This window comes from Glycine max, chromosome 20 (assembly GCF_000004515.6).
Source record: "Glycine max cultivar Williams 82 chromosome 20, Glycine_max_v4.0, whole genome shotgun sequence".
In the NCBI taxonomy this organism is placed as follows: domain Eukaryota; kingdom Viridiplantae; phylum Streptophyta; class Magnoliopsida; order Fabales; family Fabaceae; genus Glycine; species Glycine max.
The window spans coordinates 5,940,842-6,012,930 of record NC_038256.2 but is presented as its reverse complement, the minus strand read 5'-3'; the positions used below and the strand labels follow the sequence as shown (position 1 = coordinate 6,012,930).

General features: G+C 36.4%; 4 protein-coding genes and 1 long non-coding RNA gene across 5 annotated transcripts; 2 read left to right on the top strand and 3 right to left on the bottom strand.

The window, feature by feature from the left end:
• Window positions 1-28,502: 28,502 nt before the first annotated feature.
• On the bottom strand, window positions 28,503-29,087 carry LOC102662114 (AT-hook motif nuclear-localized protein 19). Its single transcript, XM_006606616.1, has one exon. It carries the CDS (start codon window positions 29,085-29,087, stop codon window positions 28,503-28,505), a length of 585 nt encoding a protein of 194 aa, XP_006606679.1.
• A 2,972-nt stretch (window positions 29,088-32,059) lies between these two features.
• LOC106794191 (uncharacterized) lies at window positions 32,060-35,539 on the top strand. Its single transcript, XM_041013591.1, has 7 exons — window positions 32,060-32,620; window positions 32,809-32,965; window positions 33,125-33,220; window positions 33,682-33,735; window positions 34,556-34,659; window positions 34,741-35,009; window positions 35,381-35,539. Exons 2-6 carry the CDS (start codon window positions 32,846-32,848, stop codon window positions 34,886-34,888), a joined length of 522 nt encoding a protein of 173 aa, XP_040869525.1. The 5' UTR covers window positions 32,060-32,620; window positions 32,809-32,845; the 3' UTR covers window positions 34,889-35,009; window positions 35,381-35,539.
• Window positions 35,343-45,833, top strand: LOC102664781 (uncharacterized). The gene is made up of 8 exons (XM_041013512.1): window positions 35,343-35,535; window positions 35,627-35,715; window positions 35,801-35,918; window positions 36,062-36,303; window positions 41,301-41,372; window positions 41,659-41,763; window positions 42,156-45,210; window positions 45,640-45,833. The coding sequence occupies exons 1-7, from the start codon at window positions 35,343-35,345 to the stop codon at window positions 42,333-42,335; spliced, it is 999 nt and encodes a 332-aa protein (XP_040869446.1). The 3' UTR covers window positions 42,336-45,210; window positions 45,640-45,833.
• Window positions 45,834-48,268: 2,435 nt separating this feature from the next.
• On the bottom strand, window positions 48,269-48,853 carry LOC102662006 (AT-hook motif nuclear-localized protein 19-like). Its single transcript, XM_006606615.1, has one exon. It carries the CDS (start codon window positions 48,851-48,853, stop codon window positions 48,269-48,271), a length of 585 nt encoding a protein of 194 aa, XP_006606678.1.
• A 21,683-nt stretch (window positions 48,854-70,536) lies between these two features.
• On the bottom strand, window positions 70,537-71,890 carry LOC102664588 (uncharacterized). The gene is made up of 4 exons (XR_005890428.1): window positions 71,767-71,890; window positions 71,601-71,675; window positions 70,870-71,432; window positions 70,537-70,774 (listed from the first exon to the last, which is right to left on the bottom strand). It is a non-coding gene; the product is annotated as an uncharacterized lncRNA (long non-coding RNA).
• Between the last annotated feature and the right edge of the window lie 199 nt (window positions 71,891-72,089).

Sequence of the window (72,089 nt, the reverse complement as noted above, 5' to 3'; positions counted from 1 at the left end):
CTTTTATGTTCTTATATCCTTTATACCCTTTTTATATTTTTCTTTTTTTTTTTGTGGTCGACAAGGGTGTTTCCCTTTGCTCCTACGTATTCCTCAATTTGGGATGAGAAAATCAGACCTACGTAGTTCTTTTTTATCAAGTGATGCCTTTTTTACTTAAGTGGTGATCATTTTAAGGCGTTGGACCTTAAAAATGATCCATTTTACTTAGTGAGAAATTGAAATGACAAACTTCAAAAGCCTATTTTTGTGGACGAGCTTGACTAGGCGAGTTGATTTTAGCCTTAGTTTCACTTTAGTTATTAATCAATTCGATTAAGAATGAGAAATCCCAAAGAGAAAACGTCCGATTGATTTTCCGCTTTATTTCACTAAAAAGATATTTTTTTGATTATTATATTATTTTTTACCTTTTTTTGATTTCCAACGTGGTTACGGCATGACCGAACGGTCGGAATTGATTTTAACCGAAGTTAACGGATAATATAATTCAAACGTTCGGTGGAAATTTATTTTATTTTTAAGTTAAGCGAGAAATGACTTAAGCAAAATGGCTTAAGCATGTCAACAGGGGGTATAAAAAGTAAACAAAACGAGAATAAAAATGCACGAAACACAATGTGGACCACTACGGGTACATAGAATGAATCGAAAAGCTTGGTTCGAGGTACTTACCCGTTGAAGATCGAAGAACGATGAAGAACGAATGAAGAACGTCGAAGAACGGTTGAAACCTTTGCGAGATTCCTCACGGAAAACGTTACGGAAACGTTTCGGAAGCGCCTCGGCTTAGATTTTCTTCACGGAAACAATTTTTCCAAGCAAATTCGAAAGAGAGAGAAGTGCCTAAGGGGCTGGACCCCTTTCTTCTTCACTTCCTCCCCTATTTATAGCAAAATAGGGGAGGTGGTTGCCGCCCAGCTCGCCCAGGCGAGCAGGGTTGCTTCCTCCAGAAGCAACCGCCTTCTGGAGGAATCTTATAGAGGGCCCAAATGGGCCTGGGTGCTATTTGCACCCCCATTTTTACTAAGTACACCCCCCTCTGCTGTTTTTTTGGTGATTCTTTTTTCGTAAAGTTACGGAAACTTACGAATTTCGTAACGATACTTGTTTTCTTTCCGTAATGTTACGGAACCTTGCGGATTACATAATCATCCCCTTTTTGACTTACGGAATGTTACGGAACCTCACTTAATTATGCAACGATGCTTCCATTTGATTTCCGGTGTGTCACGGAAACTTACGGATTGTGCATCAATATTTTTTTGGTTTTTCGGCATGTCCTGGAATTTCACAAATTGCCTAATGATGGGTGCTAAGCACCTCACGAGGACCAAAGAATGGTCGCACGTCATCGAGCAAAGGTCCCCGGACGAAATTAGGGTATGACAGTTGCCCCTCTTTACTTGTCTTTTATTGGAGATAAAAGGAAAGTAAAGATAAGACACTAATTTCGTTCCTCTCGACTTGGCGAGAGTCGCGGGTGACCATAAAATCTCCACATGTAAATGACTTGTTGTTCCCGGAGGAACAAAAGGTGCAGAAGACTATGTCAGTCCCTGCATGCTATCAAGCGTTCTGTCTTACAGATAGCAAAAGAATGTTTATACGGACAACCACTCGGGTATTTCCGCGTATCATCGGGCCCGCCGCCTCTGGATGATACAAGGGTGCAGAATGACCAAACTTGGTCTCTGCTTGTCATCGGGCCCGCCGCCTCTGGATGACAAAAGGGTGCGAATAACCGTAAGGTATCTCCGCGTATCATGGGTGCAGAATGACCAAACTTGGTCTCTGCTTGTCATCGGGCCCGCCGCCTCTGGATGACAAAAGGGTGCGAATAACCATAAGGTATCTCCGCGTATCATGGGTGCAGAATGACCAAACTTGGTCTCTGCTTGTCATCGGGCCCGCCGCCTCTGGATGACAAAAGGATGCGAATAACCATAAGGTATCTCCGCGTATCATGGGTGCAGAATGACCAAACTTGGTCTCTGCTTGTCATCGGGCCCGCCGCCTCTGGATGACAAAAGGGTGCGAATAACCATAAGGTATCTCCGCGTATCATGGGTGCAGAATGACCAGGATGATACAAGGGTGCATGTCACATGACCTCAGGGTCAGTATGACAAAGATTATGGGGCGGCCGACAAAAGCAAGGCTCTTGCTCCTACGTATCCTCCAATGAGGAACTCAGACCTACGTAGTTCTGGATAACTTGTGAGACTTGAAAAGTCTCCATCGGAAAATGATGACATCTCCGGAAAGGGCGCAGATGACCATATTGGTCTCTGCTCGTCAATCACACTTGGGGTCACTGAATGACGAGGTGCGGATAACCGTAAGGTGTCTCCGCGGGCTACCAGCTCTTGAGTCATGGCAACAAAAGGCGGTATGGTCGACAAAAGCGAGGCTCTTGCTCCTACGTATCCTCCAATGAGGAATTCAGACCTACGTAGTTCTGGATAACTTGTGAGACTTGAAAAAGTCTCGTTGTTTTCTCCACTAAAATGCAAACATGCTTTAGCAAAGAGACAAATATTCCAACTGATTTAGAGCAGCATATGCTTTTTTGAGTGACAAACAATGCGCCTACCAGGGAAGGAGAGTCTGCTGATGGGATCCCCCATAACCATAAATGAGATCTTGGATGTTAGCATTTCGTTTCTAAATGACCATTTAGAGGAAACACTGGGTCCGACAAAAATAGAAGAAATCCACTCAAAGTGTATCAATCTCGCACAGGTAAGTGTTTCATCCTAATTCCGAACCATAGATATGTCATGACTTGACTTTGCAAATTATTTCCTATCAAATCAAAAATTACACGCGTGATCATGGATCAATAGGGCTTCCCTTGGGAATGGGTTCTTTTGGTGGTTTCTTCTTTCGGCTTTTGTGTGTTTTTGGCTTTTGATTTTTCTGGCTTTTTTCTTTTTCTGTTTTTGTTTAGTGCGGGGCGAGAAAAAAAGTCGCTAGCGCACGGGATTCTGGTTGGTAATCAAAGGGAGAAGACTATTTTAGGTTGTGGTTCTCTTTCCTTCTTTTTTCGTTCATTTGGTGACAATTATGTATTGTTCAGATATTGTCTGGTCAAAAGACCTTTCTGCACATTTCTTCTAGTTCTTTGATCAAGAACTTTCTTTCCTTCCTTTTTTACTTTCTCCTATTCTTTGGTTGGGAATTTTCTTTCTTTTCTTTTTGACTTTCTCTTTGATTGGAAATTTTCCTTCTTTTCTTTTTTTTGCTTTCTCCCACTCTTTGATTGGGGAATTTTCCTTCTTTTCTTTTTTGCTCCCGAGGGTAAGGATTGACATTCTCACCCTAGGTCAAGGTTCATGGTGAGTCAGGATCTTGGCTCAAGGTTTGTAGAATGGCTAGACATGATACATGTCGGGGTTTGGTTCGGTTCAAGGATAAAAAGGGATGCCCCACATTATTTCCATGACACAAATGCAAAAATGATGATTTAGAAACTTTATGCAAAACTGGTCATGCATGCACCTATGCGGACACTCAAGTGTCAAATCTTTATGGTCATGTGATGCTAGGGTTCAGGATTCATTTCCTCTATTTTAGTCAACCCAACGTTTCCAAAATATGTTCTTTTATCAATTTGTGCATTCATCCGAGTCCATTTCGGGCGTCTGGGAAAATCTTCACAGCATTCACCCTTCAGGTGTATACACATTTTCCAAAAATTGGTTATGATCAATGAATTTTTCCAAAGAAAAGTTGGAAATCGTCTCTTTTCAAAAGCATGTTGGTTTTTCAGCTTAACAACTTATTTTTTCTTTTTTCTACCTCTTTCCTTACTTGCCCTTTTTTTTCCTTATTTGCTCTCTTTTTCTTTTCACTTTCTTCTCTTTTCTATCTCATTTTCTTTCTTTTTCTATTTCATTTTTATCATGATTTTTTTTGTTTATTTCACATATATACTTTTGGACGATGTTCCTAAACGAAGAACTCTACACGGTTCTGGAATTTCAAACATCATTGATAGTAGTGATATATAAATACTAATGCAACAATCTAAACAAAAATGTATGCGCTGTACAAATGACAATCGAAACAACAAAAACAAACGTTAGTCTCTCAAGTCAAAACAATAACATAGAATAAAAATGATAAAAGAAATATGAAAGAAAACATGAATCTGGGGATCTCCCAGTCACGTGTCTCCACTCCCTCCCAAGAAGTCAAGCAAATCGGCCATCTCCTCATCCTCGTGGGCTTCTTCTCCATCGCCGGGAGCTTCCGGGGGCGCCTCTCCTGCTTGGGCCTCGGGCCAATCTCCGGGCCATGCTACCTCTGCCCTGAACTGGTCTGGAGTAGGGCATGAAAAAGAAGCGAAGCCCTGGCTCTGCATGCTAAGGCTCATCTGGTACAGACAGTCATGGGTCCGTACATGTGCTCGGTGGTTGGCCGCCTGCTGGCGAACCAAATGCCGTAAATACCGCTCTATGTCAAATGCCCCAGCCTGGCCAGCCTGATGAGGCGGTGGTGGCGCGCCTGCGGCCTGTGGAGCATCACCCTGAGCCTGTCTCTGGGTACAGTACTTCTCAATAAAAGCCCGGGTGATGGGCGGCCCAATCACCTTGGTAGGTGCAACGGGGACTCCGAACGACTGGCAGAGTCCTGTGATCAGTGCGGGGAATCCCAGAGCCCTGTTGGACTTATCTGGGTCCAAAGGGTGCCTAGTGGGCGTCATACACCAGCTGGCACTTCGGCATGGGAGGTCGGAATTATGATCAGTGGGCAGGATGTTGCTGAGGAGCAACGTCATCCATATCTGGGTCAGGGTGGTCATGTTGGTGCGCATGATTCGCACCCGCCTTCCTGCAGCAGTCCGGGCAAAATCTTGCCCCGGTATACATAGCAGCTGGGCGATGGCCTCCTCATCGAACCCATCAGACCGGTTCCTCCTCTGGCCATACTCGCATTCCTGGCCCTCTTCCAATACCATCGGATATCCCAGGAGCTGGCTGATAGCGTCGGCATCGAACGGGATCCACTGACCCCTAACCCAGGATCTCATGTCACGCACGCCCTCCTCTGTTGGCCAAGCATTGGCATAAAACTCAAGGACTATTTCTGGATCAAACTTGGCCATGGGAGTGACCAGTGGTGCCCACCGCCGGCGCCCTATTTCTTCCTGGAAATCAGTATACTCGTCGTCCTTGAGCTGGACGCGTCGCTCCCGGAGAAACGACCATCCCTTAATGGCTTCGAAGCGCTGCTGGTGTATAACGCTCCTAAAGCGGTGACTGTCGTACTCCGGGGCGGAACTAGTTCCTTCGGCCGCCTTGTCCTTCCTGGACCTCTTTGAGGCAAGCTTCCTCGGGGCCATTCCTGCGAAGGCAAACATTTGGAAAGTTAGTTTTACCAGTGGGACGTTACTCTTAAAGCAAAAATGGCATATAACCTCCTCCCATAAATACAAACATCAATGTAAATTTAGAGTAAGCTTATGCGCATATTTCCTTACAAATGTTCTCTTGCACAAGACATTCTATTAACCGAAAAAACGCACCCATATACAATCAAGGCAGCTCCGTTACCTAGATTATTTACACGTATTTCCAAGGTGTATTTGTTACTTACATCACACACATCTCCTTGGCTAAATTCACATACATGCATACCCAAAGCATTTTGGGGTACCAAAAATTGCACATGTACACCTCTTGGTATTTCTAATACCTATACATACACAAACTTTATGATGAATCTTGACTATCTACACAATAAGGTGCTACATTTCATGCTCTTTTCAAGTTTTTGCTACCCAAAGCCGCATGCAAATTCCAGTATATTTTCCTTTGCTGACTAAAATTGTATTCAAATTAAAAGGTATACATTTTTTGGTAATGTATCTTCTTTACATAACATGCAACACATTTATGTATATTTTTTTGTGAGACATTTTGACTACCAAAAATTATATGTACATACATCCAAGTATTTTGCCATCACACCCAAAGTGTAAATTGCCAAAGGTATTTCGCTACCTATTCTAAACCTACACATTTATGATGAGCAAAATTCCTAACCATCTAGGCATAGGGAAAATATTGTAGCGTGGCCCATAGCTGATTGCTGGCCAAAAGGGTAACTTTACCCAATATGCACCTCCTTTTGTGCTCTTTTTGCAGAAAATTTCAGTTTCTAGGACTAGGATATATGTGGGGCAATTACTCTAGCCTTTTTCGGGAATGAATACATATTCCAAAAAAAAATAGAAAATATGCACAAACCAAAATACCCCATGGGTTGTCTCCTTACAAAAGTCACACGCTAATGCCATTGAGGCATTTCACCGAACACTTGGTGGGCGCGCGTTTAGGCATCAATAGCAAGAGAACGGGGACAATGTGGCATGTCCTATTGTTTCAAAATGCATTATAGGCCTAGGGCCATCTCATACCAACCCCTAATAAATCAAAATTGCCCCACATATTTGAGCACACCCCCACAATTTAGAGCACCAAAAGGAGATCAAAATACACCAATGAAAAGCTAGAAAGCTTAGGGATGGAATACTTACTTGTTGGTGATGAACAAAAGCGCAAAACGGAATCAAAAATGCGAAAAAGGATGACCCTAGGGCTGCAAATTCGTCAATCCCGTGGGTATGGCTTTTGAAAGGGGGGAAAAGAGGTTTTTGAATGTAAAAACGCCCCCCCTTTCGTCATTTTTATAATTTGGTGCAGGGGTGGCTCGCCCAGGCGAGCTAACCTGCATTTTTTTTTTTTTTTTTTTTTTGAGGGGAACATTAACCATGTCCCCTCCCTTCTCATGGATTAGCATTTTGCCTAACTTGAACTTACTTAGGTTAGAATTAGGCGTTGATTACTTATTTTATTATTACTCTTTTCCTTTTTAAAACAAGCAAATAGTAAAAGAAAGCTGCAAAATACAAAGGATACGGGGCTGCCTTGCAGCGACATTCCCTGCTTGTTTCGCACAGAGCAAGGGCAACGATCGGTCGGTCGTGACCCCATCCCCGCTTGCGTTCATCCTTAAGTACCTGCAAGTAATAAACAACCAGGTATGGCCAATCTTGACCGCATCATTACCCTACCTTGATTGGTTTCTGCCGTTCATGTTTTGTCTCCCCTCCAGAAGGTAGCCCAAGGTGATCCTGCCCCTGTTTTACCACAACAATATACATGCGTATGCGTATGCGTATGCATGGATGTTTTCAAACGCAGAAAATTTAGGGAAAGTTGGTTCAGGTTCAATTCTAATTAAGCGCTTGGGGGATCCCATGAACTGAGCGGAAGGGCTCAGGCGATCACAAATTAACGCAAGGTGTGAAACTAACGTGAGGGCTAAAAGCCTCAAATCCATGTTTATTTCTTTGAAAGATCGTAACAAGAGATACAACAGACCGGAAAATCCTGGGGGGAAATCTAGAAAACGCATAAAGATAGAGAACATGCAGCGACATCCTTAATTGCCCCAGCTTCTAAGCATAATATTGTTTGACGACATCAGAGTTCACGGGTGAAGGTAGCTCTTCGCCATCCATGTTGGTAAGCACCAGGGCTCCTCCGGAAAAAGCCCTCTTCACAACAAAAGGCCCTTCGTAGTTCGGGGCCCATTTCCCTCGATGGTCCTTGACAGCATGGGACATTTTCTTTAGCACAAGGTCTCCCTCATGGAACTTGCGTAAGCGTACTTTCTTGTCGAATGCACTCTTCATTCTTTGCTGGTATAAGCGCCCATGACTCATGGCCGTTAAGCGCTTACCCTCAATGAGGTTGAGCTGATCATAGCGTGTTTGAGCCCACTCTGATTCCTTTAATCCGGATTCTGCCAAGATCCTTAATGACGGGACTTCTACCTCAAACGGTAACACAGCCTCCATCCCATATACCAATGAGAACGGCGTTGCCCCAGTTGACGTTCGCACTGAAGTCGGTAACCGTGTAACGCGAATGGGAGCATTTCGTGCCAATCCTTGTATGACACGGTCATCTTTTGGATAATCTTTTTGATATTCTTATTGGCCGCTTCCACGGCTCCATTCATCTTTGGCCGGTAGGGTGTGGAATTGTGATGCTGGATTTTAAACTCCTCGCACATTTCCCCCATCATCTTGTTATTCAGGTTGGTGCCGTTGTCCGTGATAATCTTCCTTGGCAAACCATATCGGCAGATGATCTCTTTCTTAATGAACCTGACCACCACCCCTCGTGACATTGGTATATGAAGCCGCCTCGACCCACTTGGTGAAATAATCTATCGCTACGAGGATGAAGCGATGACCATTCGAGGCCTTGGGCTCAATGGCCCCGATGACATCTATTCCCCACATGGAGAAAGGCCAAGGGGCGGACATGACATTCAGAGGATGTGGTGGGGCATTGACATTATCTGCGAATGCTTGACATTTGTGGCATTCCTCACATGGACACAACAATCACTTTCCATGGTAAGCCAGTAATAACCTGCTCTTAGGATCTTCCTGGCCATAGCATGCCCGTTGGCGTGTGTTCCAAACGAGCCCTCATGGACTTCCTCGATCATGTGATTTGCCTCCTTGGCATCCACACACGCAGGAGTGTCATGTCGTGATTTCTCTTATACAGTATGCTTCCGCTCATGAAGAAACCGGCTGCCAACCTCCTCAATGTCCTTTTATCGTTGTCGGCAATCTCTGGCGGGTATTCTTTGCTTACGACATATCGCTTGATGTCGTAATACCAGGCTTTCCGTCCCGTTCCTCTTCCACTTGGCAACAATGTGCGGGTTTGCCACGACACCAAAATTCAATGTAGGGTAGGTCCCCGTGCGGTGTTAGCTGGAACATAGACGCCAATGTAGCAAGTGCATCCGCCATTTGATTTTCCTCGCGGGGAACATGATGGAAGGAGATCTCATCGAAAGTCTCAGCCAATCCTTGATGTAGGCTTTGTAGGGTATCAGCTTGGGATCTCTAGTTTCCCATTCTCCTCTCAGCTGATGGATTACCAACGCTGAGTCGCCGTACACCTTGAGTAGTTTGACATCGGAGTCAATTGCTGCCTGGACGGCTAGGGCACATGCTTCATATTCGGCCATGTTGTTGGTGCAGTCGAATCCTAGCCTGGCTGTGAAAGGTACACATTGATTGTCCGGAGAGACAACACTGCCCCAACGCCATGACCTAGAATGTTTGACGCTCCGTCAAACCATACAGTCCATTTGTCCCGATCTTCGTCCAACTTTTCCTCGAACAAGGCCATGATGTCCTCATCCGGGAATTCAGGATGCATGGGCTGGTAGTCGTTAAGAGGCTGTTGAGCCAAATAATCTGCCAAAGCGCTTCCTTTTATCGCCTTTTGGGTGACGTAGACTATATCAAACTCAGATAGCAAGACTTGCCACCGGGCGATTCGTCCTGTGAGAGCTGGCTTTTCAAAGATGTACTTAACCGGGTCCATTTTGGATATCAACCAGGTAGTATGGCTCAGCATGTACTGCCTTAGGCGATGGGATGCCCATACTAAAGCACAACACGTTCTTTCGAGCAAGGAGTAATTCATCTCACAGGTCGTGAACTTCTTACTTAGGTAGTAAACAGCGCGCTCTTTCTTCCGGATTCGTCATGTTGCCCCAGCATACACCCCATTGACTCGTCCAAGATTGTCATGTACAAAATGAGAGGCCTTCCAGGTACTGGTGGCATAAGCACGGGAGGATTCATTAGGCACTTTTTGATCCTTCCAAAAGCCTCTTGGCAATCCTCATTCCACGATCAGTTTGGTTTTTGCGCAAGAGTTTAAACAACGGCTCACAAATGGCGGTGAGCTGCGATATGAATCTGGCAATATAATTCAAGCGCCCAGGAAACCTCGGACTTGCCTCTCTGTACGGGGTTCTGGCATCTCAAGGATAGCCTTCACTTTTTCGGGGTCTACCTCTATCCCTTTCTGGCTTACAACGAAACCAAGCAATTTCCCTGATTTGACCCCAAAGGTACACTTAGCGGGGTTCAACCTTAATTGATATTTCTTAAGCCTTTCGAACAACTTCCGCAGGTTGACAAGGTGTTCTTCCTCGATTTAGATTTAGCAATTATGTCGTCCACGTAGACCTCGATCTCTTGATGCATCATATCATGGAACAAAGCTACCATGGCCCGTTGATAAGTTGCCCCGGCATTCTTGAGTCCAAAGGACATCACCTTGTAACAGAACGTCCCCACAGGGTGACGAAAGTAGTCTTTTCCATATCCTCGGGCGCCATCTTTATCTGATTGTAACCAGAGAAACCGTCCATGAAGGAAAATAAAGCGAAATTGGCCGTGTTATCTACGAGGATATCGATGTGTGGTAAAGGAAAATTGTCCTTGGGACTGGCCCGATTCAGGTCCCGGTAATCTACACACATTCGTACTTTCCCACTTTTTAGGAACTGGTACGATGTTGGCAACCCATTCTGGATACCGAGCGACGGCCAGAAATCCAGCGTCAAATTGCTTCTTCACTTCTTCTTTTATCTTCAAGGATGTTTCGGGCTTCATCCTCCTCAATTTCTGTTTTACTGGGGAACACCGGGATTTAGAGGTAATCGGTGCTGCACAATGTCAGAACTCAAACCGGGCATATCTTGGTATGACCAAGCAAAGATGTCTTGGTAGTCTTTTAGCAGGATTATTAATTCTTCACGGATAGGTGCGGTAATGCCTGTACCTATCTTTACTTCCCTCTTTCCACTGCCAATTCCTAAGTCTACTAGCTCTGTTTCTTCTTGATGAGGCCCCATTTCTTGGTCCTCATGGGCGACCATTCTTTCTAGTTCCGGGAAGTCCCACATCCTCATTCCTTCATCTTCCGTTTGATTCATTTCTTGCTCGAAGTTGATAGACGGGTCCCAGGTATTAGTACCTTCGGGGGACTCGTCATCGATCTGCCGTTTCAGAAAAAGAAGTAAACATGCAAATGAATGAGAATGGGTAGAGACCAGGAACAGATGAAGAAAGATCCTTGTATTATAAATTCAAAAACAAAAGACACAAAGCCTTAACAAAAGAAAACTCTAAAGCCTAGGCCCAACTATAGAGCTTTTAAAACCGTAAAGGTTTACATTATGCTTGTTGCGTAAATGCCGGGGCGTTCCTCCACTCGCCAATTTCCCAGCTGGAAATCAGGAGGGCATGGTCGGACCAAATCCAAGTACTCGGAACATCATCTTCACATATCGCGAACACTTGACCTTCGTCTCCCAGACCCGCACTTATAAAGCTTCTACTTATGTGGCAGGGCGGGCTTCCTTCACTTTCTTGTCTCCAACGCGAGCTTGACCACTGTCTTCCTTCCCGCGATGCTTCTTTTCATGTCCGCCTGAGTGGGCTTATAGCCTAAACCATACTTCCCACGATTTCCTTGGGTTTTTATCAGGCTAGTTATGCCGCCATTGTCTTTGCCTAAACCCATCCGGGTTCATAACCGTTCCCCAACATAACTCGGGCCATCATTACCGCTGCATCGGACAGACAAGGTTGCCCAAAGAGGGAGTCCACGGAGGAAATGCTGACCACCTCAAAAGACTGGAAAGCGGTTTCTAACGATTCTTCTGCGGCTTCCACATAAGGCATGGAGGATGGGCAGCTTACCAAGATATCTTCCTCGCCTGACACGATGACCAAGTGCCCCTCCACTACGAATTTCAGCTTTTGGTGGAGTGTAGAAGGCACAACTCCCACTGAGTGGATCCAGGGCGCCCCAACAGGCAGCTGTAGGGGGGGTTAATATCCATTATTTGGAAGGTGACTTGACAGGTGTGAGGGCCTATTTGTACTGGGAGATCGATCTCTCCCCTAACCTCTCGGCGAGTGCCGTCGAAGGCCCGAACCACCATTGAACTTGGTTTTAAATGGGAAGCATTGAATGGTAACTTGTCCAAAGTGCTCTTAGGCATCACGTTTAAACTGGAACCATTATCGATGAGTACCTTGGCCACGATATGGTCCATACACTTGACTGATACGTGTAAAGCCTTATTATGCCCTCTCCCCTCGGCGGGGATTTCTTCTTCGGCGAAGGCAAGATAGTTGTTGGCAGTGATATTGTTGACCAGCCCTCCGAAACCTTCTACCGAAATATCTTGGGCCACGTGAGCCTCGTTCAGCACTTTTACTAGCAGAGCCCGATGAGGCTCGGAGCTCATAAGTAACTCTAACAGCGAGACCCTAGCCGGGGTTTTGTTGAGCTGTTCGATAACCTTGAATTCGCTCTGCTGAATTATCCGAAGGAACTCGCTGGCTTCCTCTAGCGACACCTCCTTTCTACCATCCTTTTTCTCTGGGGGCCCTTTGCTGGAATATCTTTATTCGAAGCGTGGGGTGCTTCGCCATCTTGTTCCTCCACCACTTTTCCTTTTCCTTGACGTCGGCGGGTTGGACTGGTAGGTCCGGAGGTGCGAACACACGACCACTACGGGTCACACCACTCAGTCCCGTGATATTTGTTACTTTAGCTGACAGCGAGCTGACGTCAGTGACTTCTTCTTCCTTCTTCCCCGGAGGTGTATATCTCCACGGGACCGCGTGACTATTTTGGTACGGGAAAGGAACAGGTTTGGCCATTAAGGGGCCGGGCTTTTGCGAGCTGCACTTTTAGTGAAGTATATCACCAAGGGTTTGGGCTTCGCAACACCGCTCCCTCCGTAGATTGCATGCATATATGCTGCTCTTCTTTTCCTTCAATGCCGACTTCTAGTCGACCTTGGTCTATCATCCGCTGTAACAATTCCTCTACTTCCAAACACGTCTCCATGTCATGCATCTCGCCGGAATGTAGCAGACAGGAATCCTCCTTACACCCACTATGGGGAATTACACCTCCCTTTTGTAGGGCCTCAAAGATAAACCTCCTAGGGGTTGCCACATCTTTAAAGGTTTAGACCTGTGGGCCTATCGGATTCAACTGCATTAACTGCTCCCCTCCATGATTGGCGAGCGGGTTGGTCTCACATTGGGCCGATCCTCTTGGAAAGTCAGCCATCCGGCATCCATTAGATGTTGGACCTTGTATTTAAGGGCCAAGCATTTTTCGACGGAATGCCCCGGGACACCCCCATGGTACTTGCAAGTTGCATTAGGGTCATACCACTTCGGGAAAGGGGGTTCGAGGACCCTTCCGGGAGTTACCACGGCCAAATGATTGGCGATGAGGGATGGTAGAAGATCTTCGTACGTCATTGGGAGCGGGGTGAATTCCGGCAATGGCCTCGGAGGGAAGTTCCTTGTCGTGTTGGAATTACCGGCCGGTCGAGTCGTGTTCGGAGTTGGAACTTGGGGAGCTTCCCTCTGGGTGGGTGCCTTAGGCTGCACGGGTGTTGAACTAGAGGCGTTCCCAGCATGAGCCGAGAAGCTTGGGTGATGTTGCGCGTACTGATGGGTACCATGAGGTGTTTGCTGGGGTTTGACCCATGCGGGTGTTGAAGAGACGGCATGGGCATCTCCTTCCTTCCTTTTTGCCCCTGTTGCCCCGATTCTTTTGGCGTTCACGTTTGTGGAGGAAACGTAATCAAACTTTCCTCTCTTCAATCCAACCTCGATTCTTTCCCCGGCAAACACCAGATCCGCAAAGCTGGACGGCATGTAACCCACTAGCTTCTCATAGTAGAACACTGGCAGAGTGTCTACCATCATGGTGATCATCTCTCTCTCAACCATGGGAGGAGCTACTTGTGCCGCCAAATCCCTCCATCGCTGCGCATATTCTTTAAAGGTTTCACCCTCTTTCTTGAACATATTCTGCAGTTGAGTACGGTCAGGAGCCATATCAGAATTGTACTGATACTGCCTTAGGAAGGCGGTAATCAGATCCTTCCAAGTACGGATACGGGAAGCTTCCAAATTAGTGTACCACACTACCGCAGCTCCGGCCAAGCTATCCTGAAAGAAGTGTATCAACAGCTTTTCATCTTTAGAATGGCGCCCATCTTACGGCAGTACATCTTGAGATGGTTTTTGGGACAAGTCGTCCCTTTATACTTGTCGAAGTCCGGCACTTTGAACTTCGGGGGAATAACAACATCGGGTACTAAGCAAAGATCCGTCATGTCTGCAAACGGATAGTCCCCAAATCCTTCCACAGCCCTCAATCTTTCCTCAAGGAGATCGAGCTTCCTCCTTTCTTCAGTTGCCGGGGGCGGCCCTTCCATAGACAAAACTATTGGCGATGCTGCGATGTTGGGTTGGGGCAACGTGCCTGGTGCCGGCCCTTCGGGGATCGGGGGATAAAACTCGACATCCCTCGAGCATAATCTTGAGGGTCTTTATGGACTTCGTCGGGCTGCTGAGGAGGCTCTTTTTCATGGACGGGAGAAGCAATGTGGCCCGCATCTTCTTGCAAGATGGGTGGTGAATAGTTGGGCGGCAATCCATAAGGGTAAGCCGCTCGGTTGTATCCCAGGTGAGGGCTGCCATCGTGCCCAGTGTGTCCCTTCCCCGTCCTACTATGTTTGAGGGAGGATGGTGCGTAGTTGCCAAGAGAGTCGGGTCTGCTTCGGCAGCCGAACTGACAGCGGCGGCAGTGGCCGCGTTCTTCTCCATGAGCTGCTTCATACCTAACATGGCCTCCATCATGGAGGCCATTTGTTCTTTCAGAGCCGACATGTCGGCTTTCATCTGTTCCTGCGTCTCCTCTTGATCACCCATCGTTCTAGATTTGGATCTGGTGCGATAGGGATCCCTTGCGGCGCGTTTAGTTATGGTGTTTTTCCCTAAAAAACCAAACGTGAGGAGTGGGTAAAGAAAGAAAATGCATGCTAGAGATGAGATGTAGGAGTGATTTGATTTGCACAAGCTTTTTGGAGTAGAAACATGGGACCAACTCATTTTATTTCAAAAAGGAAGTCATATCTAGTCAAGGTCTAGAGACCATACAAGTTTCCTAACGATTTCTAATTATGTGGGCCATTAAGTCTATCATATGCTGACAATAGCCGAGAAGCCCATGAATCTCTTCGGGGGCGGAGTAGGTGTCTGCCATCGCCTTGGCCTTGGCTAACAATCGGGGAAGTTCTTGACTCCCGTTCAAGGTAAGAGCAAACCGATCCATCCACATGGTTGCCTCTTGGTGTAAAGAGTCGATCACCCTTCCTCTAGCCTCTTTTTCCGCATATACTTGAGCATACTTATCCGCGATTCTATGCTCGTGGGCCGTGGCTAGACCTAACTCTTCTTCGTACTTGGCGATGATAGCTAACATGTTGGTCTCTGTCTCGCATAAACGCTGAGACAAGCTTCTTTTGGACCTTGAACAAGCAATCAACTCCTCTTTCAGAACCATGCTATGTGCTCGCGACTGGTCCCTTTCTTCCCTTCGCAACTTGAGTTCACTATTGCTACCCCATAGAGCTCCGCGAAATTTGTTCCGGCCATACTCTTCCTTGCGAGCCCTCTTGGTCTCTCGTTCAAGGGCTCTTGCGGTAATTGCATTCTCTTCCCGTAACCCGGCACACTCCTTCCGAACGTGTGTAGCAGCCAACTTGAACCTCTCCTTGGCGAGTTTTGCCTTTCCTAACTCGCTCTTGAGAGCTTGGACTTCTTCGTCCTCTTCCGGTGCTTCAAAATTCTCTTCGCTGACGACTTTTAACTTGGCGAGCCAATCTAAACCTCGTATGCGAACTTTCAGCCATTCGTGGTACCCACCAATGATGCCATTACGAATGCCTCTAAGCTCTTGATCTTTCCTTAACGGGGTTTCCCATGCCTTATGGATTCTTTGTATAGTCTTGGAATTTTGTGCGCCGAGATCCCTCACAAGGAAAGGAGACATGCTTTCTTCCGTCGGTGCTCCCCTCATGGGGTACCCTAGTTGTCTTATAGCGAGCGTGGGATTGTAATTAATACAACCCCTCGTTCCTACCAGCGGAATGTTTGGGTATCTTCCACATGAGAAAAGGACTCCTTCTCTTCCTTCCTTCCATCGGGGGAACCAACTGATTGTTCTACTTCCTATCCCGGCCAAGAGCTGGTCCCAATCCATTCTCCTCTTTTCAGTACACGAGCGATGGCTCAGGAGCGGACATGGATGTCTTGTGTCTTGTTGGAACAAGTGTGAAACCAACCAAACACAGAGGGCGGGTAAGCAACAGATGATCCGTGCGCTACTCTTCTCGCACCTTCGGTCAAATGTGTCAAATAGATCTGCCAAGACAGCTACCACCGGACTTTCCTTGCTATGGTGGTAGGCAAGGAAAGCGTCGATCGCTGCTAGGCCTACCAAACCATCCACGTTTGGAAAGAGGACGACCCCAAAAATTAGCAAAGCTAACACATCCATAAACGGGACCCATTCTCCTTGATTGGCCATACCCCTCGCTTTGTCTTCTAGGTACTTCTGTGGTAGGCCCGCTATGCCGTTCCGAGTCTGTTTTATGCGGTCCAAACCTCTTGCGGAATCCTTGACCACAGTTACAATTCTGCTCAAGGAGGGGAGACATCCGGAGGAAAGATATGGTTTTCTTCCCCCGAGAGGACATCCTAGAATTTCTTCAAATTCTTCAATGGTTGGTACTAATTGGAAGTCTCCGAATGTGAAGCATCTCAAAGGCTGGTCGTAGTATTGGGTGAGTGATGCAATGGCTTCTATGGACACTTCTGCTATGGTCAACTCTAAGATCTTTCCGTAAGTCTTGCGGAAGGCTTGCATTTGGAGGGGTTCCATCAACCGCCCTAATTCCTTGATGCTGGTGGTATCTGGGCTTTTGATCTTGACTTGGTAGAACCTCCTGCCGGTTTGATTTGTTCCCATGCTTACTAAAGTGAGACAAAAGCTGGTGCAAATCAAAACTCCGATATCTCATGGGTGGGATGGATGAATGCATGAAGAAATGCATATGACACAGATGCAATTTACGAATACGGGGGTCCGGGGAATTTGTCCCCTTCTTAGATACGATGTCTAGGGGTAGCGAAATGCCCCAACGCACGTTTTTAAGAAGGCGACACGGACCCTCCGTTGGTTGGTTTACAGCAGGGATCAAGACAGAACCCATATGCAATGCCTATGCAAAAGACACAATGCGGGAATGTGCACAGTATGACAATATTTACCGAACATAAGCAAACGGGTATATGATACTCATGCATGGCAGTGTGAAAAATGGCACGCAGCGTGTTTGCTTCGTGCCCCTATTTAAGGGACCTATAAGGGAGAGAACTAACAAGGCTTTTAGCAATAATCCCCAAGGTAGTTATATCTCTCTTGATGGTTTCTAGAGGTATCATCCCCTTTGAAGAACATATTGTAGCAGTAGGGACTACTAGCAACAATAGGTTTTTTCAAAGAGAAAAGCTCTAGATGAGGGTTCACTGTAATCAAGCAAGTCGGAGACCTAGCATGATCACAGATTCACCTCTACTCCTTATGTTCCCATGAACCCGGGTATAGGGCCCTTTTTCACTCACAGTGTGTGCAAATAGTGTTGGTGTTTGTGTGCATCAAATGAATAAATATTTACTTCATGCATACATTTAAAACGCACCAAAAGCAACAAAGAGTTTATATACACAAGAACATAATGAAAGGAAACCAACAAAGGGGTAAGTCACGGTAAAACATTGCACAAAATTAAATGGCCTAACTCTCTAAAAACAGTCCCCAGTGGAGTCGCCAACTGTCGCAACCTACCCTTCGGCGGGAGGGCGACGCGTGACTCGCGGGATGCGTGTTCCACGAAAGGAATACGCGCGGAGTCGCCACCAACGTTTATTTGAGGAAAACGTCGGAAAAACCGGAAAAGACGAGATCTACGAACTTTTTAGTGAAAGGTTCGGGAGTTGTATTTACGCACGGGGAAGGTATTAGCACCCCACACGCCCGTCCCAAGGGACGGCAGCCTTTAATCGAATGTGCAAACATGACTTTGATTTTTATGTTCCCTTTTATGTTCTTATATCCTTTATACCCTTTTTATATTTTTCTTTTTTTTTTGTGGTCGACAAGGGTGTTTCCCTTTGCTCCTACGTATTCCTCAATTTGGGATGAGAAAATCAGACCTACGTAGTTCTTTTTTATCAAGTGATGCCTTTTTTACTTAAGTGGTGATCATTTTAAGGCGTTGGACCTTAAAAATGATCCATTTTACTTAGTGAGAAATTGAAATGACAAACTTCAAAAGCCTATTTTTGTGGACGAGCTTGACTAGGCGAGTTGATTTTAGCCTTAGTTTCACTTTAGTTATTAATCAATTCGATTAAGAATGAGAAATCCCAAAGAGAAAACGTCCGATTGATTTTCCGCTTTATTTCACTAAAAAGATATTTTTTTGATTATTATATTATTTTTTACCTTTTTTTGATTTCCAACGTGGTTACGGCATGACCGAACGGTCGGAATTGATTTTAACCGAAGTTAACGGATAATATAATTCAAACGTTCGGTGGAAATTTATTTTATTTTTAAGTTAAGCGAGAAATGACTTAAGCAAAATGGCTTAAGCATGTCAACAGGGGGTATAAAAAGTAAACAAAACGAGAATAAAAATGCACGAAACACAATGTGGACCACTACGGGTACATAGAATGAATTGAAAAGCTTGGTTCGAGGTACTTACCCGTTGAAGATCGAAGAACGATGAAGAACGAATGAAGAACGTCGAAGAACGGTTGAAACCTTTGCGAGATTCCTCACGGAAAACGTTACGGAAACGTTTCGGAAGCGCCTCGGCTTAGATTTTCTTCACGGAAACAATTTTTCCAAGCAAATTCGAAAGAGAGAGAAATGCCTAAGGGGCTGGACCCCTTTCTTCTTCACTTCCTCCCCTATTTATAGCAAAATAGGGGAGGTGGTTGCCGCCCAGCTCGCCCAGGCGAGCAGGGTTGCTTCCTCCAGAAGCAACCGCCTTCTGGAGGAATCTTCTGGAGGGCCCAAATGGGCCTGGGTGCTATTTGCACCCCCATTTTTACTAAGTACACCCCCCTCTGCTGTTTTTTTGGTGATTCTTTTTTCGTAAAGTTACGGAAACTTACGAATTTCGTAACGATACTTGTTTTCTTTCCGTAATGTTACGGAACCTTGCGGATTACATAATCATCCCCTTTTTGACTTACGGAATGTTACGGAACCTCACTTAATTATGCAACGATGCTTCCATTTGATTTCCGGTGTGTCACGGAAACTTACGGATTGTGCATCAATATTTTTTTGGTTTTTCGGCATGTCCTGGAATTTCACAAATTGCCTAATGATGGGTGCTAAGCACCTCACGAGGACCAAAGAATGGTCGCACGTCATCGAGCAAAGGTCCCCGGACGAAATTAGGGTATGACAAGTTCAAAATAAGCTGCTAACCCGAAGAGCTTGCTTGCCAGAGGTTTGAAATTGTGCCTGTATTTGCCTAGCCACTGTAGCTTCAAGTTTTGGGCAATGGTGCAAACAATAAAAAAATACCAATTGTCACACGCTCCCAAGATACCTGAATGAGCCCCCTTATCATCTCCTCTACTTAAGGAAAGTACAAAAAAGTCAAAAATAAGAATAGCATAGTAGGCTAAGGATCAAATAACAGGTACTGAATCTAAGAGATATATTAGGCATAAGAGCTACAAATAGCGGCTTAAATTACATCAGCACCTCCTATAATTATATTGTATTACTATTTGGTGTAACTAAGGTGAGTGTAACCACTGAGATAAAACCAGACTAGGTGAGTCCAAGAACTGTGACCTCTCAAAATTTGTCATCTTTGCAAAACCAAAAGAATTGGTCCATGTTTCTAGCGCACCAGAAACAGCAAGCAAGACTAGCCTCTCCACTCCGAGTTGTGTGAGCCTTTGATAAAAAGAAAAGATCAACTGAAAAAATGATCCTATACTTAAGAAAATAACAGGAACACTGAGACTTTTTAAGTAAAATCTGACATTGTAATTATTCGAAGTTATAACCGCTCTTGCTAAATTCAATACAAACAGATTCTACTACGTAGAAAAGAAGTTAATTGAGAGTAAGTAAGTGTATGATTTACATAACACAAGATCATGCTAATAGCTTTTAGTTATGTTTTATAAAATCTCATGTTAAATTGCTAATACATTAAGAATGAATTAAAAAATACTTGACAGGAATATCCTAATGGAGAGAAAAATAAATGGCAAGATCGAGGAGAATATGACAGGAATATCCTAATGTAGCAGGGTGTTTGAGCAGTTACTTGATTGTCCAAAATGGACATTGCATTATGAGAAGCTAATTATATGAAACCTTATAGGATAAGAAATTAGATCCAAATTGATGATAGCTTAACTTGAATTCCTTCATAAAACAATGTAGTAGGAATTCCTTTTATAAAAGAAATTGGCAAATGTGCATACATGGTGTAATGGATAGGTAAAAATTAAAAAAAAAAATATATCTTGTCAATTAACTGTAAATTGTGAAATCACCAAAAGTGCAACACTGAGTTTGCAGTATTTCTCTGCCAATAAGTCATTCTTAGTACTACCAACATCACAACTTTCAGAGTTGATAAACTTCACCGATGTCCATGTTAGATTGTTCGCACCCACTATAAGTGGCTTTCCTAATAGACTTTGGAGTCCTTCATATATCTACAAAAAATACACACAGGTAAATGTTTCTAGCAGTATATAATGAAGAAACAAAGCCTTTAAATGTGTACTTCTTGTGATGTCTTAACACATATCCATAACCAAAATCTTCCATTGTTTCAATTAAATGAAAACCATAAATAAAAGCACATATGACCTGAATAAAGAACTAACTCTTGGACTAGAAAACATGAATTCTATAAGATCTTGTGTTGAATAGTTAACTAGAATTACATATGGAGCAGTAATTGACAGTGATTACTTTTGTTTTCATTAAAAAAGGGTAAAGTAATGCTTTCATGGAATGCAAAATCACAATAAATAGAAGAAGATAAAAGGAAAGAAAAGAAAGTTTGAAAGGAGATCAAGCAGATTTATTAATTCTACATGCAAACTATGATTAAAATTCTCCTAATTATAGAAGAAAAAAAAGAGGTGGATTTGATATACCCGTTCACACTCTTTTCCACACAACCAATTTTTCATATATCTTCGTGACTCAGATTTTTCTCTATCTTTCAAGCATCCAACATGATCTACATAGGGTTGACAAAAAATATCATAAACATTATAATATTGATCAACATGTGCAGTCATCTGCAAAAACAAACTCACAAAAAGAATGGATGAAATATTGAAGCAAATATGCAAATAAGCTTACATTTATGTTCACATTGAATGCAAACAAGTAAATCACCATCCTTAGTCCCTTCTATTTTGGTTTGTCTACAAATCCTGCAACAACAACATGGACAAAACCAGTCACCATCAGGGATATCCTACTCATGCAGAGGCAAATCAGGCCAATGAAAGACCCAAGATGCAAGAACAGTTGTTCATATATGAAAGTAGTGAATTGAAGTAATCACCAAGAGGGAAAATGATGATTCACTCCCGGAGCTATCACTTTTATACCCGGTTCGTTTAGAGGAAGTGAACCGGTTTGTTGAATCGGAACCCTCAGTGAAGAAAATGCCTCGTTTTCCGTGGAAAATGAAAATAACGAGCAAGGTGAGAACCATACGGAATAAGGAAGCCCAACACTCGCGAGTGGTCATTGGGCAGTGTGACACCCTCTACCCCTCACATATATACTGACAAAGGAATAAAAATCCAAATATTAATTAATAATATTTTTTTTACATTTGTAAATACAAGTCTTTCAAAGGGATAAAAGGCTCACATTCACTTTCTTCTACATCATATTCAAACTTGTCCAAATAAATAATAAAGTTGTCTCGGTTTAAGCAAGACCGTCTAAGACTTCATACAATTAATATAAAACCCTATACCCCAATGCCACATCCTATCATAGCGTTGTGTCTGGACGTCCTTCAGCACAAGGTTCCTTAAATCAATTCACCTAGTCGTCTGCTCCCCCGAACACAAAGTTCAAGATCATCACAGGATCCAAATACAAACAACACACGGGGAGTGAGTTATCACATTCCTAACTAATAGAGAAACAAGACAACTAGATATACATATCATATAAAACCAAATAAAATTTACTTACACGTAATTCACGTAATTCCATCACTTTGTCATTCAAAGTTCACTTTTCATCCATCAATCACACTTTTCAATCATCAATCACATTACACAAAAATCACATGTTCTGATCAAAACATAATAACACATCAATTTCATAATAAACAATTAGCAAGCGCATGAGACAGTTATGCTAAGACTCAAGCCTATATGCAATGTGGTACCATGTCAGTGAAAAACCACCCTGGGGCGCTCAAAAGTACATAACAAGACACACCACACAATGGGTTTGTCAGGTCACTCTCACTAAGTAAGATCATAGGGAGACCAGTCAGGGTCACGATGTTTTGCAAGAATGCTCCAACCATATGGGATCAGCATAGGCTTAAAGGAGCACTCAAACCTGGTGACCCCCAAGGCCTACACTTCAAAGAGTCCGTCAGGGCCTCTCCCTCCTGATTCAGGTCCAACCCCTAAAATCATTTTAGAACACAGACACTGCTAGTGAATTATACAATACTCACGACCTCACACTCGTGTCTTAAGCACGTACAACATATTGTGCTACAATTTAACACTGGTTCCTAAATAGGAACCTACACTTTCTCTTTAACATTGGTTCCTAAATAAGAAACCTACACTTTCTCTTTAACACTGCGCATTTACACTTTTCTCAAGATAACACTGGTCGGGTTATTGTACAATTCATAGCTTACAACACAAATAATGTCACATCAAGAGTTAATCACACACTTATTCACAACCAAAACTCATTCACAATTTCACATCTCATAATGTCACAATTCACCATCACATGTTTTCACGTATATCACAATTCAACATCTGTTCTACTTTACACTTTTACTCAATCTCAATAACAATATTATAATCTCAAGGCAACATTTCATTCCACAATTCATCACATATTTCATTTATAAGCACTGCTCATGAATTATACAATACCGCGACCTCACACTCATGTTTCAAACATGTTTAACACAATTGCGCTACAATTTAACACTGGTTCCTAACTAGGAACTTACACTTTCTCTTTAACACTGCGCATAAACACTGGTCGGGTTATTGTATAATTCATAGCTCACGATATAATTAATGTAACATCAAGTGTTAACACATCCACTTATTCACAATCGAATATCATGTCCACACTTTAACATCTCATAACATCACTTCAACCATCTCATAACATTCCCAATGGTATTCATAAGGTACAACATACACATGTTCATGAAACTTAACCATAATATTCTCAAACTCCAACACTTAATAATTTTTGGAATCATACTATAACACTCTACAATATTATTTACATAAATTATTAATATAAATAGCTACCTCTATATCTATAAACTAGCATACATCATATTGAATCACAAATTTCAAAGTAAGCTTTCAATGCACAAATTCTAAATAATTATATGAACACTTTGGTCAGTTTCAATTATGATATTTATTTTTTAAATTATATATAAAAACCTAAACAACAAGAAAAAGAGAAAATACAAAATCAATATCTCTCTCTAAATTTCTCCTTACTTTATTTCATCAATTCATATTAATTAGAAAAAGTACTCAATTTATAGGGTTCACGCTCAACACAATAGCATATCAATTTCACAAAAATTGGTCTGTCAAACATATATAATTCACTATAATAATTATAAGGATAAAATGAAAATTGTAAAAACACTCCAAAATTCATTCCAATTGATATCTATAAGGATCCCTACACATGTTTTCACAAATTCTCAATTGTAAATAACTCATCCCTTACCTTTAAGCGGACTCACGTGTCTTCTGACAGTGATAGCCACATCTCTAACGGTTCCCTGAGATTCCTTCAGTTATTCCTCCGACTGTTCCGATAGAATTCCCAAACGTCAGAGAGACGGAGAAGAGATTGAAACCTCCACTTGTACTGTCTTCATGCGATTCCTTTTTCTCCCAACAGGAATATTATCTCGCAAATTGCAACGGTGGAAGTGTGCAAAATTGAATTTAGAAAAACATAACCAAATTTCATGAAAATCCAATGGTTAACGAAACTGGGATCGCAATTTTACTGAAACTGTTTTGGGTTTCTACGGGAAAGGAAAAGGCTACAATGCGAAAGGTATTTCTCTCATTTCAAAGATGATATCAAAATTCCCAACGGTGAGAATTCTCAGAATTGGGCTGCAAACCTAGTTCTCAAATTTCACGACGATCCAACGGTGAACGAGTCCAAGATCGTTGTTTTTCTGAGATAGGTTAGGTGGCCTGCGGGAAAAAGAGAGGGTTTTGGGAGAAGAGAGAAGAAACGAAATTATTGTGAGGCAGAGGAGGCTGAGGAGTCAGTCTGAAAATTGACCTAGCATGTTGCTATTTATAGTTAGGGACATTTACGACCTATTATTTACTCTATTTATTTATTTATTATTTATTATTTTATAAAAACAAATTTTATTTTATTCTCTATCAAATAAATAAATAAAATACTCTTTTTATTTTCTTTCAAATCATTATTTTAATTAATAATTATATCTCCTTATTTATTTATTTATAAAATCTCATCATTTTTTTAAACTTTATTTATTTATAAATAACAATCCTTTTTAATCTAGTTTACGAAAATTGGGATGTTACAGGCAGCACATTGCTCTCGCTCCCGTCTTCGCCGCCCGCGAAGAAGCAGAAGAAGCGGGTCGAGGCCCAAGTCCAGCCCGTTGGAGTCCAGATTCAGTGGCAGTGCAGTCACTGCCAGGTGCAAAACACGCCACAGTGGAGGACCGACGACGACAACTGAGCTTGCGGCACAGTTCGACCCTCACGGCGGAGTGAAGGAGGTCATGATGAAGCTTGCGATTGCGTTAGGAGTGAAAGAGGGTTTACTCTATCAAGAGAATTTAGACAGACGCACGTAAAGTACTTATATACCAATGAGCTTACAAAGTAAAAAAAAAAAATCATTTAAAATATTTGCAATTCAAAGACGGTGCCAATGAAAACCGTCGTGGTCCACTTAAAGAACAAAGGCTGTTTTATAATAACCATCGTTAACTTGTCAAAAAGTTCCTATAAATTTCAAAAATACCACCGTGATATTTACTACATCAGTTTTTTAATAACCGATGTAGATTTGACGATGTTAATTCATGTTTTTGTAGTAGTGACACTTGGACCATTCTTCATAAATGTCATGCTCTAGGATAGTAGAATCTAGTAAGAAAAGTTGCTTATATAGAACTTACCATGTTTGACAAGATCATGCTGAGAGGGGATATGACCAACATGAATGTTTAAAGAAACAGTCTCAGGTGTTGAGTAAGGGTTATGAAAACAAGATTTTTAAACCATTTATTACGTCCATATTAGTAATAATAAAAATAATATATCCTTAAGAGCATGAATACTTTGGAAGCCTATAATCCGAAATTCAGAGCAACATATCGTCTGTGTTTAAAATAAATTTTGGTCTCAAAAATGTTTATTGCTTCAAATAACTATCATAGTTGCATTACATGGATACTACAATCAAGAAAAGCACTTACTTATAAACTGCAATTTCCCATTTACTGTCAATAATATCAAATGAAGCAACTAAAGTTTGAATATGTCAAATCTATTATCATTACTCAAGCATACATAAGGGGTTCAAAGAAACTACATGAAGTAAGCTAGTCCTGGATAGCTGAGCTCAGTGCAATCAAATTTTTAGACACGTATTGGAGCGTACCTATACACAAAGGTTGTTAGTGTAAAAGAAGTGTTAGTGTAACTTTTAAGAAGACTAGGTTTGACTTTGTCAGATATTATATAACATTTAGTGAAATTAGTAATTCATTATGAAAAAGTTATTTACTATAGAGGGACACCATAAGCTTTAAGACTTGTAAGCATTTACACAGTCTTCCATATTAGCACAGGTGGTTTTCTGAAAATAACTAATTAAAGACGAGGAATAAAATTTCTGATAAAAATAGAAACTAATGAAAAAACAAGTCGACTAAATTATCAGATAGTGTGTAAGAAATTTTGGAGTGATTGATTTCTGCTCGATCTAGCCAATAAAAAACATGTATTAAGGTGTATCTCCAGACAACTAAGGCCCCAAAGAAGAATTCAAAGATATAATTAAAACTTCATTTTTATCACAGAAGAGCACATTTGTACTATACATTAGAGCAACAAAATTCTAGTTGTAGGGGATATTTTTTTCATACCTCTCCATTGAAACCTTCCCAAGGTTCTTTGAAATCTTTCTCCTTTAACGCAAGCCAAATAAAAATGTCTTAGGAGTGACAAACTGACCAAGTATCCTAATTCAAGTAACATCATATGCCTATTTTTGACACGAAGCTCCCTATTGCATTTTTTGGATAAAGAAAAACTTAAAATCTTTTTAAGTTTTGAAAATCTTTCTTGAAGTTTATAACCGGCTATATTAAACATACTATTATAATTCTTTTCTAATAAATGAATTAAAATGCAATCTAGTTTGTCTGTCATTCTCATAGGATACCATTATTGCATAATTACTTAGTTTGTTCAGTAAAATTGAGCTGCACATTTACTTACAGCCGTATTCCTTTATTGATTCTACACCATGCATATTCCTCCCATCCATTTGGTAAAGAATCAATGCATTCCTTGGGGAGTATAGTGGTACTGTTCCGCACTTGAGAAATCATTTCAAGACATATAACATTAAAATGTAAAGCATAGATCATAAATTACTTTTAAAATTAAAAAACCTAATAAAAATGTATTTACAGGGTCTAATAAAAAAGAGTAGGTTAATTACACACACGTACTAAATTTGAGTTTTTAATTTAATTAGGGTACACCATATTTCGATAAACCACCGCGATAGTTAAAAACTATCTAATAAGATAGATTATTTAAACCATGAGCTAGAAGATATATACTAGATACATGAGATGCAAGATATGTGTGAGAACTTTCAAATCACTGGTAAGAAAGGTGTCGTATCATAAATTGTCATAAATTTATATTATTTAAGTCAATTTATTTGAACAGAGTTATTAATACAATAAATGTGTCTTGTGGTTTTAATGAAAAAAAAAATCTGAATCCATAATAAATATGGTATATATTAATAAAAGAACTAAAAAAAGTTATAATAAATAAAGATTTAATGAAATGCATGACACTTTTAAACGGAAATGGTGTAAGGATTCGCAAATAGAACAAAAAAGAGGAGAAAATTCATGGACTGTACACAACAGAATAATGAAAGCAACTTGAATTGTGCATGTTTTAGTCAAGTCATCCATAGGCCATTTCGTCAAAACACATGTGACTTAGTTTGTTCTCCTTCGTTTCTTTTCATGTTCAGCAACAGAGTCATTTAATTGAACCCTACCTGAGACAACAGCAGAAGAAAGAAACAATCACAGCGCAATTGTATGCTGTGGAATTCCATAACTACCCATAGACAAACTAAAATTGGCAACACAGACAGAACATGTCCAATGGCAAAACAAGTTGAAACTTGAAACTTCCGTTAACATCCTCACACAGAAACTATAACTTTAACCACCTACACCTCCAAGCACTCAGCGAGAATTCTGAAAACCACCATGGACCAAAAATAAAAAACAATAAACAACCAGACCTTTGATTTTCCACAAACTCACAATTCTCCCAAAGGCATAAAACACATGAAAGTAACTTAAATTAACTAAAAAAAAGAAGAAAAAGGTATCAGACAAATTCATAGACATGGAAACTATAATTTCTACCATCCAATGATTCGTAAGTATAAACACCCATTCAATCTAAATACTCGTTTAATATTTCTTTTTTTTTCTTGTTATCTTTCCTTTCTGTTACAGTATTGATCAATAATTTATCACATTATTACTCCTCCTTCTATATCTTTCTCTTTTAAAATCTATATAAGAAATTAACACCCCTCATTTCCACCAATAACACCAACAAAGTACTCAATAAGAATTCTGAAAACCACCATGCACTGCCGTAGAAGATATTTATTTTCCATGAACTAACAATTCTCACGAAGACACAAATCACATTAATGAAAATTAAATTGATTAAAAAGAGAAGAAATGATTAGTTGAAGAGATTCATTTAATACAGGTAACCGAAGCACGCAAGCCGACACATAACTCTTCACCCAACAAAAAAAATACCATCAACAAATAAAATGCATTGTATAGAACTCTCATCTTATTATGCCCCTATGACACACTATTACAACAACAGACCTGAAATAAAATAAAACAAAAAAAGATTAAAAAAAAAGTAAAAAATGACACATTCAGAGGCATCTATGTTGCATTCAGTTATTTGTTGTTTCCCTGCACCTATGTACTCACTTTCACATCATTTATAACCCACGAACATCGCAACCATCCATGTTGAACAACAGAGAGTTGCCACCCCACTGAAATCACTAGGATTATTGTTATAATTATGCATTGTTGTCATTGTTGTTCACTTCTTTTCCTTCGGGAATAAATTTGCAAATATTTGGTTCTCTGAAGGTGGAGACCATGAGGCTGACATTATCACCGGCAATGACGCTGCCGCCAATAAGTCCGTTGAAGACCTGTCCATGAGATGCGCACAGCTTGATCCCAAAGGAAAACGGAGGGGGAGGGGTGGCTCCTGGGTGAAGGGCGTACTGGTTGTTGTATAAGTAGAAGCCAGTGAGGGAGAACAAGGAGAAGGGTCCAATGAGCAAGGTAGGGACACCTTGTGGTGAGTCACAAACAGTTGCATTTTTTATCATGCCAGATGCATTAAGAATGATGAGGCTAACATGGTCACGACGAGCAACATCAAGGATGGTCTCGATGACATCCATACCTGGAGCAACATTGATGGTGACAAGCTTCACAGAGGGCTCAACTGGTTGGCTTAAGAGGGAGGTAGACTTAGGCTTGTTCTTTGAGCCGCGGGGCCTACCACGTGGATTCTTGGTAGGTGGGGCCATGAGAGGCTGATTGGCAGTGGTGAGTGTTGGTGGTGGAAAGTGTTGGGAGGAGGAATCCATTAGGTGATCCCAAAGTGACAAAGGGTACAAAACTAAAATGTAAAATACTTAGTTGTGATTTGTGAAACTTTGCTTGTGGGGGATTTATAGTGTGATAGCGGGGTGACATCTCTAAAGAGGATGGGGTGTAAAAAATCTAGGGGCGTTGTGAGGAAGGTATCATGTATGGAGGGGCATTATGTGTGGTTTTGAAGGTGGAGTCACTTTTATGCAATAATGCTACAAAAGATTTTAATGGTGAGAGATATTTATGATAAAATAGATAATATAATTTAAGGTTGGTAAAGTCAAATATTTTGACATCATTTATTGAACTTTATGAGTAAACTAATATAGTTTTATTATAAAACAAGTAATATAATAAAATGATGAGAAATAATATTAGTAATTTATCTTTTTCATGTATTATTTAAATATGTCAAAAGTTAGGTTAGACTCGTTAATTATTATTGAGCATGCAAATCAACTAATGTGGGATTAATTAGTCAAACTTTCAAGTTTGAATCCTACTAATGTAACAATGTAATTGTGTTAATGACTTGATTGAAGCTAAATCTTTATCTCATAGTGGACCTCTTCATTACTTTTGTTTTGTTGAGATTCAATTTTCAAGGATTTGATCTTCTATAAAATAATTCTAACTTTTCTGAAATACTTACAATTTAATCATTATTTATTCTTTCTAATATGGTGTATTAGCTTTTCTGTTCAATAGAATTGTCTTTCTAATCAATTGTGTTAGGTTTTTTAATCAATGTTGTTGCCTTTTTTTATCATTTCTGGTTGTGGCTTTAATACTTTGATACACATAGTCCTTGTAGGTTTCTTGAATAATTCTTTTTCATAATTCTCATAAAGATTCTTGGTTAGGAACCATCTAGGAAGCTTGTGAATGGGTTAAAAAAGTTTATCAAAGCTAAAATTGTACGCTTCTAAATCTAGCATTGTATTTCCTAACAAACACATGTAAGGTAAGGAATTCTATTTATTTTTTATGAACCAATTTGTGTTTGAAATTTAAATGATCGACACTCTTATTCTTTTCATAAAAAAGTTTGTCTAACCTAATAATATTGGCCAATTTCACCCCATTAGCCCAAGTAACATGATTTATAAGAAAAAAAATGAAGATTATTGATATAATGCTAAAATTAATTATACATGTAAGCCAAAGTGGCTCACACCCATTGCAAGAATATGAAGGATTAATATCTTCTTCATGATTAGATTCTGGAAGTATATTAAACATTTTCATTTTGTGAGACATACCTGGTAATTATGATTTTCTCATTTTCAATAAGAATTCTGAAAACCATCATGCACTGCCGTAGAAGATATAAGATATTTATTTTTCATGAACTAACAATTCTCAAGAAGAAACTAATCACATTAATGAAAATTAAATTGATAAAAAAAGAGAAGAAATGATTAGTTGAAGAGATTCATTTAATACAGGTTTGTTCTTTGAGCCGCGGGGCCTACCACGTGGATTCTTGGTAGGTGGGGCCATGAGAGGCTGAGAAATCTAGGGCATTGTGAGGAATGTTTCATGTATGGAGGGGCATTATGTGTGGTTTTGAAGGTGGAGTCACTTTTATGCAATAATGCTACAAAAGATTTTAATGGTGAGAGATATTTATTATAAATAGATAATATAATTTAAGGTTGGTAAAGTCAAATATTTTGACATCATTTATTGAACTTTATGAGTAAACTAATATAGTTTTATTATAAAACAAGTAATATAAGAAAATAATGAGAAATAATATTAGTCATTTAACTTTTTCATGTATTATTTAAATATGTCAAAAGTTAGGTTAGACTCATTAATTATTATTGAGCATGCAAATCAATTAATGTGGGATTAATTAGTCTAACTTTCAAGTTTGAATCCTACTAATTTAACAATGTAATTGTGTTAATTACTTGATTGAAGGTAAAACCACTACTACCAAAGTGTGATTCAATATCGTTGAATCTAAGTCGGTTATAAAAAACCAATGTAATAAAGCTTGCGGTGGCATTTTTGAAATTAATACCAACCTTTTATAAAGCTTAACGGCGATTTTTATAAAACCGCCTTTGATACAAATGTTACGAAGGCAGTTTTATAAAAACCGCCTTTGTTTGTAAGCCTATTACTCTGGTTTTTTAAAAAAACCGCTCATTTGTAATTACTTTCACTACAAGAAAAATAACCTATGCCTACGGACGCTTTTTTGCTACAGACATAAATTAGTGTAGGTAAATCTCAAAAATACTTTTACTTACGACTGACTAATGTAGGTAAAATTCAACCACTTGTACCAACCATTATTTGGTGTAGACAAATTCATTAAAACTAAAAAAAATACTTCTACCTACAATTATGTTGTGTAGGTAAAACTCCAAAAAACTTGTGTCTATGGTTGATTAGTGTAGGTAAAACTCAAAAGAATTATTACCTACATAAGCACAGTGTAGGCAAAATTTTAAAAAACTTATACCTACAACAACGTGATGTAAATAAAACTTCACAAAATCTGTGCCTATAATTTGTTGGTGTAGGTATAACCTCAAAAGTGAAGGAGAAGACAGAAAAAGGCGATTTTTAAGGCTTGTTATTTAAGATAATGACCTTAACATTTTGATAATACTACTATTAGTTATTAGTATTAAAAAATAAAAACAATTTAATAAAGTTGCTTAAAAAATATGTTTTCAATATTTCTCATTTTGTTTTACAGAAACTACACTTATCTTTACATGAAGTAAAAATTTAGTTGAATCAGATAAAATTAGTGCAAAAAATTCCAAATATTTAACAAATTAAAATTCAAAATTAATACGTTTAAGCTAAAACAATTCCACTTGAATTGATACAGACTTGAATATTTTTTGTTAAGAATAAATAATTCATACACTAAATAGTGAAATAATTTTACACATCCTTTCAACCGTAATCCTATGATAAATGTGAGGAGTTTTACGCTAACTATTTCAAAAGTCCTATTGTCAATGATTTACTATGAATATGATAGATGATGTTAAAAATAGCACGGCGGATAACAAAAAAAAAAAATAAAAATGGGATGAGTGAGAAGGAGGTTGACCGTTGCCCCACAGTCCTATGCTACCCTTCAGAACATTGATTCACTTTACGCACATGCACATAAAGTATTTGTGAAAATGTCACAATGCCAGAGTGCAACAAGCAAGCGGTGACCATGACAAACACGATTATCAAACCTCTGGTTCCATTCTACACCAATTTCTGTTCCCCTACACCCAAACTTTTATCCAAATTTCACTCCCCAAAGTCCCTGTAATTGAAACATCCAGAAATTGTTCAATAGTATTAAATATTTTCACAAAATAATTACCCCTACAAAATGTGACCAAATTTTAAACTTATAAGAAGTTTTGTTCACCTTCTCTTTATTTCATTCAAAATTGCTGCCCACTTTCAAAACTTAGAACCCTTGCTTCTTCTTATTTTCCTCTCAATCTTCTTTTTTCTCTCTCTCACTCCGTGTTCCTCTTTCTCGCAGTAGGTAAGCAAGTTCACACTCCAAATTCCATTTTGAAACTTCACCAGTTTCAACGCTCGACGCTTTTTTCTCTCTCTCTCTCAATCATTCGCTGTTATGCGAGATTGAAAAAAAAGACAGTGAGTTTTGAGCGCAATGCAACTCTAAATGACGTCGTTTGATTTAATTTCTGTGTTTTGATTGGATTTTAGGGTTTCCAGCCTCGAGGCTGATTCGGATTGGTTGGAGATGGAAAATTCCAATTCGACGCAGTGTGTTCAAGTTGCCGTCAAAGTTTGGCCTCTGATTACGTCGGAGCTTATGCTTGGATGCACCGATTGCATCTCCGTGGTTCCTGGTGAACCTCAGGTGTGTTTTCTATTTGAATCTATGCTTTGTTCGTGTTGCAGTTCAAAACCATTCACAGAACCTAGTCTGAAAAGTTTTTTATTTCCTTTTCTTATTGTTTTATTTCTTTTTCTAATTTGTTGACAATATTCAGGTTGAATTGATTACTGCATTTAACAGACTTGTGCAGGGGCTGCCATCCTAACAGACATTGTATTTTGGGTTTGGGGTGTTATAGTCCCATTCTTACAAATTCCTCACTTAAGACTAAGCCCAGTGAGTATAACTGTAAACCATCTGTAAATTAACTGTTCCTGTTCCTTGGTTTAGAGTCTCCTATTTTGAGTAAATTAATTGTTCCTGTTCCTTGGTTTAGAGTCTCCTTGGTATAAATAATAACCTCCTACTTTAGATGATGCAAATTTGTGCAATTGATATTTCAACTACAATGAATCTTGTTCCGAATCTAGATGTCTGTCCTAAATTTCCCATCTGGCCAACCCACTCAGCACATAGGTCCAATTACTATGAGGGGAAAATTCTAAGGATAATAATCTTATATTAAATACGATCTCTTTATTTTTCAAGATAATCTTAATTATATCCAAACACAGAGATAATTCACTTCTCATTAAGAATAAGACTAAAGAGACTATAAATACCTGTATTAGCTCAAAAGGAACCTAATCTCTCATACATAGCGACATCTTGATTTTTCTCCAACATCCAATTTGAAGGGTTGTGTCAAAAGACTCTCGTTGAAAGACCACCTCACACAACAAGATCATGAGGTACATGATGATGACCTTCGACTAGTTCAAAACTAATTCAATTCCTTGTTGTTATTTTACTCTTCGTATTATCTTAATTAAAATTATCGTTCATACTATGTAAGAAATTGTTGAAAACAATATTTTATCCTCTTTTTTACCATGAATTAGATATTTATCATTCAACCTTAGTTTTAAAGTGCAGTTGTGGTTTTGTCGTGATCCTTGATATCACACACACAAAAAACATTCAGCCGATTTGGCCGCAATTGCAGTTGCCATGTAATTACAATGAATTAAGAAAATCATTAACTTGCGGGTGGCCGCAATTATAGTTGGGCTTGTAGTTTAAAACCATGCTTTCAACCATTTATGTTACAATTTAAGTCAAAAATCCCAAAAAACTAGTTACAGGACTGAGCACTTTGGGAACTTCAGCCATAACACTTCATAAATTTTGTTTTGCATTTATTTATTTTACAATTAAAACTGATGGGTTTTTTATTTATATGTTCTTTTCTCATATTATACAGCTACTATTTTTTCGTCTTCTAATGTGTGATTTTGTTAGTTTAATTAGGTTGTTGCTCTTGTTTCATTTTAGGGGGTGTTTGTTACAAGGAAAACATTTTTGTACTAAAAAAATCATGATTCCTAAAAATCTTGTTCCTGTTCCTGTAAATTAACTGTGATATTGGTGCATTCATTGGCAGCCATTTCCTTGATTTAGAGTCTCCTATTTTGTTCTCTGGAGCTGTGGCTACGTCATTTTTCAATGGGTCATCCACGCCTTTGGTTTTAAATGGTACAATAACTATGTTTCCTTCCTTTCCATTATCAGCCACAAGCTTTGTTCTACAACATTAGCTGTAAGCATATGTTGTTGTTCCCAAACGGGTGGCCATATCCCTTTCTGGAGCTTAATAACAAGTGGGCTCCTATATGGTGGGTGACACACAATATAAAATTGCTCAAGTCTTGCCTTATTCGAATTGCCTTTTACTTATTAAACTACATACAATGCAGGTATTTGTGCTTGGCAGTAATTCATGCCCCTTGCTATGGCGTGTATTATCTTATAGTGCGAGACAAAAATACGATTCTCCCCAGATTGTTCCCTCAAGCATTTTTGTCACAGGAAGTTCCAGAGTATGAAGGAATCCTCAGACTATGAAGCATGTTGAGAAAAGGAAAATGTCGGTGGAATTATACCCAAGGTGGTGGAGACAATATTCAAGAGGGTTCAGACTATGAAGGAATCCTCAGAGTTTTTTATTAGGGTATCTTTTATCGAGGTAAACAATAATGTTTGATGAATTCTCTCTGTAATTGAAATTGAGCTTTTGAAACATGGAAGTTTGAACTGCTATATATTTTTTTTGGTGAATTATTGAACTGCTATATTATGATGAATATTTTGCGTTAAGATTGCTGTTGTTCATTGGGGTATGGATAAAATAAACATTTGTTTGTTTATTTTGGTCTATGGTGTATATGAATCTACATTTAATACGCATATTATGTACTTCTATCTCAAATTGAAAAGCGATTAATTTCCTTAATATTATTACATGTGGACATCCATATATTGATTTTTATGCTTTCGTATGAGATTGAAATGATAATTAATGCCAGTCTGTAATACATTGTTCTGGTCATCATACAGGGGGATTTGTGGGCTCTCATTCGCAAACAAGGGATGTCTTCTTCACATTGTTGAACATAATGGGGTAGCATACGGGGTTAATATTGAAACAAGAGAGCTTTTAAAGGAATTTAAAATCACAAAAAAGTCTATTACTTCTCTGGCTTTCTCGCATGGTGAGTGCTAATTTCATCTATAGCTTAGTCCATCATATTCATTCATCTTATTGCATGACAACTGACACTTGTTTATTTTTTAATTTTCCAGATGAAAAATATTTAGCTATTGTCAGCTCTAGACCACGGGTTATAAGCTGGGAAATTGGGGAAGAGATTTTGAAGTTCCCTAATGATTTGGTAATCTTCATTACTTATTCTGGATATGAATATTTGTCTTTACAAGTTAAAAGCATCATTACATTTTAGTTTTATTCCTCAACAGGGAAATGTAGAGCACATTTCTATATCGAGTGATGCCAAAAATTTAGTTACATCAGATTTTGAGGGTAAACATCTTCAAGTTTGGAAGTGTGATTTAAATTCAGGAAGTCTGTGTAGAGGTCCTACACTTCCCATAAGACATCCTCCATTAGTTTATGTAAAATTTACTCTTTGGCATGATGAGCAGTAGTACTACCACGGTACCACCATCTGAGTATATTTAAGAATTGATTGGTATTTTTTGTACTATCATTTAATGTAGATCAACATGAGGCTGTTGAAGGAGTCCTTCTTGATGAAGATTTGAATGAGCCAACAATGGGAGAGAAACTTGCTAGTCTAAGTGTTCTGGATGGGAACAAATCAAGGAGTGATATAGAGCAAGAATCTTCTATCCCAGCAAAGCCTCCAAGTGCAGACTCTGTACATGTTTTGCTTAAGCAAGCATTAAATGCTGATGATCGCACCCTTCTGCTAGATTGCTTGTTTACACAAAATGAGAAGGTTCTCTTTCTCTCCTATTTCTATTGAAAATTATGTATATTTGAATGGAAATTGTCCGCTTGCTTAGTTTCTTATATGTTATACATGATGTAACTCCTTTTGCAGGTTGTTGTAACTTTTCAAAGGCCATGTTGAGCAGATCTCTAACTTTGTGCAGCATAATAATAAGCTCATGTATATTTAATTAAAAATTATAATCAACAAAGAGTGTAATTAGTAACTATTTTTATTATTATTATATGACATTTACCTACAGAAGACCATAGGTACAAGTAAATTGACTTTTACCTACAGTTAGAGATTATAGGTATAAATTAATATCTTTTACCTACACATTTGAAATAGTAGGTGTTACCTATAGTGATAGTTAAATTTGACTGTAGGTAAAAATATGTCCGTAGGTAAAGCCTATAGTGACAGACTATTAGTTGTCATTGTATACCCCTCAAAGTTGACGCAAAAAAATCTGTAGGACAAAGTCCTTTATACATCTACCTACGGATTTTGGACTTCTAGTGATAGATTTTGACTGTAGGTAAAAGTCATTTTCCTTGTAGTGATTTATTAATTTATGCCTTTTAGTCTTTGATACAAATGTTACGAAGGCAGTTTTATAAAAATCGCCTTTGTTTGTAAGCCTATTACTATGGTTTTTTAAAAAAATCGCTCATTTGTAATTACTTTATTAATTTATGCCTTTCAGTCTTTGGAACTCATACGCACATGCCTTTCCATCTCCCTCTTGTGACACCCTCTACCCCTCACATATATATTAATAAAGGCATAAAAATTCAAATATTAATTAAAAGTATTTTTAAAACATTTTTAAATACAAGCCTTTCAAATGGGTAAAAGGCTCACATTCACTTTCTTATACATCATATTCAAACTTGTCCAAATAAATAATAAAGTCATCTCGACTCAAAGAAGGCCATCTAAGTTTCATACAATTAATATATAACCTATATCCTAATGTCACATCCTATCAGAGCGTGGTGTTCCCGTGTCCTCTAGCATGAGATTCTTCATAGTCATCCACCTATTCATCTGCTCCCCCGAACACAAAATTCAAGATCATCACAAGATCTAAACATAAACAGCAAACCGGGAGTGAGTTATCACATTTCTAACTATTAGAGAGAAACAACACAACATATAGTAGCCAAATACAATTTACTTAGCATATCTCACATTATTTCATCACTTTGTCATTCATCAATCACACTTTTCATCCATCAATCACACCTTTCAATCATCAATCACAATACACAAGAATCACACACTCCGATCAAGACATAATAACACATCAATTTCATAATAAACAATTAGCAAGCATATGCAACAGTTTTGCTAAGACTCAAGCCTATATGCAATGTGGTACCATGTCAGTGAAAAACCTCGTCAGACGCCTAGGAGTACATAACAAGACAAACCACACAATAGTAAGTCAAGTCACTCTCACTAGGTAATATCATAGGGAGATCAGTCAAGGTCACAGTGTTTTGTGAGAATGCTCCAACCATATGGGATCAACATAGGCTTAAAGGAGCACTCAAACCGTGTGACCCCCAAGGCCTACACTCCGAAGAGTCCGTCAGGGCCTCTCTCTCCTGATTCAGGTCCAACCCAGAAAACATTTTAGCACACACACTCTATCTATGAACTGTACAAAACACACGACTCCTTAATTGTTCTCAAAATAATTTTAACTCGTCGCCCTTTAAGGGTCTTATCATTAACTCGTCGCCCTTAAAGGAATTTAACATTAACTCGTCGCCCAAAAAGGGACTTAGCATCAACTCGTCGCCCTAAAAGGGACTTAACATCAACTCGTCGCCCTAAAAGGGACTTAACATCAACTTGTTGCCCTAAAAGGGACTTAGCATTAACTCGTTGCCCTTGAAGGGACTTATGATCGTGTGATTGTACAATTCATAGTTCACAACTCAATGCACATATATATCTCAATCATATACATACTCAATTTATCACATACACTTAATCCCAATCACAATGGTATAATCTCAATTTAACATGTTATCACACCTCATGAATCATATACACTTTACCCATGAACTATGCAATACACACATCTACTCAATTGTTTTCAAAATCATTTTAACTCGTCGGGTTCCCGCAGTGGATCCCATCACAATACTCGTCGCCCTTAAAGGGTTTTACAATTGTGTGATTGCACAGTTCATAATTCACAACTCAATACACACATCTCATCTCAATACACATGTATTTCATCATCCGTCACATGTTCAATTTATCACATACTCACAGTTTGAATCATCATTTCATAACCTCAACATAACAATTTATACAAAAGATTTTATCACAACATGGAATGTAAAACCTCTGAAATAGTTCCTCACAATTATATCAAAATCAATTAATCAAAATCATGGGTTAACACAAAGACATCAAGAGCACTCAAGTTTATCAATCAATTCTCATCGGGACATCAATTGGTACATAGAACAAAATAATATTGTATTTATAATCATAAAGGAAAAATTATAATTCAATAAATATTCCAAAATAAACCCAAATTTAGTTCTCTAAGGATCCCTACACATGTTCATTCTAATCCCCAATTGCGATAAACTCATCCCTTACCTCTGAGCAGACTCACGTGTCTTCAGCCAGCGATAGTAACATCTCTAGCGGTTCCCTGAGATTCCTTCAGTTATTCCTCCGACTGCTCCGATAGAATTCTCAAACGTTAGAGAGACGGAGAAGAGATTGAAACCTCCACTTGTACTGTCTTCATGCGATTCCTTTTTCTCCCTCCACAAATATTATCTTGAAAATCCCAACGGTGGAAGTGTGCGCAACTGAATTTCGAACAACATATCCAAATTTCATGAAAATTCAACGGTTAGCAAAATCGGGATCGTAGTTTTACGGAGACAGTTTTGGGTTTCCGCGGGAAATTAAAATGCTACAATGCGAAGGGTTTTCCTCTAAGCTCAGATATGATTTTGAAATTCCCAATGGTGAGAATGTTCGAAATTGGGTTGCGAACGTGGTACTCAAATTTCATGACGATCCAATTGTGAACGAGTCTGAGATCGTCATTTTTTTGAGACAGGTTTGGTGGGCTGCGAGAAAAAGAAAGAGTTTTGAGAAGAGAAGGGGAAAAACGAAAATGAGACCAAAAAGAGGCAACTGACTTAACATAACTATTTATACCTAGGGTACTCAACCTATTATTTGCTCTATATTTATTTATTTGTTTATTTTATAAAAACAAACTCTATTTTATTTTCTATCAAACAAATAAATGAAATACCCTTTTTATTTTCTCTCAAATCATTATTTTAATTAATAATTATATCTCCTTATTTATTTATTTATAAAATCTCATCATTTTTCTAAAACTCTATAATCCTTTTTAATATAGATTACAAAAATTGGGATGTTACACCTCTCGCCCTTCACCCTACCGTGACCTCCGCAAGCTTACCGTGGACATTCCCTCTATTGCTCTCAACTGCCTCTGGGCATTGTGCAGTAAGTACCAATAACCTAAAATCAAAATCTTTTGTTTAAGCTGGGCATTGTGTGTTTTGTTTTGTTATGTTCCTCACTTATAATGAAACCCTAGTCTATTCTCACCAATCGGAAGTCGCGTGTTACCGCAACCCGAAACAGCACACTGCAGTCTTGTCTAATGGTAATGGCGAGTTTTAGAAACGCTGCAATCAACATCGTTGAAAGGGGAAGGAAGGAAGGCAAGGAAGGAGAGTGGATCGATTCCTCAACAGCACCAGACATTTATAAAAGCTCATTCCCTTCCCCGAAATCGCTCATACTCTTCCAATCTTTTTTTTTTTTTACCTTTCTCTCTCGCTCAATAATACAAAACAAAAAAAAGAAGAAGGTAATAATCATACCAATCAACCGAGATCTATTCATCTGTTTTGTGTTTCGTTGCGTTGTGTTTGGGTTCTGATCTGATTTTGGATTTTGGTTAGATTTTCGCGATGGCATCGAAACAGATCTTGTAGGAACTCAAGGATCTCCAGAAGGATCCTCCTACCTCTTGCAGCGCCGGTATTTTTTTATGCGACGATTTATACAATCCCTGATCTTCTATCGCTGAATGATCGTGTGTAATATTTTGGGAATTTTCGGAAATTTTTTTAGCCATTCATATGTTATAGTTCCGTGTAGGTTAACAATGATCTAAGCATGACTTGGTGACGCTATAGGTGAATCGATTGTGCTGATTTTGTGTTAATAATTAAAATCTGTGTACTTGTATGAGGGACTTATGATGATCGGGTGGTTCTATGTGGATTTCTCAACAAATTATTGTGGACTTCTGTGCTTTTCTTCCTTTTTATTTAAGCTTATATGGTTTATTTTTTGTTGCTTGATAAATGATAATGTTATTGCCAGGATCATGCCTCTGTTACGTGCTGCCTTGCTTGTGCGCTTCATGATCAAATTTGCAATAAAGAATTTGGAATTACTGCAGTTTTGGACTGATAAAGTGTTGCAATTGTACATGTAGTTGTTACCGTCTTAGTGTGATCCAACAATCTGTGTGATCATTAATGTTCTGCACTATTATGACTCTTCTTTCTCATTTTGGATCTCTGCTTATGCTATTCTGTAACCTGATTGGAGGGTGATTGAAACTTATTTCTCTGCTAAGTTACGTAATATCTCTTTTAAGTTTTTCGTATGACCTATATCTTTATTGCTAGAGAGACAATTAATGTTTTAATTCTTATGCGTATTTGGATTGGTTTATCTTGAAGAAGTATATTATTTCGTAGCTTCCTAGTTGTGTTGCTAGTCTTTAAGTTATAAATCTAGTTGGATAAAACTGTTCTCACTAGCTTTATTCTGTGCTTATTTTTTTTTATTAGGACAAAGGAATTTGTCCAGTATAGTTATGTGGCACTGTCATTTAGTAGTTGAAGGACTTTGTGCTTATCCCATAGTTTGTCTGTTTTTTTTTTTCAAAAACATTGCAGGTCCTGTTGCTGAAGACATGTTTCACTGGCCGACAACAATTATGGGTCCTCCAGACAGTCCTTATGCTAGAGGTGTTTTCCTAGTCACTATTCATTTCCCTCCAGATTATCCCTTCAAGCCAACCAAGGTTTTTATTTATTGAGGTGTCTATTTCTGTAATGTTTCTACATTTCCTTTAATTCTGTACCGGTTATTGTTTCTTAAAAAATAATGTCATGATACATTTTTCCCACATATTTGGCTTATTTGGAGGTGTTATGTTCTAACGATCCTTTTAGTAGTGACTGTTGCTTCTTTGAACACTGGAGCTCCTTCAGATGATCTCGAGTATACTCATCGATTATAAATGCCTTTCAGGTTGCATTCAGGACAAATGTATTTCACCCAAATATAAATAGCAATGGAAGCATTTGCCTTGACATATTGAAGGAGCAGTGGAGCCCTGCGCTAACTATTTCGAAGGTGTGTTTCTTGATTATCTCATATCAGCTCTTATTCCTGAAACTTAGATTTGACAATTTCACAGCTTTAATGGCCAACAATATTTTTATTGGGCTCATGATTCTAATACTTGTATTCAATTTTGATTTACAATGTATAAGGCTATAAGTTTTTGAAGTTATGTAATCATGTGTCTCGGTGTAAATCTTGTTAAAGGTCCAAAAAAATCACAATTTATTGGTTCTCAAGTATTGCTACAATCTGTGTATCCATTAAAACTCAAAACTACAATGTCGTATATGTACTCTCACGGTGTCAATTAATGAGCCTATCATGAAGTACTCTCTAGAGTACTGCTCTAAATTTAATTCAACAGCCTAAATTGTTATACATATCACATAATTCCTTTTTAGTGGAAATGGCTTGATGAAGTCAACTGCAAACTATATAGCTGCTGCTTTCAGTGTTGGGTGGGGTTGCAACTTCAGACTTTTATAGGTATGTTTCAATTGCTAACTTTCTTGAATTGCCGCAGAATCCTATATCTTAATTGGCTTGGCTCCATACATTTGGTCATAGAGAACTCCATGTAATTATTACTTGCATTTATTCTGTGTAAAAAGTAGTATCCTGATTCAAATAAGAGAATGCTCCCACACCAAACTACTCAATACTTGAGAAATAGTAGGAGCAATATAATATTATTTCTAAAAAAAGTGGTTGAGACTTAGAGAGAGTTACAGCCGAACATAATCAATTAATTTTTTTTTAAAATATTAATTATCAACAAAATTGATAAATATTTTACATTAATTATATAATGATAAAAAATATTTTTTTTATATAAGAGGACAAAAATTTTAAAACTTATAATTGGACTTAAAAAATGGGAATGACATGAAATTTCAATGGAATGTAAAGTTACTTCTTTCTCAGATTTTTTTTAACTTCTTAATTTTCTTTCCTACTTGACCAGCTGATTTTATGATTTATATATGAAGGAGTTCTTTACATTTCAAATGGGCAGTTTTCACCACTTTCATGTACCGTGGTTGTTATGAGAATTGATATTTGATACCAATAATGTCATCTAAGAACTATTTGAAATTTTAGATGATAGTTTGGTAGATTTTTAATCAAACAACTAATGCAAATCCTTCAGGGGTGTTTGGATAAATTTGAAGAATTTAAAATTTTAAGAATTTGAATTTCTTCGAAATTCTTTCATTTTTATTTGTTTTTGTTAATTTGGTTAAGGTATATATTCAAATTTCTTCATGTTAAAAATTGTGTTTGGATAGAGTAATAATTTTTTTCATTTTTTTATTTTGGATAAAGTAAACAAAATTCTTCCATTTAAAAGTTTGTATTTAAATAAAAAAAATTAAATTTCCATGGTTTATAAATTTTAAAGTGAAGAGAAAAGGGGAGGGGGGAAGACAATAATTATGATTTTCTAAATTTTTTAGAATGATTGACTTTTAATTTCTTTTTATACTTTTTTTACTTTAATTAATTTAAATTTCCTTTTAAAACTATTAAATTATAAATTTCATTTAATAAAATATCTAAAACTAAATTTTAGTCAAAATAATTTTAAATTCCCTTAAAGATTAGTTTCCCCTTTTTTTAAAAATACTTCCAAATTCTAAACACACAATTAATGATTTTTCTAGACTTGGGTCATTGGAATAACTTAAAAATTCAGCCTATTTGATTTTTCAAATAAATTTCCAACTTTTCAATTTATTGAAAAAAAAATTATGTCAAGAAATTCATTAATTCATAAGCTTAATAACTTGTCTGTAATTTTTTTTATAAATATAAACAATTATTTGAAAACTTCAAAATAATTTAACCTAATAATAATAAGAGCAATTTTATGGTACTACTTCAAAACATTTAAGAATTTCAACACTAGTATTATTAATAAACTCTCACTCCACTCTCTTTCTTAGTATCACAGTATATCCAACTTCATTTAACTATTGTTGCAAAAAAATTATCGTATGAAAATTCATAAGAACTCTCTATTAATAATTAATAATTAAAAATATAAAAAAAATGATACTGGTACATACACAAAGACACAGACACTATATCTATGTACCTAGGAGGCATGTCTGAACAGAGAGAGAGCGTTGAAAGTTACATGAGTATGGAAATCTCTATGTCCATTATGGTTTCCATGAGCATGCTTTAATCTTCTCTCTGGTCAAAGTACAAAACGTAAAACAGACACAACACAAGCTGAGTTTTCTTTCCTATTTGAATTTATTTTTGCACTAGCTCTTCTTCTTTTCTATCCTTTTTGATTTGCATTGTTATTGCCTTTTGACTTTGTTTTCCCCAAGAAAATGAATGTCCTTTTGTGGTTGATGCTTTTTTTTTTATGTGTTTGTTTCAGAGGCTTAAAAAAATGAGAACTTTGGGGTAGGCTCAATTGTGGGTATTGACTACTATAGATTCATTTGTGGTCAGCTTCAGTGTTTTGTTGATTTTGGGAGTTATGTGTTTGTTGGGCTAGTTTCTCCTAATATTTACTGAAAATTTGAGGCATTTTTATTTCAGTCATTAGTTTAGATATCTTGCTAGTGTTGACTGTCTTCCCACTTCCCAGTAGATGTAGATGTTTTAATTTTAGAGCATGGATGATATAGAGGGGTGAGGGTTATAGAATGATTCAAATCTTAAAATTAAGCATCTAGCAATTCATTTGAAAAGTTATCAAGCCGATTAGCTGAATGATATATATTTTTTTTTTAATTCTTGAGGTGTAGGTGGAAAAAATTGTTTATTACAGTTTATTTATTTTTCATTCTAGTTAATTCAGCAGCAAAATGACATGGGTTAAACCTAACAGGTATTGTAGAAACAAAATATACCTGCTTTTCATGTCTGATGTACATTCTCTTTTGGAACATTTCATAACAAAAATAATTAGAACTTTGTGATTTCTTTTTTGTTGTATTTACATAAAAGAATTGATTTGCTTGATAAAATTAAATTCTTAATTAGTTGCACAGCATTATTGTTGAGTAATTAATAGTCCAGTGACTGGCTTAGTTGCATATCGATTATGGACACAATGGATTTGATTATTATTCTTTAAGTGCAATCTTGGCTGTTTTAGATTAATCGCATATTGGTAGCCCCCAAGTTTGGTGTATAGATGGGCATGCAAAACATCAAGTAATTAGTGTGTGCCCCCAAGTTTCATTCTACCTTCTATGTTTGCTTAACATATAGTTATGTCTTAAACCTTACTGGATAAGTTTTAATAATATACTCAGCAGAGTGCAATTCTAGTTACATAGGTCTCAGCTTCTGAGGACTAACATAGTTTAAATCCTGGATTGCAGACTAATCTAGTGTTGAGTTATTTTGGTGGATTATTAGGGCCATAGAGACGATGCCTATTGTCACTGAAGATATGGATTCTGCATTCCAAACTGCAGGAGCAAACCCGTATCCTTACAACCATTTTCTTTCAAATTGCTTTATAGTTTGTGTTAGTTTGTTGAATAGGTAGTAGTTATTTTTTAGTTCAGACATTTCATGCTAAAGAAAATAAAATTCGTTTTAATTTCTAATGACAAAGGCACCAAAATGAATAGCTGGTTAACTAGCATTAGCCCATGTCTCATTGGTTATGGAGAAAAAAAAAGAAAGATAGGATATGATATGGAAATAGGTTCTTGTATTCTAATAATGATATATTTTAAAATAGTTGGGAAGCACATAAAAGTCTTGACGTGGAGACTTATTTCTTGAGTTTTATTTTTAAAGATGTCTCTTAGCTCTTCTAGATTTGTGTTTCATCTGTAAATTTTATTTTTAAATGCATCACATTTCTTTTTTCAAGTTTCTGTTTTGTACTTAACTTAATGTTCTTAGAGGCTTAGAAGTTTGGTGTATTGAGAACCAGCGGCTGGTTTCAGTGTCAAATTCAAGCCATGGAAAATTGTATACTGGAAGTGCATACTTAGTCTTTAATGTAAGATATTGCTCACTTTATTTCCCCATTGATCCTTTTAATTTCATGAAGAATTTGATGGCCATATCTCAATTAAAATCCAAAGTTTCAACGATTATCTTCATCATCTTTTCCTCATTTTGCTATCCATTTTTGAAATTGAATCCATTACTTCTGTGGCCACCTTCATCATAATGACATTTTATTAATTTCCTATCAGTATGAGCTTTATTTTCATGTAAATTCTCTTGGCATACATTGATCCAGACCTTTTTACATGTTTGTGGAAACATGTAATCTTTCCAAAAATTGGCCCTCAGTATGACATACATTACTGGTTGGGAAATGAAGCAAAGAAGGTTTGTATCCTTTCTTTTTTAATTGTCTTGCTTGTTGTGATAATAATATATTAGTGTCAATTTTTTGCCTAGTGTAGCCTGGCATTGTGAGTATATATATTCCATAAAATTGATGTCTTTTGCTCACTATGAAAGAGTAGTGATCTGGAAATCAAAATCTTATGCTTTGTTGGCCCGACACTTCCCTTTTTTCGTTTGCACACTTGTCCATTTTCATACTATGGATGACTAATATATTCTATAAATATACCATGATGTTTAATTAATATATTCTATAAGTATGTGGATCCCATGTGGACCAAAGCAAGTACAAACCTCAATGCAAGAGCTTGCTTCAAAAGGACTTGCTTCTAAGGTATTTAATGTGTTAGTAGTTTTTGATGGTAGTACTACTGTACCGAGTGTCATTATTTTTTTTAAAGATAATTGGAGAAGTAGTGTTGTGATGTCTTTGGACTAGGTTGTTATATCTCTAACTTAAACTGGGGAATGCTTACCATAAAATTTATTGCAGATCCTTTTGCCCCTATTAGGAGGACAGATTTTGAGAAGGTACTCACTAGACAAATGAAATGCATCTTTTACATTTTTGGGGATGTAAAGGCTCCAAATACAAAAAAAAAATAGCATTTCTACATCGATTCTGACATGACTATTATAGAAATGCTAACCATTCTAAGACGGTCGCATGTGAAAGACTGTCTTAAAATGCTCAGCATTCTACATCGGTCCTGTAGTTGTGACCGTCATAGAATGTTGCATTTTCTATAGCGGTCACAACTCATCAATGTAGCATGCTGAGCATTCTAAGACGGCCATTGGCAACCGTCGTAGAATATGCGACCACTTTTGACAACTTCCTCTACGATGACGGTCGTAAACCGATGTAGATGGTCCCATATAACCGATGTAGATTGTCTTTTTTCCAGTAGTGAACGTTATCTCATATAGTGAACCTCTTCATTACTCTTGATTTCTTGAGATTCAATTTTCAAGGATTTGATCTTCCACAAAATAACACTAAATTTTCAAGGCTTTGATCTTCTGCAAAATAATTCTATCTTTTCTGAAATACTTACAATTTAATCATTATTTCTTCTTTCTAATAAGGTGTATTAGCTTTTCTGTTCAATAGAATTATCTTTCTAATCAACTGTGTTAGGTTTTTTAATCAATGTTGTTGCCTTTTTTATCATTTCTGGTTGTGGCTTTAATACTTTGATATACATAGTCCTTGTAAGTTTCTTGAATAATTCGTTTTCATAATTCTCATAAAGATTCTTCTTTAGGAACCATCTGGGAAGTTTGTGAATGGGTTAAAAAAAGTTTATCAAAGCTAAAATTGTACGCTTCTAAATCTAACATTGTATTTCCTAACAAACACATGTAAGGTAAGGAATTCTATTTATTTTTTATGAACCAATTTGTGTTTGAAATTTAAATGACACTATTATTCTTTAAATAAAAAAGTTTGTCTAACCTAATAACATTGGCCAATTTCACCCCATTAGCCCAAGTAGCATGAATAATAAGAAAAAAAATGAAGATTATTGATATAATTCTATAATTAATTTACATGTAAGCCAAAGTGGCTCACACCCATTGCAAGAATATGAAGGATTAATATCTTCTTCATGGTTAGATTCTGGAAGTATATTAAACATTTTCATTTGGTGAGACATACCTCGTAATTATGATTTTCTCATTTTCAATAAGAATTCTGAAAACCATCATGAACTACCGTATTATTTTCCATGAACTAACAATTCTCAAGAAGACACGAATCACATTAATGAAAATTAAATTGATTAGAAAGAGAAGAAATGATTAGTTGAAGAGATTCATTTAATACAGTTAATTGAAGAACACAAGCCGACACATAACTCTTCACCCAACAAAAAAAATACCATCAGCAAATAAAATGCATTGTAGAGAACTCTCATCTTATTATGCCCCTATGACACACTATTACAACAACAGACCTGAAATAAAATAAAACAAAAAAGATAAAAAAAAAAAGAAGTAAAAAATGACACATTCTGAGGCATCTATGTTGCATTCAGTTATTTGTTGTTTCCCTACACCTATTTACTCACTTTCAGATCATTCATAACCCACGGACATCGCAACCATCCATGTTCAACAACAAAGAGTTGGCACCCCACTAAAATCACTAGGATTATTGTTATAATTATGCATTGTTGTCATTGTTGTTCCCTTCTTTTCCTTCGGGAATAAATTTGCAAATATTTGGTTCTCTGAAGGTGGAGACCATGAGGCTGACATTATCACCGGCAATGACGCTGCCGCCAATAAGTCCGTTGAAGACCTGCCCATGAGATGTGCATAGTTTGATCCCAAAGGAAAAAGGAGGGGGAGGGGTGGCTCCTGGGTGAAGGGCATACTGGTTATTGTATAAGTAGTAGCCAGTGAAGGAGAGCATGGAGAAGGGTCCAATGAGCAAGGTAGGGACACCTTGTGGTGAGTCACAAACAGTCGCATTTTTTATCGTGCCAGATGCATTGAGAATGAGGACGCTAACATGGTCACGATGCGCAACGTCAAGGATGGTCTCCATGACATCCATACCTGGAACAACATTGATGGTGACAAGCTTCACAGAGGGCTCAATTGGTTGGCCTGAGAGGGAGGTAGACTTAGGCTTGTTCTTTGAGCCGCGAGGCCTACAACGTGGATTCTTGGTAGGTGGGGCCATGAGAGGCTGATTGGCAATGGCGAGTGTTGGTGGTGGAAAGGGTTGGGAGGAGGAATCCATTAGGTGATCCTAAAGTGACAAAGGGTACAAAACTAATAAAATGCAAAAGGCATGATTGTGATTTGTAAAACTTTGCTTGCGGGGGATTTATAGTGTGACAGCGGGGTGACATCTCTAATGAGGTTGGGGTGTGAGAAATCTAGGGGCGTTGTGAGGAAGGTTTCATGTATGGAGGGGAATTATGTGTGGTTTTGAAGGTGGAGTCACTTTTATGCAATAATGCTACAAAAGATTTTAATGGTGAGAGATATTTATTATAAAACAGATAATATAATTTAAGGTTGGTAAAGTCAAATATTTTGACATCATTTATTGAACTTTATGAGTAAACTAATATAGTTTTATTATAAAACAAGTAATATAATAAAACAATGAGAAATAATATTAGTAATTTATCTTTTTCATGTATTATTTAAATATGTCAAAAGTTAGGTTAGACTCATTAATTATTATTGAGCATGCAAATCAACTAATGTGGGATTAATTAGTCTAACTTTCAAGTTTGAATCCTACTAACATAACAATGTAATTGTGTTAATTACTTGATTGAAGGTAAATCTTTATCTCATATAGTGGACCTCTTCATTACTTTTGTTTTGTTGAGATTCAATTTTCAAGGATTTGATTTTCCACAAAATAATTCTAACTTTTCTGAAATACATACAATTTAATCATTATTTATTCTTTCTAATAAGGTGTATTAGCTTTTCTGTTCAATAGAATTATCTTTCTAATCAACTGTGTTAGGTTTTTTAATTAATGTTGCCTTTTTTTTTTATCATTTCTGGTGTTGGCTTTAATACTTTGATATACATACACTACTACAAATTACGCATTTTACATCGGTTAAAATGACCTTTCTATATCGGTTGTCACGCATCATTGTAGCCGACGATGTTGAAACTCCGTTATCTTTCTACATCAGTTGATAAACCGTCTTTGAATCCTGATCATTCTACATCGGTTGTGAGCCTGAACCGATGTAGTATTAGGCTTATTCAACATCGGTCGTGTCTCTAACCTGTCTTAGAATGTGATATTTTTACAAGCATTCTACATCAGTTTTTCTAATAACCGATGTAGAATGACCACCATTCTACATCGTTTGTGGCCACTACCGATGTAAAATGTCACCCCAATTACAACCATTCTACATTGGTTTTACGTATAGCAGACGTTGAATATAAAGTAATTCTACATCGGTTGTTCTAATAACCGATCTAGAATTAATATTTTTTTTAAATATTATTTTTTGTTCATGAATGACAATAACAATATGCATATTATAATATGAATATATATATATATATATATATATATATATATATATATATATATATATATATATTTAATGACTTAAAAGTAACACCAGATACTTTGAAACAAATACATTTGTGTATAACGGCGGTAAATTATACTATTCCAAATCATTAAGAATCAAGCCTTACTTGCATATTTGAAAAGCATAAGAAGTAGGACATGTTGAAAGAGGCACTACCAGAATTATTGTGAAAACTGAAAAGAGGAAATGAAATTAGGTCCTGCACCTAGATCTCTCCACTAAGTCACATATATATAAATAAATCACGGAAAGTGTGAGAATTAAACAAAAAAGAGGTATTTCTTGATTAAACGAGTTTTCTTAATTAAAAAAAAAATCAAATTTAACAATTAAACGAGTAATTTGTAAAGGAATGAAATTTGTAAATAGTACTATATAAAAAAATTATTCATGATATTTAAAAACAAGATAAACATATCTACATGGGCACAAATGTGCAGCAAGTAATTTACAAATTAAATAATCCTGCTTGCACTCAATAAGCTTGAGCTTTAAATTACTCAGGGACATGTCTGCAAACTCACTATTAACATGCAAGGAAAATAAAGTATTGTTTCAGCAAAATGAGATAAAATAGTAGAACTCACCTTGACTTCACAATATGTCTCTTTCAGTTGATTTAACATTAGCAGATCTATAGGTTTTGCAAAAACATATGAATGAATAGATACACATTTAATTTTTTTACACCACAATATATAATTAATGATAAAGAAATGGTTCTGTGGGGGGTGGGGTGGTGGTGTAGGTGAACATAGTGGAGGGTAAGAAGCACTACCTGTTTTGGAAAGGTTCCTCATGTTGACCCTCATCTCGTTCCTCACCCTGCTGGTCTGGGTGCTGTTCAAGAGAGACGTTGGTGTTGGAATAAATAGTTTCGAATATATAAATTATATTATAATAAACTTTATAGCAATAAGTATTTATATATATATCTATATAAAAATTATATTTTAAATTTATAATAAATAATTTATATTTTGATATAAATTTATTTTTAACTATTTAATAATTTCTTTTAAAATAAATATTATATAATTCGGTTTGGAAGTGAAACATAGACGGGAAGTGTCCTCTCTAGAAAAATATGTACATTATCATCAATAATGCGATATGCCAGCAAGGGACTCTGGTTGGTCTTTGGAAGGTAGCTACCAATTAAAAGTTAAGAATAAAATAAACCTATGCATTGTATGGTTTTAAAAAAGTATAATATTAATTATATTATATAATGCATAGTATAGTATTTTATACATGGAAATAGAAACATTGTCTAAATATTATTAAATTTTATACTATATCCTACTTCATCATATCATGTATGACTAAATAAACTCTTAACTTTTTTTTTTTTTTTCAATTTGCAGAACAAGAAAATTTATACAATGTTGATGTACCTTCCCCTCTCCTAAATTGCACTAAATTGTTTTCTCAGGAATTCTGAAGGAGATAATAAACAAGATAAGACTATCCCTATTATGTTTTGCCTTAGTTCAAACAGAGCACTTAAACTCAAAGATTGAGAGTAACTACAAAGCAAAAATAAATAGAAATAAATACCTTATTTAGTAAGAAAACAACATAAGCTGCTCTTGTGGTGTCTTGACCTTCTAAAAAAAGAGGAAATTCCACATGTTTGGCATTTATGTTTGCATTTGATGAAGATTCAGAAGATGTTAGCTCCGTTGAAGGTGCATTATCAATAATATATGAATGAGAAGCATCCAACCGTAAAGGATATCGCAAAGGAACTTGCAAGTATGAGGCTATAAGTGAAACAGCCTACGAGAAAATCAGTCTAGTCAAGAACATTTCAATAAATAAATAAATGTTTGAAAAGGGAGACATTTTTATAATTATTAGCTCAACGATCATCCACATGAGCTACATAAGAAATGCTGCAGCTGGAACACAGAAGTTTGGTATATGATATGAAAAAGCATTGGCAATTAAGTTTGCCATATACAAGACATGTCAAAATATGAAGGCTTTAAATCCATTCTAATACTTACATGTGCAAGATATCCTAGGGCTGTAGCAGAATTTTGAATTTCCTTTTTACCAGTGAAAAAGCTCATCTTCCGAAAAGATAGCACATTTAAATGCAGACCATGAATTGTTAAGGATCCTTGATTAATTGGTTTTAGTACAACAGAAGTCCTTGAGTAATGAAATAAATTAAACTTTTACAACAAAATTTAGACAAAGTATCCCTTAGAAATGCAGTGAATATTAGCAAAAAAAAAATTGTGATGATTTAAATTAGCAGAAGATAAACTATACTTAACATTCAATGAATAACTATGGTCATCTAAAGCATCCAAAGGATCAACCATACCAAAATCTACCGTACCAAACTAAATTATAAAATTATAATTTAAGGCCATTGTCAATAAGCTAAACTAGTGCAAAAGCATCAAAAGAAAGAACAAGACATGAGGCACACACATCAGACAGATGAAGTATAGAATGAAAGACACCCTTTCAACACAAGAGCCCAACTTACGGAAGAACTATATCCAAGGTGCTAGTAAGAAATTAAGAGCCCAACTTATGGTTTTCTTAGAAGAATTTTAAATATTTCTTTCTAGTTTACAATGAATAGTTTATTTAAATGAATATTATAAAAAAATTCCTAACCAGCCAAATCCTTTAACTTCTGCTGACATTATATAACTCAGAACCAAAAATGGCATCTCTAACTTAAAAGTAGGATTCTCAGAACAAGTTATTTCAAAATCTTACACTGTGTTATGAAACCTAGAAGTGATTGCACTGCACCACTAAGCTGCTCCTACTGCTTGCTAGCTTCATCCTTAGCCAGCCTTAAACGTATAGACATATTCTCCATCACCATTTTCTTTGATTCCAATTTTTGACGCATCTCCTCAAGTTCATTCAACCGACCCAATGATTCAGCATTGACCTGTTAGGTGGGCTCATTAATTAGGGACCAATAAGAAAACAAAAAACCAACTAAAACCAACAATTAGTGCAAAAAAGCATCCAAAGGTGTAAACAAAAACTATACCACTCAATACCCTGACAAGACTGAACTAGTGTGCTAAAATAAAATCTTAGCAGCATAGTTATCAATCCCAGATAATGGCACAAAGCAACCAACCCCAAAATAGCCACAACAAGATAGCAGATAGTGGGATGACTACTATTACAAAATTTATTGATATAATTATAAATTTTGACTAGCAAGTGTATCACCAGGTAAATATGTCTGACAAAATAATTCAAATAATACAGTACATAATATAATTTCATATTTTTTTTTGTTAAAACTAGAATTAACACACACAAAAAGAGACAAAAATTGTATGTAATAAAATATTAGCACGCGCAAGTCTAACTAGAGAAGAAAAAGAAGATTAACCAGCTTCACAACACACTCCACTAGTTCTCTAAGAGACACTACATCATTAAATTACTATTGTGCATCACATCGCACCTTTTGATTTTACATGCACCAGGTGCTCAACAAAATATCCAAATGAAAAAAAAAAAACTCTCACGGGCACAAACGATCACAATCAAAAGCAAAAGAGACTTACCAATGATGATAGAAGGAGTAAAGGAGACTTACAAAGAACATGAATGAATGAATGGGTAAAGCGGAGAAAAAACACCGCCGCCGCCAAAGAAAGAGTGGAAGCGTCTAGGGCCGACCCGCTTTGTCTCCGCCTCCTCAATCTCATGCATCTTCAATCTCAATTTCTCGTCCAACTCACCGATTCTCGCTAGCAGCGTCGCCTTGTCACTATCGCAGCTCTCCTATTTCAATAACACGGCGTTTCGCCTCTCCTCGGCGTGTAGTAGAAGCTTGGCCTTCTCGTCGGCGTCACGTTTGAGCTGTTCGATGCAACGACATTTTCATTCGTTGTCAGATTTGAAGTGAGGGTAGAGCAGGGAGTAGAAGACGTACTCGATCTGCGAGAAGCGATCTTTGGCGTCCTGAATCGATGCGACGTGGATGCACTCCTTGAGACCCATGCCCAACACGATCACATTGTACTCCTTATCCATGTTCGATCGATCTCGATCTCACTGAAAAAGGGATTTAGGGTTTACAAAGATGGGAACAACATTCAACACAAGTGTGATTTCACATTCAAAAATCATTTTCCAGTGAATAAAATAATTAAAAATCACTTGAATCGAAGACGGTTTTTATAAAACTGCCTTTGTAAGGTTAACATCAAAGGCGGTTTTATAAAAACCGTCGTTAACAGCATAATATAATTGGCATTAATTACAAAAATGCCACAGCATTATGTACTGCACCGGTTTTTGATAATCGACGTAGATACCGTGACGTCGAAAAACGCTTTTGCAGAGATAGTTCATGTAAGTTTCTTGAATAATTCTTTTTCATAATTCTCATAAAGATTCTTCATTAGGAACCATCTGGGAAGCTTGTGAATGGGTTAAAAAAAGTTTATCAAAGCTAAACTTGTACGCTTCATGTGGTTTTGAAGGTGGAGTCACTTTTCTGCAATAATGCTACAAAAAATTTTAATGGTGAGAGATATTTATTATAAAACATACAATATAATAAGGTTGGTAAAGTCAAATATTTTGACATCATTTATTGAACTTTATGAGTAAACTAATATAGTTTTATTATAAAACAAGTAATATAATAAAATGATGAGAAATAATATTAGTAATTTATCTTTTTCTTGTATTATTTAAATATGTCAAAAGTTAGGTTAGACTCATTAATTATTATTGAGCATGCAAATCAACTAATGTGGGATTAATTAGCCTGCACCTATGTACTCACTTTCACATCATTCATAACCCAGGAACATCGCAACCATCCATGATCTTTATCTCATATAGTGGACCTCTTCATTACTTTTGTTTTGTTGAGATTCAATATTCAAGGATTTGATCTTCCACAAAATAATTCTAACTTTTTCTGAAATACTTACAATTTAATCATTATTTATTCTTTCTAATATGGTGTATTAGCTTTTCTGTTCAATAGAATTATCTTTCTAATAACCTGTGTTAGGTTTTTTAATCAATGTTGTTGCCTTTTTTATCATTTCTGGTTGTGGCTTTAATACTTTGATATACATAGTCCTTCTATGTTTCTTGAATAATTCTTTTTCATAATTCTCATAAAGATTCTTCGTTAGGAACCATCTGGGAAGCTTGTGAGTGGGTTAAAAAAAGTTTATCAAAGCTAAAATTGTACGTTTCTAAATCTAATATTGTATTTCCTAACAAACACATGTAAGGTAAGGAATTCTATTTATTTTTTATGAACCATTTTGTGTTTGAAATTTAAATGACACTCTTATTCCTTTCATCAAAATGTTTGTCTAACCCAATATCATTGGCCAATTTCACCCCATTAGCCCGAGTAGCATGATTTATAAGAAAATAATGAAGATCATTGATACAATGCTAAAATTAATGATACATGTAAGCCAAAGTGGCTAACACCCATTGGAAGAATATGAAGGATTAATATCTTCTTCATGGTTAGATTCTGGAAGTATATTAAACATTTTCATTTTGTGAGACGTACCGGGTAATTATTATTTTCTCATTGATAGGATTAAATACCTTGTAGTCCTTAGAATTTGAACCAGGCCAATGCAAGTATACTTCTCACTTGTGTCATCTATTGCAAAGGGCATATATTTAATGTTTTCCAAAACTCACAAATGTAAGATGATAAGCTTTTTATCCCGCCATTATTTTTGAAAAATTGTCCCACAAACACTTCTTATAAGAGATTAGTTGCACAAGTATAACACCTATGAAAGTTTCAACCAATAACTCCTTAGCATCATTATTGTCATGTTGAGAATTGATCCATTTTTTAAATTTATCAACTTCATTTTGTTGTGGACATTACTGCACTTTAGACCTTTTATGTAAGCTAGAATAGGTATTTTAAGTCGGTGTCTAAAACAATGTTGATCTGGGCATCAAAAGAGGTCAAGACTTCTTTAATCAATTTTTTATAACTGATATAAAATCTATTTTTTGCATCGGTTCTATTTAGAGCTAATGTAAAAACTCCAAGCATGCATTTCACTGGTTTTATCTGCTAGAATTCCAAACCTCAAGATCTAAATTAATCCCACAACCTCAATACTAAACTAAATTAAAGTTCCTCTTTAATTGAAACACCAAAATACACATTGATCAATAAGATTTTCACTTTTCTCTTCAGTAATTAGTTAAATTCAATGTTTGATACATTAGAAACAAACTATAATATACTAATGAACCAAAGAAACATTAGAAACTGAAAAAATGAAGTAACCTGCATTGCATTCTTGGTAGTACTCTTCGACATCTGGAGGAAGCACACAAAACTTCAAAAATGAACCAAAGAAACATTAGAAAAAAAGGTTAAAATATTAGTTTTTTAAGAAGGTGAAAAGAAAATTTATCTTCAACCTTTTAAATCCCTAAACATAGATTTGGATAAGAATCGGTAGTGATAACATTTTACTACCTTTGACATCCATAGAAATTGATCGTCCCCATTCATTCTTGTGGGTAGTTAGTTGCAAAGATTTTCTTCTTCCATTAACGTCACTCGCTGCCCATCACGAGAAACCCACATTTCCCATCAATAGTAGGAAGGTCTTTTTACATATACCATCATGATAGTACCATCACTAACAATGTTCTTTCATTGGTTGAAGATAGATAAATCAAGAGGAAAGCATTATCACCAATGGAGCATGAAGAAGAAGCAAAGAGAATGTGTTCAACTAGTGAAAAAATTAGTTTAAAACCTTTTTATATCGGTTGGACATTTAACCAATGTAAAATGGTGTTCTTACATCACTTAAAAGTTTACCCAATGTAAAATGCAGTTTTTATAAAAGTATGAATGATATTAAAATGTTTACATGATTTGAAAAATGCCGCCACATTTCCTTATGTATTGATTGTATAACTGATGTAGATCTAGCGCTGCAAAGTGTTTTTTTTGGTAGAAGGAGAGTACGAAACTAGTGAGAAAATAACAAATAACTAGTCTCAAAATTTGTTAAATCTCATTAAAGTGAACTCTCCTCCTTTAGTTGTCCTCAAAGCTTTGATGGAAAATCCTCTCTATTTTTCCACTTAAGTCTTGAACTATTGAAAAACTCCAAAAGCCCTATCCTTCCTTTTAAAAAATTTTAAACAAGGCTTTCTAGACAAAAACATTCACCAATCAAAAGAATGAAATAGTTAGTCTTACAAGGAAAGGATGACTTGACTGATACAAAGAACATGAACAAGTTGAAGTGGGTTGATGGCTTTAAAGGGGTTTTTTTTTTTTTTTTATCAATCTTTCATATATAACAATATTTTTCATCATTCTCTTGCAGTCTTAGCTTGCAGCTAAATGTTAAAGTTCTTAAAAGAAAACTAAAATAGACACTTCACAATTTCCCTTGAGGAACTTTTAGCCTTTGGACTACTTTTCTTGGGATTAACACTTACATGTTTAATTTCCCCGGTAATATATCCACCTGGAATACCATCGGAAGAGCGAACTTTTGGTTGGATTCCCTGGAGTCTGGCATTAATATCTTTCACCTGAAACCATATGATGCAATGAACAAGAAGACATAAGAAATTCTCACAGTAGATGCTATTAAATGTAAAATGGCAAAGGTCCAAATTCTTTAATCACAGTCTAATGTAAAGAGTACTCTCACGTTTTTTATATTTAAAACTGAAAAAAATTAAAATAATCTAAAATTACAATCTAAAAACTAGTTTTAATTTTTGAAATTTTTTGTTGGAATTTTTTTTGATAAATTGTAAACTATTTACCGGTTATTGATCTTGACAATATATGGTTAAAATGTATTTAATGTAAGCATGTAAATATTAGACCAGTTATTAAAGTATCAATAACATTAGCATATAATAATAATGGATATATACTAGAGTAATTCTAAATTTTTAGGAATAGTAATACAAATATAGTCCAATTTTATGTTGTAAAGATACAATATTTATTTAGAATTCAATGTAGAAAGTATAGGCCCACCTGTTTTAATTAAATTTAAAAATTTTGTTTTTAAAAACCTGTTTAAACATAATATGAGGGAGACAGTTGAGGGAGAAAGAATGGTGGAAGTGGTGGATAAGGCCGACAGTTATTGTAAAGAAGAAGATGGAAATGGCAGTCAGCATATAGATGGTGGCTAGGGGGCACTCTTACTTTACTTAGCCAAGTCGCCTCCCTTGTTTGATGAATGGAAAAGAATAAAAGTAGACCCATTTTGGGATATACAGGATGAAAGGAAAAGAAAAAAAATATATACAAGTGATGTGAAAAAAATAGGTGGAAAAATATAGATACTAGAGAAAATGGGTATATGTTTATATTTAATCTTTGATCTTTGATGAATGATGCAGCGGCAGCCCCACAACCATGCATGGATAGCGACATGGAGGATGGAACATGTGCAGTGTGCATCAAATAATCTTGATTTTAGGATAAGATTGTGACCTCTTGATTCCAAACCTCTGCCCCGCAAATGTTTATGCTCTCTAGAGATACATGTATTCACATTATCACTAGCTAGCTCTATGTATATACAAGAATTCATGCTTGTGCTATATAACATTTCAGCCATTTCCCACTAAATTAATTAAACAGAAAAATAAGCTCAACTTACTATCTTCAAAGCCGAAATACATGAAATTATAAAAAAAAGATGATAAGATAAATGCAAATTTGATTAAAAAATAATTAATGATCCAAGTTAGCTATATTATTCACTACTAGAACAAGGGAGGAGAAGAAAAGAGGGCTATTGGATGGAAAGCAATGCACTCCATCAGGTTCCATTCCATTATTCTCAAACAATCCAATAAATGGAACCTAGCATCATGCCATCATGTTATTTCATTCCATCCCTTTCCATTAGTCCAAACATAGCCTAGGTAAAGATACAGGATGGAAGTGTAAAAGAAGCACCCAAGCTATCATAAGGTCATATAGATAAATAAATCCAATCACAGATTAGCCATGAAAAATTCCACTTAATTGTTTAGTGATAAATCACAAGCTTATGCCAACATTTACGCCATGCAAGAAACCCAACGCAAATTACTCTGCTTAATTAATTTCCTGCTTGAACTGTTCATAGATCTACATCCATCCCCCGACCATTTTATAATGATTCACATAGAACAATCTATGACTACAAAATTATCAACTTAATAGAGTGCTATATTAGTTATCTTCGAAGCATTCACTTATAAAGTTACAATTAACTGCTGCTAACAAACTTAAATCTGGTTTGGCTTACAAACGAGACAATCAGAAATTATAAATTTTATTTTCACTAATACTAATACTATCTGAAAAAAGAAATTCTTCGAGCTTCTTCTGCAGAAGCTACTTGCAGACATTATGTCACAAGTTTCTTAATGCTCCTCTAGAGTCTAAAGTCAATTAAAAAAATTAACCGGTGAAAGGTTAACTATTCATTTGAGTTGAAGGCACCACAATTTAAAAACACAACAGAATCTATAAATAGGATGGGGTGCTCTCAATTTTGTATCACAAAACCCACTTCTCTAAATATGTCATTTAAATTGATTTGCATGTTTAGATCAGTATATGTATATTTTGCATTAGTGGAAGCTTTTTCTTTCTTGTTTTTGTTTTTTAATTAATTAAAAGGAATGCGAAAACATTTTGGGCTGGTTTTGAACCCTCGCCCTGCAAGCATGAAAGGACTCTCTTTGCCGCTAAGCTATTGCAATTTAATTGTTTATTAGTTGCAGTTCATGTGTATTTATAACTTCTGAAGGATAAATCATTTATGCACAAACTATTTAAAATTGTGTGTCTCTTAAGTTATGCTGAGCATGCAATATTGTGTTAAATACTGGTATGCATTGGATTTAATCCTTTAAAGTTTATTACATGTTGAATGAATATACGTGCAATGTTATTTTGAATTGGTATACATGTAATTTTTATGATTCAATATTGAGCACATTTGCATTATTAAGTATGTTTATGCAAGGATTATTTTTGAATGTTAAGTGATTAATATAATTTTATTAAATTAGAGAATAGCCACAACATCTTTAATTGAGTAAAATTATATGCTAAATTTATAATCACATTAGAAATATTAATTGTGATTAATCATATGTAATGTGATGAAATTTATCCACAGGAATTTTGTTATATTTGTATGATTAATTAGGATAAAATATTAAATTATATTTCTTAATTTACCCACAGGAATTAAGGAAAAGAACATGATTTAATAGTTTTATCATAAAGTTGCATGATGAATCTAATTGAGTAGGACTTTAGCCCACAGACAAGTTTTGTGTCACTAGATTCATATATTGAGACATGATTTGCATTGGCAAAACATGACATTTGTTTAGTCTCAAATTTTCTTAATGAGCATGTGTGTTTGTTTGCAGTTTCACAATCTATGAATATTTCTTGTGACCTTCCCATTTTGAAAGGTGACAATTATAAGATTTGGATTCATTTGGGCTGGATGGATATTGACTATGCTATAAGGAAGGATTAGCCACCGGCTATTACTGAAACTAGCAAACCTGATGTTGTTGATCTTTATGAAAAGTGGGAGAGATCTAATCGTCTCTCTGTTATGTTCATAAAAACCAACATATCAGCTAGTATTCGGGGTTCAGTTGACCAGCATGATAAGGTCAGAGATCTGTTGAAAGCCATTGATGAACAATTTACGACCTCTGAGAAGTCGCTTGCTAGCACACTCATTATGCAATTCTCTTCCATTAAGCTTACTAGAACGAAGGGTGTGCGTGAACATATCATGCGCTTAAGGGACATAGTGGCTCAGTTTAAAACCCTGGAAGTTACCATGTCTGAATCCTTCCTGGTACATTTCATTTTGTGCACCCTACCTCAACAGTATACACCCTTCAAAATCTCCTACCACACACATAAGGATAAATGGTCTATTAATGAATTGATGACCATGTGTGTTCAAGAAGAGGAGAGATTGATAATGGAAGAGGGTGAGAAGGTAAATTTGACTACTTCTACTTCTGGAAAGGATAGGAAGAAGTCTGTAGGCACTAATAAAGGAAGGATTCCGACTCAACCAACAATTAAAAAGGAGTCAAAGTGTTTCTTCTGTAAAAAAAAAAGGACACATGAAGAAGGACTGCCCTAAATTTAAAAGTTGGTTTGAGAAGAAAGGTGCACCATTTACCTTCGTTTGTTATGAATCTAATATGATTAATGTGAATCATAATACATGGTGGATTGACTCTAGTTCTACAATCCATGTTTCTAATATCTTGCAGGGTATGGAAAACCTAAGGAAGCCAGTGGGAAGTGAGCAGTGCATCTACTCAGGGAGTAGGATGAGCTCGCATGTAGAGGCCATTGGAACGTGCGTCTTAGTTTTAAGTAGTGGCTTTAAATTACATTTGCAGAAAGTTTTTTATGTTCCTAGTTTCTGTAAAAACTTAATTTCTGTTTCTAAACTTGCACCTTTGGGATTTTATTTTAATTTTACAGACTTTGGTTTTAATTTACTAAATAAATCTGAAATTATTGGTTGTGGTCAATTGGTTGATGGTCTTTATTCGATTGAATTGAAAAACGGCGCTACTTCTATGCACGTTTCTGTTGGATTAAAATGATGTATTGTGAATGAAGAATCCTCTATGTTGTGGCACCGGAGATTAGGACATATCTCTATTGAAAGAATCAAGCGATTAGTAAATGAAGGAATACTTAGTACTTTGGATTTCGCTGATTTTGAGACTTGTGTAGATTGCATTAAGGGTAAGCAAACTAACAAGTCTAAAAAGGGTGCAAAGAGGAGTTCTAATTTATTAGAAATCATACATACAGACATATGTTGTCTAGACATGGATGCAAATAGTTCGAAACACTTCATAACCTTTATAGATGATTATTCACGATATATGTATCTCTACTTACTTCATTCTAAGAATGAAGCTTTAGATGCCTTTAAAGTTTTTAAGGCTGAAGTTGAGAAACAATGTGGAAAACAAATTATGATCGTGAGATCAGATAGAGGTGGGGAGTACTATGGTAGATACACAGAGGATGGACAAGCACCAGGTTCATTTGCGAAATTTCTTCAAGAACATGGGATTGTTGCCCAATACACTATGCCTGGTTCTCTGGATCAGAATGGTGTGGCAGAATGAAGAAATCGAACATTATTAGACATTGTGAGAAGCATGAGGGGTAATGTAAAGCTTCCTCAATTTTTGTGGGTTGATGCTCTTAAGACAGCTACGTATATATTAAACCGAGTTCCAACCAAGGCTGTCTCAAAGACACCTTTTGAGTTATTCAAGGGTTGGAAACCAAGTTTGCGACATATACGCGTTTGGGGATGCCCGTCTGAAGTAAGAATTTATAATCCATAAGAGAAGAAACTAGACCCTAAGACTATTACTGGGTATTTCATTGGATATGCTGAAAGGTCTAAAGGGTATAGGTTCTATTGTCCATCCCACAACACTAGGATTGTGGAATCAAGGAATGCAAAGTTTTTTGAAAATGACTTGATCAGTGGGAGTGATCAATTTCAGAACATTTCTTCTGAAAGGAATCACTATGAAGCTGAACCTTCTGGGACAAGTAATAAGTTGGTAGTCATTCCCACCCCTCAAGTTAAAATGGGTGTTAGACAACCAGTGATTGAAGTTCCACAAGCTGTTGAAAGTGATCATGTAGATCAAGTTGTTTGTGAGGAACAACATGATGATATTGAAAAAACTGGTGAATAACCAGTTGAACAAGTTCCTCAGCAAGATGACCAAACAACATTAAGAAGATCTACTAGAGTAAAAAAGGTAGCAATTCCTAGTGATTATGTAGTGTACCTACAAGAATCAGACTACAACATTGGAGCCGAAAATGATCCTGAGACGTTTTCACAAGCCATGAGTTCTAAGGAATCAAATTTGTGGTATAATGCTATGAGAGATGAGATGGATTATATGGCATCTAACCAAGTTTGGGATCTCGTTGAGTTGCCTGTTGGTGTAAAAGCCATCGGATGTAGATGGGTCTTCAAAACAAAGAAAGACTCAGAAGGCAACATTGAGAGACATAAGGCAAGACTTGTTGCTAAAGGATTCACTCAAAGAGAAGGAGTCGATTACAGAAAGACCTTTTCCCCTGTATCTAAGAAAGATTCTCTTCGAGTAATTTTGGCATTAGTAGCTCATCTTGATCTTGAGTTGCATCAAATGGATGTGAAAACGGCGTTCCTGAATGGTGATCTAGAAGAAGAGGTTTACATGAAACAACCTGAGGGATTCTTATCTAGTGTTGGTGAGCACTTAGTCTGCAAGCTTAATAAGTCCATCTATGGATTGAAACAAGCTTCCCGCCAATGGTATTTAAAATTTCATGAGGTCATTTCTTCATTTAGCTTTGAAGAGAATGTCATGGATCACTATATATACCAGAAGGTCAGTGGGAGTAAGATTTGTTTCCTTGTATTATACGTAGATGATATTCTGCTTGCGACTAATGATAAGGGTATGCTATATGAGGTGAAACAATTTCTCTCAAAGAACTTTGATATGAAGGATATGGGAGAGGCATCTTATATCATAGGCATAAAGATCCATAGAGAAAGATCTCGAGGCATTTTAGGCTTGTCTCAAGAAACCTATATCAACAAAGTTTTAGAGAGATTTAATATGAAAGATTGTTCACCAAATGTAGCTCCCATTGTGAAGGGTGACAAACTTGCTTTGAGTCAATGCCCCAAAAATGATTTTGAGCGGGAACACATGAAAAATATTCCATACGCTTCAGCAGTTGGAAGCCTTATGTATGCTCAGGTTTGCACTAGACCTGATATTGCATTCACTGTTGGAGTCTTGGGAAGATATCAAAGTAATTCAGGTATTGACCATTGGAAAGCTGCAAAGAAAGTGATGAGATATCTTCAAGGAACAAAGGATTACATGCTCATGTACAGACAAACTGATTGTCTGGAAGTGATTGGCTACTTCGACTCAGACTTTGTTGGTTGCGTTGATTCACGAAGATCAACATCTGGTTATATTTTTATGTTAGCCAGTGGAGCTGTATCTTGGAGAAGTGCCAAACAAACCTTGACTGCTACTTCCACTATGGAGGCTGAGTTTGTTTCTTGTTTTGAGGCTACTTCGCATGGTGTATGGTTGAAGAGTTTCATATCTGGCCTTAGAGTTGTGGACTCTATTTCTAGGCCATTAAAGTTGTATTGTGACAACTTTGTTGCGGTGTTTATGGCTAAAAATAACAAAATTGGAAGTCGAAGTAAGCACATCGACATTAAGTACTTAGCCATAAGAGAACGTGTTAAAGAAAAAAAAGTGGTCATTGAACACGTCAACACTGAGTTGATGATTGCTGATCCTTTAACTAAAGGCATGCCACCAAAGAATTTTAAGGATCATGTAGTACGAATGGGACTTGGTTCCATGATGTAATTTCATTGTGCATACATTTGTTATTTTCAATGAAACTCTTATTCAATTAGATATTTTCTCATATGGTTTTGTGCACATATTTATTTATTTCGAGAAAAATCATTCAGTTTAGATATAGAATAAACATATGGTTTATTCATTAACCATATTTGTGGTACATGGAAGATACTACTCATCATCAGAGGACCTATCGCCATGACCCATATATTATGTTTCTTGTTATGGTTGATGTTGGGTTAAATGGACCAAGTGGGAGAATATTGGAAGTGCACGTTACGTTCACGTTGCACGTTCTTTCTACATTTTATTATTGTGGAAAATTTAGTTATTTCTGAATCTGGTCCATTTTCCATCCACATTCAACCACCTTCAGTAACAAATCACGTACCCATCCTTTATCTCATGTACTGATAACTTCTTATCTCACATACTAATAACTTCCTATCTCACACTCTGATAACAAGTTGAGAGCTCTGTGATGGACAGACTCTATAAATAGGATGGGATGCTCTCAGTTTTGTATCACAAAACCCACTTCTCTATTTAGAAAAAATACACCATCTATTCAGAGTGAGTAAGGGTCTGGAAGAACAAAACTATCTTTCAGGTTCGTGTGTGCTCCGCTTCCCGTTCAATTTGCAATGGCTGGAGGTACGCTCGTAATATTTTTTAATTTCCGCTGTTTGATCTAAATATGTCATTTAAATTGATTTGCATGTTTAGATCAGTATATGTATATTTTACAATTATTATCCTAATAATAATTCCTAAATAGCACCCTACTGATACTAGTTAGTTAGCATAACACTCGATTATTGTCACTATCAAGTTAGAGGAAGGTGCACTATCTCCATGAGAGTGAGCAGGAGGCGGCGTGTGACGTCGCAGGCAGGCTGCTTGGCATTGTCGAGGAGGTCGACGATGGCAGGGAGCGGGGCATTGAAGTGGAGCTTGAAGTGTCCACCGACGAGGAAGACTACGGAGGCAACAACCTAGATCGCCCTAGGAGACATGAAGGTTTTTTTCCTTGAGGAGATCCATAAACGTGTCGATGAGTTAGGTGACCTTGGAAGAGGATATAGGATTTTTTTGGAAGTTTTCTAGAAATTGGTGGAGGCACTCCGTGCTTGCCATCCTCTCCTTCCTGTCCTTCGTTGATGCATGTCGATTGCGGAGGCAGAATTTTAGGGGTTTTAGTTTAAGGCTCTATCTCTCTAATGTCTATACACTGGTGTGAGGGTGAGTGATAGAGATGCGAGCCATTTCGGTTTGCTGGAAGAGAAATGAAAAAACGACGGTTTTACAAAAAAACCATTGTTGAACACAACTTTCTAACACGGTTTTTATAAAACCATTGTGGTTGAAGTGGTCCATATTACAAAATTACCACTACAATCAGATTTAAGACGGTTGTTGGGGAATCCTTGTCATTTCATTGACAAAGAAAACAATTTTTCTAGTAGTGCCTTGGTAACTTACGTAATGGACTAGGTGACCTCTTTGATTCTTAAGCCTTGTTTTCTCCTTAATCAACATACTATGCAATTCATGGTAGGTGAACCATCAAATTTCATGGTGGTCAACGCACTAACTAATGTCCCAACAAGAGACTTATCAGTTGTTTAGGAGAGCTCTCCTATTGACCCCGTAAATTCTTTAGCATTTTTTATCTTAGGGAGAGTTGTCCTTATGTTGTCTACAATAGTCATTCCCACGAGCATTAGGCTAAGTTTGTTAAGTCTTTTCCAAACCTTATAATGAGTTTTCTCTTCATTGTTATTAGAAACAATAATAGAAACAAATTTTTCTTCCAATATAGTAAGATCAAGATTCAAAACACTGAAGTAAAATTTGACTCACTTATTCAAGTCAGAGAAGTTAAGCCCATTAAATTGGCATAGACTATACATGATAACTTAGTAAATTGGGAACTATAAAATTTCACATAAGTATTTTGAGACAAAAGACACATGTTACACATATAATATATATTCAAACATCATATTGATGATTTCCTTTGGGTGATAGACCAACATGCAACGTACAACATAATGATGCTAATAAAATCTTAACATTACTGGCAGTTAAATATGCACCAATCAAAATCACCTACTACCTTTGGGTATATAAATAATACTAATGATACACATAAATTGTCTACAATTATATTGATTAATTATAGGAACAACTAATCAACCTTTGGGTGATTCATAAATGTCTTATAACAATGAATTTTAATATACCCATAAATTAATAATTGTATATTTCAGCATTCATTATTCTATGGTTAACACAAGATTTTAACCTTCTGTCACTTGAAAGCAATTTTAGCCATGCATCTTGAAAAACTAAAATAAGTTATTGTTCTAGCACTTATAAGTAGCTTTAGTTGACTTCACAACACAACAAACAGGCTCAGTAAACAGTAAACTGGAGCTTTCTAATAGTAACAAAATCAAAATTAGGCGCTTTGGTTCATAATTGTAATTGATTATTATATTATCATATTGTTATATAACTATCTATTCGATTCCAATATTTCTCTTCTACGTCATTTTATATTTATCTAACAAACCAACTTTTATGAAAACTGTAAACATACACACATCCAAAGCATATTCACATACTTGTAAAAGTGAAGACTAGTAGCAGGTCCAACCATAATAATAGGAATTGAATGATCAACTGGTATCTTGAAAGTTGATGGCCTAATAAAAATAGGAGCCGAGCTACAGTCGGGACTTTTTTCTAAGGGAGATTTAAGTTAGAAACAACATAAACTGATTCGGTATTGCACCCCATGAGGAGAGATAAAAATCGCAAGCATGACAAGTTGGAAAAAAGAGTTCAAGATGTTGAACCAGGAGCGTTGCAAGTGTATGCATATTGCTACCTTCATCAAGGTTGAACATTGAATTATGTCTCTCAACTCAGCTGAGTGCAAATATTCCTTAGGAATTGGACGATTAAAATGAATCTATGGCTTGATAAAGAAAAAAGCACAATTAAAAGCACAATTCATTTTTTAATAATTGCAATAGTAAACTATATAATGTTTAGTTTAACTAGTATTTTTGTTTAGCCATACCCCTCTTTTATTAATTCCCAAAATTATTCGACCATGTAAGAGTCCAGTAAGATCATCAATCTTGCGAACATTGAAGAATACAGAATTTCCATAAGGAAGTGCTCTCAATATACACAGAAATTATTGTTGGGGATCATCTTTTGTCAAATTCTCCTAATAAAATAGATAACAAAAATATTATGCAAGGGAAGGAAAAAAAATATAAAGAAACCCAACAGTATATCTTATTTACTATAAAGTATATGCTAGAAGCAAATATCAATTTTTATATTAAAAACTTAGACAAAAGTGAAAAAAAGACTAAAGCTATCTGTACAAAAAAGATTAAGTACAATTAAAAATACAAATTATAAATTAAATTTCTCATAATTGTCACACTACAAGAAAAATGACTTATACCTACACTCAAAATCTGTCACTAGAAGTTCAAAATCCGTAGGTAGATGTATAAAGGACTTTGTCCTACAGACGTTTTTTGCGTCAACTTTGAGGGGGTATACAGTGACAACTAATAGTCTGTCACTATAGGCTTTACCTACGGATATATTTTTACCTATAGTCAAATTTAACTATCACTATAGGTAACACCTACTATTTCAAATGTGTAGGTAAAAGATATTAATTTATACCTATAATCTCTCACTGTAGGTAAAAGTCAATTTACTTGTACCTACGGTCTTCTGTAGGTAAATGTCATATAATAATAATAAAACTAGTTCCTAATTACATTCTTTGTTGATTATAATTTTTAATTAAATATACATGAGCTTAATTAAATTTGAAAAGTTACAACAACCTGCTACATACAATTAAATTTTTGTTAGCCTAATTTGTGATTATTGTAACTAGATTGTGTGCTTTGAATGGAAGAAATCCAAACATATCTTTAGTGGTTGAGCTTAGAATTTATTTGCTCTCAATTTGAAATTCAAATTAAATGTATATGTTGTGTGCTAATCACGTGGAGTTATGACTAATGACTAACATATTAACATCACTTTTGCCTAGAACATATTAACATCACTTTTGCCTAGAAAAAGGTTACAGTGGCAAGATTTAAGAACAAAAAAGGGAATGTTTTTAAAACATGGTTCTTCTATATGTAATATCATGTAATATCATGGAACAAAAAAGGGACAAGGCATCTTGAAATAGCTGTTTCTTCCATCATAAGCTTGTTGCATGTGCAGCAATTATTTTGGAATCTTGTTTTAACTAGTTGTTTCTTCCATCATAAGCTTGGCATGCTCCTACCTTTTTCTCTCAGAAGCAACAAATTATAGCAACTCCATGAAGCCTATTTCACAGCAAGAAAGATATTTGTTCTTAGCTTTTAGTTTTACTAGATATGGCATACTTCAAAGGGCTACGTGACAACTGTAATTAAGATGACCCTAAAGCCAAATTGATTGTGTTTTCTGTTGAAAGTTCAAAAAGATTACTTTATCTAGCATACTTCTGCAGAACTAATTAATTACATCAACTTATAATTAATTAGAAATTGCTGAAGGGTTACATTTTATGAAGTTAATATGCAGATGAGAATAATTAAAACCTGGGAAGGACATGGAATGGTCAAACAGAATGAGTATGCAACAATAATAGCCAAACATTCACATGAAAATAAGGTTGCTTTTCTGCTTCACATTTTTCCCACCCTCATTCCAATTGTAAAATACTCTTGCTTTAGCATATGTCTTTCAAGTATGTATTTAACAAGTATATATCACCCAATAACATATACGAGAAAACAAACCTCAAAAAAGAAAAATGGGACGTGTAAATTTAACAATATATTATCACAAGCTGGTCCAGTTAATCAATAATTCATTTAGGTGATCCCATCCAGAAAAGATCAATTAGATGACCCAATTATTTATTTATAGTGGGGACACAAACTGAATAACCATGTGGTTGATGCTGCCATCATCTTTTCCTTGACCGTGAGAGCCTAAAGAAGGGTCCAATTGCGCGAGGGCTTTCCAAATCGTCATTCAAGTAAAAGGAACAAGATTGAAGCATAAATTATAACATTCAACTGCTATTAAAATAACATAATGATGATATATTCTATATATCTATATATATATAGTTAAAATATAGTACTATATTTCAACTCACCTCTAGCTAAGATTGTTTGTAGTTTGATGATCTTTACTGGTAGAATCATTTGTAGGTACCTAAATTAAAAGAATGTTTTTTCTTTGTAAAGTATCATATCATAGTTAAATCGTTGAATAAGTAGAATTATAAATTCATACCTCTTGATCTATAGCTTCTAAGACTTGATTAATTTGTGGATCTTCTGCAAATCGTACTTTAAGCACAGCTACAAGGTTTCCAAGCAAATTCTCCAACTTTTGAATTCTATTGTTTGTATAAGAGCTTTGAGATGAACTTGCTTGATGTGGAAGCTTGCCAAGACAACGCACACGTCCTCTTTTTTCAGGTCCTTTGACTTTTGAATATATATCATTTGTCCAATCAGTAGAATCTTGGGTGCTTTGTAAATTTTGCGAACTCTCTGCTTCAACCATTTTATTTTTTAGTTCATCCTACATAAATACACCTTATAAATTATTATCATACATCAATATCCTGAATACTTCAATATCACTAAACAAAACTCATCTCCACATTAGTTACTCCCCCTCACCCCATAACCTTCTATTAGAAAATTGAGCAAAACAAAGAAAAAGTATTGAAATAAAAATTAAAATTCTTACAATTACAATAGCAGCCTTTTCAGTAATAATGCTTCCATCTTTTCGAGTTCGAGTGTCAATATAAATTTCTGCCCTAGAAGGTTGCACTCCCTTAGCCTTTGTAGTCTAACATTAGTTAAAAAAATCAATCATCCTATTTGTATTAAGCAATTTAATAATAAAAAAATATAAAAAAGGCAAACCATCTCATGAATCCGTCTTGGAAGATTATTGGTTCCCATGCAATGCAAGTCCTCATATTTTGAGCAGCTCCTTTTGTTGATGTTGCTTATTTTCTATAACCAACAAATATAAAAAGTCAATAATAAAAATAAACATATAATATATAATTGTTATGTTAGCAAAAGGTTTGTGACATTGTCATGTATACCTGTCCTTTCTCAGAACACCAATAATGTACTAAATCACGATATTGAGAAGGATCAACCCTTGGATCTGGGATGTGAGCAATCATTTCCTCCTTAGTTTTGCTCTCATCATATCCTTTTGATTTCAGTTCATATTTAAATTGCCTCCATTTCAGACTCATGTCATCAATCAATATTTTCTTTGTTTGTTCAGTTAATTCAGGAACAAATCGAAACTTACTTTATTATGAGTATCATTAACAAACAAAAAAGATCATTTTGTTAGACATTAGAAGACATAAAATTTTACAAGAAGCAAGATGAAACAACACTTATAAAGTTTTATACCAGACCTGAATTAATTCAACCATGTCAGTAATATAGTCCTTAGGCATGTCTTTCCAGCTAAGAAAATTGATAGGAGCACATTGGTGTCTCCTTACCAAGCTCCCAATTGCATTCAGTAGAGTTTTCCCTTCCCAACCCATAGGATTGCCCCAATGATCTACTTCAACAAGTATGAATTCTCCATCTGGCAAGTCCCACACATCTAGCATATGTGTATAACCTCTAGTTCTCTTTTTATCTAAATCATTCATGGATATAACATTTATCAAACACACACACAGATTTGAACTATATGGAAAAAAGAAACTCACTAGTAAATTTAATCTTATCATATTGTAAAAGATATTCAACTCAAACAGAATTGTACATATAATTCTAACCAAAAAAAGCATATGTGTATAAATACCTTTAGTTGAACTTTCACTTGCACTTTCAAGAGAAGTATGAGACTGAACATGACTATCTTCTTGTATGTGTTGTTCTGTTTGTGATTGTTGATTTAGTTAATAAACAATTGTGTTATAAATAATTTAATATAAAATAAAGAAATTAAGTTAATAAAATCTTTATACCTTCTTCAAATTGTGCATTTTCTTCAAGTATAGAGTTGTTATTTTGGTTCACTTCAGTAGAGCTTTCAATTGATTGCTCTTTTGCTTGTGATTGACCATCATTCTGAATGATATTCAACTTTCTACGCTTTCCCATAGTATGCTGAATAAACCAATCCAAAAAATAAAATAAAATAAAAATTAGATATAACTACATTATTGACTATGATTTTTTTAAACACCATGCCAAAAAATAAAAGAAGAATAAAGTAATTACCTAAAATGCAAATTTAGATTGCTTGTAAGCTATTTTTTCACCAATCTCCAATCACAAAGAATCAAAC

What these genes read in the sequence shown, in the direction of transcription:
- LOC102662114 (XM_006606616.1), bottom strand. Translation starts at nt 29,087, where the DNA reads ATGGATTCCTCCTCCCAACACTTTCCACCACCAACACTCACCACTGCC.
- LOC106794191 (XM_041013591.1), top strand. Translation starts at nt 32,846, where the DNA reads ATGGAAAATTCCAATTCGACGCAGTGTGTTCAAGTTGCCGTCAAAGTT. An exon ending in TGGTTCCTGGTGAACCTCAG is followed by an intron (nt 32,966 to 33,124) that starts GTGTGTTTTCTA and finishes TGCATTTAACAG; the next exon opens with ACTTGTGCAGGGGCTGCCAT. An exon ending in CTCACTTAAGACTAAGCCCA is followed by an intron (nt 33,221 to 33,681) that starts GTGAGTATAACT and finishes TCCAATTTGAAG; the next exon opens with GGTTGTGTCAAAAGACTCTC.
- LOC102664781 (XM_041013512.1), top strand. Translation starts at nt 35,343, where the DNA reads ATGCCAGTCTGTAATACATTGTTCTGGTCATCATACAGGGGGATTTGT. An exon ending in TGTTTACACAAAATGAGAAG is followed by an intron (nt 36,304 to 41,300) that starts GTTCTCTTTCTC and finishes AAAACATTGCAG; the next exon opens with GTCCTGTTGCTGAAGACATG. An exon ending in CTGCGCTAACTATTTCGAAG is followed by an intron (nt 41,764 to 42,155) that starts GTGTGTTTCTTG and finishes ATTCCTTTTTAG; the next exon opens with TGGAAATGGCTTGATGAAGT.
- LOC102662006 (XM_006606615.1), bottom strand. Translation starts at nt 48,853, where the DNA reads ATGGATTCCTCCTCCCAACCCTTTCCACCACCAACACTCGCCATTGCC.